This window comes from Engraulis encrasicolus, chromosome 14 (genome assembly GCF_034702125.1).
Source record: "Engraulis encrasicolus isolate BLACKSEA-1 chromosome 14, IST_EnEncr_1.0, whole genome shotgun sequence".
Taxonomy (NCBI): Eukaryota; Metazoa; Chordata; class Actinopteri; order Clupeiformes; family Engraulidae; genus Engraulis; species Engraulis encrasicolus.
The window spans coordinates 37591733-37663821 of NC_085870.1; the positions used below are offsets into that span (position 1 = coordinate 37591733).

The 72089-nt window shown below is 39.8% G+C and overlaps 2 protein-coding genes and 1 long non-coding RNA gene across 4 annotated transcripts in view; all 3 read right to left on the minus strand.

Moving 5' to 3' along the window:
- Positions 1 to 7531: 7531 nt before the first annotated feature.
- LOC134462574 (uncharacterized) lies at positions 7532 to 13382 on the minus strand. 2 transcript variants are annotated; one of them, XR_010037546.1, is made up of 2 exons: positions 11311 to 13382; positions 7532 to 11239 (listed from the first exon to the last, which is right to left on the minus strand). It is a non-coding gene; the product is annotated as an uncharacterized LOC134462574 (long non-coding RNA). The 2 variants fall into 2 exon arrangements; XR_010037545.1 differs by having other exon boundaries at positions 7532 to 11259.
- A 14006-nt stretch (positions 13383 to 27388) lies between these two features.
- LOC134462562 (myosin heavy chain, fast skeletal muscle-like) lies at positions 27389 to 56311 on the minus strand. Its single transcript, XM_063215651.1, has 40 exons — positions 56259 to 56311; positions 55714 to 55929; positions 55189 to 55332; positions 49000 to 49156; positions 48858 to 48885; positions 48642 to 48753; positions 48465 to 48557; positions 48266 to 48329; positions 48060 to 48158; positions 47833 to 47936; positions 45899 to 46037; positions 45128 to 45246; positions 44885 to 45034; positions 44587 to 44757; positions 44200 to 44500; positions 44016 to 44092; positions 43844 to 43931; positions 43395 to 43512; positions 42441 to 42564; positions 42194 to 42330; positions 41304 to 41559; positions 38655 to 38897; positions 38393 to 38569; positions 38094 to 38239; positions 37889 to 37979; positions 37347 to 37736; positions 35194 to 35320; positions 34941 to 35059; positions 34433 to 34629; positions 32115 to 32298; positions 31866 to 32031; positions 31603 to 31727; positions 31195 to 31503; positions 30866 to 31069; positions 30645 to 30770; positions 30093 to 30263; positions 29879 to 29983; positions 29693 to 29788; positions 29467 to 29595; positions 27389 to 28709 (listed from the first exon to the last, which is right to left on the minus strand). Exons 2-40 carry the CDS (start codon positions 55915 to 55917, stop codon positions 28701 to 28703), a joined length of 5799 nt encoding a protein of 1932 aa, XP_063071721.1. The 5' UTR covers positions 55918 to 55929; positions 56259 to 56311; the 3' UTR covers positions 27389 to 28700.
- A 7909-nt stretch (positions 56312 to 64220) lies between these two features.
- The window catches only part of LOC134462563 (myosin heavy chain, fast skeletal muscle-like), a 13748-nt gene continuing 5879 nt past the window's right edge, over positions 64221 to 72089 (minus strand). Inside the window, exons 18-40 of the mRNA XM_063215652.1 lie at positions 71960 to 72077; positions 71601 to 71724; positions 71264 to 71400; positions 70885 to 71140; positions 70517 to 70759; positions 70211 to 70387; positions 69982 to 70127; positions 69780 to 69870; positions 69219 to 69608; positions 69004 to 69130; positions 68145 to 68263; positions 67801 to 67997; positions 67512 to 67695; positions 67231 to 67396; positions 67008 to 67132; positions 66572 to 66880; positions 66178 to 66381; positions 65952 to 66077; positions 65568 to 65738; positions 65309 to 65413; positions 65122 to 65217; positions 64400 to 64531; positions 64221 to 64288 (exon numbers count right to left, since the gene is read on the minus strand). Coding sequence (XP_063071722.1) covers positions 64271 to 64288; positions 64400 to 64531; positions 65122 to 65217; positions 65309 to 65413; positions 65568 to 65738; positions 65952 to 66077; positions 66178 to 66381; positions 66572 to 66880; positions 67008 to 67132; positions 67231 to 67396; positions 67512 to 67695; positions 67801 to 67997; positions 68145 to 68263; positions 69004 to 69130; positions 69219 to 69608; positions 69780 to 69870; positions 69982 to 70127; positions 70211 to 70387; positions 70517 to 70759; positions 70885 to 71140; positions 71264 to 71400; positions 71601 to 71724; positions 71960 to 72077 — 3761 coding nt within the window. The 3' untranslated portion in view covers positions 64221 to 64270. The remainder of the gene's footprint in view (positions 64289 to 64399; positions 64532 to 65121; positions 65218 to 65308; positions 65414 to 65567; positions 65739 to 65951; positions 66078 to 66177; positions 66382 to 66571; positions 66881 to 67007; positions 67133 to 67230; positions 67397 to 67511; positions 67696 to 67800; positions 67998 to 68144; positions 68264 to 69003; positions 69131 to 69218; positions 69609 to 69779; positions 69871 to 69981; positions 70128 to 70210; positions 70388 to 70516; positions 70760 to 70884; positions 71141 to 71263; positions 71401 to 71600; positions 71725 to 71959; positions 72078 to 72089) is intronic.

Consider the following 72089-nt stretch of genomic DNA (forward strand, 5'->3'; position numbering starts at 1 on the left):
TTTTGCAGCTAAAAATGTATATTTCTGGAAATTCAAAATGGCGGACAATGGAGAAGATCCCCCTTTTCATGTATGAAAAGTGCAATTTTTCCAGTCATAATGAATACTTACACAGTGCACCTTTAAGGAAATAAAACTTTCATACATCAAGGAGTATGTTGTGGGTGATCGATCAAGTAAAATAAGTACTGTTAGCTCCGGCAGCCTGTAGGGCTTGCTCCACTCACAGTAAGGAGCCCATTCTCTTGGAAAATCAACTACATGCTTCGTGGTGCCGCTACGATATAGCCTCATTTTTCGTAGTTGGGCAACACGCGCTGTCGTCAAGAGTGGGTGAGAGAGAGAGCGAGTGAGAGAGAGAAGCGTGCATTCCGGGAGGGGAGCGCTGTCGTTGTGTCAGCTTCATGCCATGTCTCCCTTCCTCCAACACTATCCCTAACCTTAACCCTAAACCTAACCCTAACCCTAACCTTAACCCTAACCCTAACCCTAAAACTTAACCCTAAACTTAACCGTAAATCACTTGTTTGAAATGTTTGATTACCGTCGTTTCCAGTTAGCCTTCACTCGCGCTTGATTGTTGACGTCCGTCAGCATTATTCATCCCCCCAGAACCAAACTACCCCAAATGTCAGTTCCCCCTTTTGTCGCCCAACCACGAGAAACGAGGCTATTCGTAAAGGCACCACGAGGCTTAAAGTTGATTTTTTTTCTGTTTTTCTCGTAAAGACTTCACGAAAGCAGTAAGACCGTTTTAGTGTAGTAACCACTTCTGAAGTGGTGGAGTGGGGCTATAACCGGGCTCCGCCCTAGTGGTGACGCAACACCTTCGGCTCAGCTACACACACTAGGGCCATGAGATTGTGTATGAGGATTCCGTTCTCACCACAGCGGGAAACTCCACCCACTTTGTCTGGAAAAAATCAACTGAGCATTTCCAACCGTCCTGGGTAGAGGCGTGTTCAAGGCAGTGACGTGGTTTAAGCAGAGACGTTCTATTGGGACTAAGAAATGTTTGGTTTAAACTTCGGCACAGCCCTCAACCAGTAGCAAGCCGAGGGAGGCGGGTTAACCAGGCCATTTGGAAACATTAATGGTTATAGTCCTGGTCAGACCAGAATCGCGGTACGTGATCTGAAGTCTATGAAAATCAGGCAAGTGAGGCTAAGCAGTGACTTCCTAGCTTCCAAAAGGTTTTCAGTTCATGATGTACCTACATTTTGTAAAGTGTTAGCACACAGGAGCGCAAACTAAAATATTAAACTTAGGCCGTCTTAAAAGTGTGTCCCCCCCTGATGTAATCAGTTTGTGTAACATATTATAGTGTATAAGCACACAAGATTTTATGCAAATCTGTCCATTCATTCATAAGTTAATGCATGGGAATGTGGGGCCTAGAAATCTAGAAGACTCTAGCAGCCGCAAATTGAATTTGCTCCCGGGGGCAGTCTAGTCGCTTTGGTCTTGGCAGTCTTTGGTTTGGCAGTCTGGTCGCTTTGCAAGGCTAAAATCGAAAGACGACCTGCCAATCAAATCGCGAGGAGCGAGATTGGGGCTGGGCTACCTAATGACGACAGAATCAAACAAATTAGATGGTCTGATAACCAATTAAAATGGGCATATGGGTTGCTTGGGTGGGAGTTACAAAATTTTCAAAGAAAAATGGCTGCCGTCCTTGCGACTTCCAACATGAAAGATTTTGCTTAATTTAAATAGCCTGAGTGATTATAAATGTTGTGGCTGCCACGAATTGATGTAAAAATGTACATTTGAACTTATTTTACGCAAATAGGTCACTCCACATTATCATTTTAATCACTTGATGTTTTAAGCTGGCTGAGTAAGCTAATGTTAGCATTTTACAGAACTAGACAGTCACAAGCTATTATTATTAGACCACTTTTTGTAGGTGTAGTAGAATGACATTGCGGCCGTTAAATGTTACTTAGGATCAAAACATGCGAGTTGTTAACCCATGTAGACATTGTGTCGTGATACTGAGTGGGTTATGTGTGCAAACAGCCGTCAGCTGTATGCGATCTCACTGGGTCTGGGCTGGAGGGACTGGGAGTCTGAAGCAAGCCGGCTGCCTACTGTATGCGTGCCGGTGGAAAGTAACAGCTGCCCCGCTAGGTAGCTCTCCTGGAACTATTGCCGTCCACACCCTTCAGTTTGCTGTGTGGGGATTCAGTGTGATTGGTTGTTTGCGCCATCCTATTGCGTGGCGTTGAGTCCCAAGGCATTTTGACAGACAATGATTATCCCGCCCACACGATTTCTGAGCTACACTAGACACCTGTCAGCGTTTTACTGTAGAGGCTTAGCTCGCTAGGCTAACCATTGGTCTAAAGATCCTTCACATCAAGTTTTGTAGAAATTAATGAAAAATCATTATTTTAAAAACAAGGGGAGGAGAGGGTTTTTTGTATTATTTGAACAAGGATTCCAGGAATTGTTTTAATTGGAAGTATGGTTCAAAAGTTACAAGGTGGAATGCACCTCCAACTTTGACCAGTTGATAGTGCTAGAGAGTTTGAGATGAGGACAAGAAAGAGCAACTTTTTACCATACAGTTCTATGGACAGCAAGCCATAGATGTTTGAGAAAATATAAAATGCTGGAAATGTATCTTGCCTTGCAAACCATTTTGGGAGGATTGGTTCTATTAACGTTTCTATTATTTTTTTTCCATGTATTGAACATTTTCCAAGCATTTCCATGCATTGATAGGTGAGGTGTAAGAGAGATATTGGGTGTTGATTTTCACAACTCTATCTCTCACTGACACCCTTGTAAGCATGTGGCTGCGTGACAGGCTCTAAACTTGGTACTATGGCGGTGTCCAATTTGCTGAGATTGCTCCTGGATCATTGCCATTAGATTTGAGAGGACCCCCCTTCGGAAACTGTATGTGATACATGAGAATGTTTATCTCGCCATTAAAGGGACACTGTGTGAGATTTTTAGTTGTTTATTTCCAGAATTCATGCAGCCCATTAACTAATGTGACCTTTTTCATGAATACTTACTACCAGCATCAAATTCTAAGTGTTCATTATGACTGCAAAAATTGCACTTTTCATACATGAAAAGGGGGATCTTCTCCATGGTCCGCCATTTTGAATTTCCAAAAATAGCCATTTTTAGCTGCAAAAATGACTGTACTTGGGCCATACTAGAAAATATTTGTTTATTACTTAGTAAGCTTTCATGTAAAGATCAAATTTGGCAATAGGCAGCCCGGTTTCAATGAGCAGCATAGTTGCAGTACATTTTTTGACCATTTCCTGCACAGTGTCCCTTTAAGCATGATGCTACAGAGCAAATTTTATTTCCAAACCTTGGCCAAGTCTCAACTTTGCTGACCTTTTGGTGATTCTGGGTTGATTTACCGTATTTACCTGTAGAGGTGCTTGGTCTTTGAAGTGCTTGAATAATCTATCATAATTTATATTTAATCATAGAAATCATAGAAAATACAGTATAATCTGTATGAATATGCGGTACACTGAATGTCCATATTAAGGTGAACATAGTCAATACAACTGATACATGACAAATGAATGTATTTATATAGAGTATGTGATGTGAGATGTGCATTTCTAAAAGTAAAAGTGTCAACTGCTTGGTCAGCTTCTCATCTGTGTTTCCATCTCACTAAATCACGTTCTCAAACTTGCACAAGTGTATTGCATTATAAGATGTAGTTTGCATGGGAAGGTCTGTGTGTCACGGGATGCTGCTGGGTTTCTTACTTGCTGCAACAGCTGCTAGTTAGTGCAGCATAGAGGCAGAACATCCTCTTCAACGTGGAAAGGCAAGTGTTCCTTACTTCTGACTGAAAACATTAGATCCTATATGATACAGCAATAAAATTACTGATGTAGGATGTTTAATTATGAGTAAGTGTTGATTCATTCAATTGGGTGTTTTCACAACTTGAGACATGTTCTATAGAATTATGTGACTTGCAAGAACAAATAGTAAAGTGATGGGAGGCTTCCGTACGTCACAGTAGAGTAGGTTTGGATCCACATTGCTACAGTTATTTTTGTATCAGAGGCTTGTCTCAGGCTGCACTCATCGTTCCCTATAAGGACAATATAGGTCTATTTTTAAGTCAGCATGTACTTTTATGTTATTTGTTGCATTTTTAAATGGCGCTGATTGATTTCAGTTTGGTGTTTGAAGGAGAAAAACTGATATTTTTCAAGCTCACTCATGTTTATTAAACAGTGTACAGCATGTCTTCGTCTTTGTCTTGGAGTGCTCATTGCAGCTACAGTATACTTGATGTTTACTACTCACGGAGAGGTCAAAACTATTTGTACTGCATGTTTACTCATTCCCCCGCCGACAATTTGTTTTCATGCTACTGTACTCCAAGCCCTGACAAGTCTGTAAAAACATTGTGCATGTGAGTTCAACCTAATTTTTTACCCAGTGCTGTCTACTGTCAATTTGTGCAAACACGATTACAGGCTTTGGAGGGAGCTGGAAAATTCTAAATCTTTTTCTGACAGGCTAGTTCATGTACTGTAGTACTTTCGTTTTATTATATACGGCGCCTATTTCGGTTTAAACAGGAATACTCTAACACTTTTCATGTTTTGTTTTGTAGCATCATGTTTCTTGGATCTGGCTTGTTGACCTGTGACTGGGATGTCAGCCAATTCATGATGCTCCTCAAGCTCATGTTTTGCCTGGCAGGTGAGTGTTTCTATGACCTACTTTCAATATGCATATATTATTCACCTCTACCCATGAGATTTTGTTGTGTTTTGTCATTTTTTTTATTCGTCAAAATTACTCAAGCCGCGGTCTGTGGTGATTCTTGGGTGTACAGTAAATCAGTCTTTTGTCACCCCTTCTATCAGTTTCTTGATGGAATGATGCAGTAAAAGAAACAAAATGTTCATAATATGGTTATAATATGTTTTTATTATTATCATTATTATTATTATTATTATTATTAATAATAAAATTAATATTAATAATAATAATAATAATAATAAATAGCCACAACAAAAGCTTTGCATATTATTGTCATATTCAGAAGTACTGATGACTTATTATGAACAAATCAGGGGCCCACTAAACAAAGAAGTGTAATTTAAATCGTAACATTCAGTGAGTCTTGTGGTAGTAAAAGGGCTAAGGACTAAGAACGTTTTAATTAAGAGGGTAGGACACTATACATTCATACTTGATTATGTCACTCAATTTATCTCACAAAAGGATGGTTCTCATGTGGTTTGGTCTGTGTAACGCTTTGCAGTGCATTGTTTCGCTTGCCCCATCTTCTGACACAAATAGAAAATTGATTTGTCATTTCAATTGTTTTTTTTTCTGGTATACTTGGCAAGTGGGAAATTGGATTAATTGTTGTGTTTAGATGTTTTTAAGCATGCTTGTTGCAATGAAAAACGGACCTTGTTTGAATTAAAAGCTCTTTTCTGGTTCTCCAAAGTACACAACAACATGAAACACGATCCGAACACAAGTTAAGTATGAATTATGGGATATTAAAATATGAAAAATTGAATATCAAAAAAGTTATATTTAAAAATAGCCAATATTGTCTCCAAGCCTAGGCTGCATGTCATGAACAACACCTGAAGTGCTGGTGCTTGGTTCCTTGGTTATCATTTCAGAGATACAGTAATGTGATGTAAAGGTTGAAATGAGTTGTAGTTAAGTAGTTATAGTAGTAGGTCTAGTACGGGGGTGTTTGTATTTTTTATTTCCACATGTGATTTGTGTGGGTAACCTGCTTCATGAAGTAGAACATTTTAAGTAGCCACAACTAATAAAGAAATATGAGAGTAAGGTGTCACATGCTTGTGGAGTTGGAAGGCCATAGTTCCATGTTATATTCATAACTGTATATCATGTACCATACCTGATTCATAGTCTGTCAATAATGACCTCTTTCTTCAACCACACTCCAAAGTAGACAATAGCTGTTCTTAATTCAGACAATGGTAGCTTAATTCATCACTGCAATACATGCAATAACTTAATAAACAACTCATTGACAAATTTTCAGATTTTTATTACTGGTACAAATAATTGGTCCAACAGACTTATTCAAAACAGCACAACATGTTGACCAATACATGAAATTATGAGGACTCAAAGAAGGCATTGACATTGTAGTGTGTCTTACTTGTAAGATTACAGTTAACACATTGTGTGTTGACTGGTGAATTTTGAATATTCATGGTAAGATGGGATGACATGACAAAACCTCTGTTCACATCAGCTAGTTGAAACACTTATTGCATCTTGCCATACATGCTCTTCTTGTGGTATGTTGTGGGACTGTATTGCCCTATAGGCGGAGTGATCTACACTAATCTAGCACACTAATACACTGTATTCTGTAATGTGTCAGGCAGTTCAGTAAGCACCTCGAGTAAACCAACATTAATATCTCTGAGACTCATCATTGTCTGTGACTTTATTCTTAATAACACTTGAGCTCTGAATTTACAAATGGTTTCAAAGTAGCCATATCCGTGAATGGGCAGACCAATGCAAGATGTTGTAGAAGGTGATCATCCCCAGGTAAAATGACCACAGAGGATTGGTCATACCGGCTTATAGAGTATTTGAAACCAGACTTTATTTACAATACAATACAACAATAGAACATGTATTTACAGTATATAGCACAGTATCACAATTATGAAGTTGAATTCAGAGCGCTTTCAAAATACACATACACACATACACATTCTTACATTCACACACCAGCTCTGGAGGCTGCCGCATAGTGCCACTTGTAGGGTGGCAGGGCTCACGTGAGAAAGTGCACACATGCACACACACAAACAAAGACAATAATAAAAGTCAGTTTCTCCTGTGGACAGTTGTCTTCTCTGCTACCTTTCCTTTGTTGCCTTATTAGCTCGGCAGGTGTTGCATACTGGCGGCAATTTGAGAGTTAGTGCCTGTTAGTATTGGCACCCCTTGATTTTATTTACAAAATGTGCAATATATCCAGAAATAAATGGAAATAAACACAACTTTTACCACCAAGATCTTTTAATTGGAAGTTCGAAGATATTTAGGATAGATTTTTCTTTTTCCAAATGAATTTCAAAGAAAAAATGTAAAGAAATATTGGCACCCCTCCTTAATATTTGGTTGCATTTGGGTGCAATGACAGCCTCCAAACATTTTTGTATTCATCAACGGGCCTCTTGCAATTGTGTGGTTGTATTTTAACCCACCCTTTCTTTGCAATGTTTTCATCATCTTGTCTTGATGAGTATACAGTAGGATTCTTTCTCCTAATGACAGATTTCACATTCCCCCCAAGATTTTCAACTGGATTTACATCCGGAATCATTGCTTGCTATTTTAGAATAGTGTTGTTTCATTTTACAACCATTCCACTGCCTACAAAAAAGAGACCCTGTGTAAACTCCAAGTAACATATAATGACTGCCTGAGGGTATTGCTGAAAAAGCCCAGGAGTTGCAGTGCTAGTAAAATATTTTGTGACTCAGGAGTGGACTATGTACTGTACTTTACAGGCTATTTGAGGAAGCTAATGTTTAAGTTCCTGTGTCGTCTGGATAAATCTGAAAACTGTATTGTAATAATTCTCCCAGGTGCCAGATGCAGCTCTGTCAGATATCAATCATATGTGGAAGCATTGATATGACTGCCTTTAAGACTGTCACGACAGAGGGTATGTTTGTATTTGCTTTGGCTTCATTGCTTGTTTTTTTTTCTCTTCCTTTTCTTGTCCTGCCTATTTTATGTATATGTTGTGTATCTGCCTATTGGGCTAAGAGCATGTAATAAAGTTCAACCATCACTGTGCTTTTAGATGTGTGCTATGGGTTTTTCTCTTGCTGGAGTGCACATGATCTTCACCTCAAACCAAGTGTTCTTGCACAGGGTTAAACATTGTCCTGTGATACCTGTGACGCCTGTCATGATACCTGTGATGCGGTCAAGGCCTTTTGAGATGACCTTTTATTGGAGGTCTTGTTTTTGAAAACAATTGTATTTCGGGTGTCACCAGACAGCTCCCTTATCTTCATTCATTGGCTAATGTATGTCCTATGGACAAAATCAATCTATCAAAGGTGATTCCCATTTGTTATTTATCATATTTGCGTCAAATTAGGTTTCCAGGAGCTCCGGGAGCTTTACCTAATTTTTTTTCTCTCATAGTTCAGTCTTTAATGTTGTTGATCATTTTCATATTTTGTATCAACCACAAGCTACAGGTATCTACAGTACAGTAAAATCAAGGTTGACATGATTATTTGTTTGAATTTCTCCTTTTTGAACTCCTTTATGTAACCCATAATGTTGTGCATTGCAAACATTTGAGCAAAACTGTGCTCTTAGTCTTACCCTGCTAATTGAATCTTCACACTTCACCTTACTGGTGCAATGTTTTGTCCAACCCCTGTAGGTGACTTTTTTATTAAACAATTACCAGTAAAAAAAAAAAAACCCTCCCTATTTATTATGATTGTGTTTCGAATTAAGAAATACCAATCTTGGTGACATACCACCAATAATTCAATTTACCATTCAAAGCACCAAAGTTGTTACCAAGATCATTACTAATGCTGCTCCATGTATCACCCACAAAATGGTTCTTTAAGACCACAATTGGTGCATTAGCGAAGTTTGCAAAAAAGCTTTAAAGAGCTAGTTGTGCTGAAAGTTACACAAGTGGCCCATTGTTTTTACAGCCTTCACCATAATGGCAAGATCTGAACATTATTGTGCATTCAATGATTGGAAATCATGGTTATACAGGAGTTTGTGTGAATTAAAGTACATTTTGTTGTTGTTTAACTGAATACAATCATCACATTCATTTAACTGTTGGTTAATTCTTACAAGCCACTGTTTGTGAAGTGAAGAGATGTAGAGTAGAATTGCCCTGCCGGGACTCGACGGCAAACCTTCTGGCATACCAAACTGGGGCTCTGACGGCTACACTAAAGAGCCAGACTTACTGGCATGACAATCAGAACACACCCACAACCCTAGAGATGATCGATATGTATTTTGAAAATGAAAAATAAATATTCAAATGCAAAATAAACCACTACAAATGTGTTTTGTAACTTATATAGTGCGTTTGACTTTTAGTTGAATTGTATTTGGAAATACTTTGTGGCGTATTTTTGCTCATCCCTGTTAGCTTACACTAAATGCAAAAAAAACAAAAAAGTTATCATAGTACGCTTCAAAGTCAAACAGGATTTAAATGTAATAGCACCTCTTTTAATTATGTCAATATTAGGCCTGTAAAGGTACACTGTATTGTATTTGTACCGAACCGAACAGACCTGTACCGAACCGAACAGTGCTGTACCGAAAGGTAGTTCGACAGGCAACTTTGTTCATGTTTTTACATTATGCTGCCACTACATGCAGTGGCTCATACAGAACACTGAGAGAGAATGCAAGAAAAAAAAACCAGGTGTAGGGGCTTGTTCTTTATGAGACTTTGAGAAAAGTTCTATTTCTTACACTGAAATCTCCGACCCAAAGTAGCAGCTTGAATGTATTTTCCTTTAATATAATTATACTGTACCGAAAATGTAGCAAACCGTGACCCCAAAAACCGAGTACCAAACCGTGATTTTTGTATACCGTTACACCCCTAGTCAATATGTTTCTGCCATAATTATAATATCATTTAATTATAATGTCCAAATGTTTTTGTCAAACATTGAATAACAATAAAACTATTACATGAAATTATTCATATACACATTAATTGTGTTCACAATGATGATCCTTTCCTCAACAAAAAGAAAATGTTTTTAAAAAACAATTTGGGAGGAGACCGGGGAATGATTGAAAGCTGCCTACTTCTCCCGCCTTCTCTGAGATTTAATCCCTCCTGCTCATTCTCTTGTCATGCGCGAAGGCTCTCGAATTGTACCTCCTCCTCTCCATGCTCCTCCATTTCACTAGTGGTCCCACTATCTCGACTCTATACACACAGGGAGGCAGGAAACCCCAGGGCTGACGTGAGGCATAGGCAGAAAAGGCAGTCGCCTAGGGCACCAAATATCTCGGGGGCACCATAAAGCCCAAAGGTCCCACAGAATTAGAAAGCAAATAAAACATTAGACCTTACATTGACAATGTTGTCATGGGCACTCCGTATATGTAGGTAATAGATCTGTATTCAGTCAGATCAGACGCTAATGTCTAAATGCACAAAGGATAAGGGCATGCTCGCCTAGGGCAGTGGTTCTTAACCTTTTTTTCTTAAAGCACCCCCCTACCTGTGCCCAAGTTAAGCCGCGCACCCCCAACCTCCCAAACTTCTACACGGTATACGTGTAAAAGATGATTTAAGTGATTAATTACTAATTATTCTCGCATTAGACACCAAATGGGGACCAAAACATGATACATTTGGTTTGTTTTGACCTAATTAAAATGTTCCCAGCTCAATTTTGGTCATTACCTAAACACAAACAAAATTCCGCGCACCCCCTGGAATCTCTGGCGCACCCCCAGGGGGTGCCCGCACCCCAGGTTAAGAACCACTTTTCTAGGGCACTAAATGGACTAGAACCAGCCCTGGGAAACCCAATCTGGCAACACTGTAGGAGGCTAGGAGTAAATCTCATGCGGCATGATCTCCAATTAAAGCATTCCAGGACTGAGGGCAGCTATCAAACATGCTTTCCTGTACACCAATCAAAGGGCAAACTAGTGATATATATTGTGAAATATGCACTGTATACATATATGCTGCATTTTCATGAGCAATCATACTTTTGTGAAAGTTGCATATGTATGGACCCGTAACGCTACACTATAAACAGTATAGAGAAGTAATTTAATACAACCATACATTTTGAAGTAGGCTGAGACAAAATGCAAAATGAACAAAATAATAGACAGAGGCAAACATCAACATTACGGTAAGAATCATTCTATTACATTGCAGGCAACTCAGAAAAGGGTCTGAGAGACTTATCCTGAGAGACTTATCCTTTAATCCAAACCACTGGTCATTTGACATTGACTCACTATCCTCACTGCCATAAGGCTCTGACTGTTCCTTAATTTCAAGTTGTAATGGCATGATGCCTTTAGTCACCAGCCACATACACACCTGTTTCATCAAAGGGTTCAGTCTGGGCCTCAGTTTGCTCTCTCATGCTTGCAGAGGTAGAGGCCTACAGACCAGAAGCCCTTCATTTCAGCATTTCTTGGCAATACCATGGGACTGTGAACAAAAGAAACACTCTAAAGAGACCAAATAATGAAATAATGGTTAAATAATCAATGTTTCTTTACCTTGTGGCTTCCATCAGCATGATTGGTCTGAAGAGTCTCCCAGACCTTTGCATGAGTATGAGTGTGATACTCTGTTACAGGACTTCTCCGAGGCTGCGGCTTTATGTATCCTCACTTGAGCCCAGTCAGCAAATCGGTTCCTACTTGATTTGGGCATGTGCTTGCTGCTCTCTGGTTTCCACTTGGGATTGTTGTTATTTATGATTAATTGATACTGTGTTTACTGTCTGGTATGCTCTGGATTTGAAAATGAAATACAGTCTGAAGACGTTGTGTACCACTAAACGGGTGCCTTTGCATACTCTTTCAGTTTTCTGGCAATGCACTGGGGCCTGAATTAGATTTGGCTTAGCAGTATTACAAGGATCTTATTGCAAGTTTCCAGCAAGAGTACACATGTAAATCCTTTAAAATAGCCCTAAATGTGATGTCAATTTAAAGGGGAAAAGGCCATTTCAGCAAGCATCATACGTCTCTATTCTTCAATTCTTTGTGTAGTTTTTGCATATTATTCTGGGCTGGAATCTCTTCTCTTCCCTTCCATGCCTTATAATTCAGATGTTGCTAATACTGAGTACAGCACAACACAGCTGATGGTTATTCTATGTATCTCATTTTGTGGTCAGGCCTATAGTGTTGTCATTGGGTGACATCAGAGATCGAATTCAGGTGTGGGTGTGGCACAGCGCGCTGGTGCACCTGTCTGGTGGGGACCCAGATTCAAGTAATTTCCCAGCACTTCACCGTCTTACTCTATCTTGTTTCCTGTCATTTCTTCACTGTCCTGTACATTTAAGGTTTAAAGGTCAAATTCTACATTGGAAATACATACAAATGGAAATTTAATACAGGTAGGCCTATTAAACTTTGGGCCATAGAATATATGCATTCATCCGTGTTTTTTTGCGTGGTCACTACTTTTGGGTTGGTCGGGTGGGTGGATTTTCACCAAATATTGTGTGCTACTCTATAATAGCTACATAGCCTGATTAAACTAGATGCATCAAGGCTTACATCCATTTGCATTTGTATAGAAAGTATTTACTTAACCGTAGCAATAATGGTAACTAGAAAAGTGCTCAGAGACCGCACCTCCGCCAAGGCAGGTCATAGATTGCAATTCTAGCCTTTGTCAACATATTCCTGCTATCAAAATGTCAAAATGACACATTCATGGCAGTGTTCTGTCATTTGCAAGCCTTAAGAATACAGTACAGTTATTAATGGATGATGGTTCTTAAACTTAAAACGAACTAACAGACATGCACATCCACATGCGTGGACCGAGATGAATAGCGTAATGAAACATAAAAGCACTGAGTCTTAGACGCTGGCCTGTTCAGAACTTCTGTGTAACATCAGCGCAGCACGACATGTAGGCCTACATCATTCACGGCCGTAAAGGCTATATGACGAGTGTTTTTCCCCCACGATGTGGGTATATCTTTGGCTTAAAGCTATTTCAATCCAAGCTGCCAGCGCTTCTGTTCTCTGGACAGGCAAGCCCCATAGTCTCCTGTGATTATTTAATATCAAATAGTCGGATACGCATCTTTTGGGGCTCATGAATGTCAGAGAAGTTTGATGCATCAGCGGGCATTTGGCATTGACGAACTCTGAGGGTGCACGCAAAATAAAATGAGCTCTAGTGTTGACTGTTCATCGCAGAAACCCTATTTAGATCCAGTTTTAACGGCAGCTGGCATCCAAAACGTTGCAAGACAGTCCGTTATCCCCTATACACACCGACCCTGTGTGAGGCCGTGAGAGTGCGGCAGTAGGGGATATTCACCAGTGTGCTCAGTGCTCAATTCACCTCGCGCACCCTGTGGCAGTCCGTGAAATAGCAGTGAACGAACACACACAGTCCACACACAAACCCAGGCGATCACATAACCTACTTGGCGGACGTAATTATAATGCTGCTTATAGAACAGAAGGCTGATTACAGGATGCATGGACACATTGCATTTGAGCAGAATTAGTTTTTCTATTAGTTTAGGTTTTATTGGTTTATGTTTTCTTGTTTGATTAATTGGGTTTTTTGTGTGTTTGTTTTATTTTTTTCCTGTTTCCAGCCTCATCTGAGCTTCCTCAGCTCTCAGCTTGTTTACGTGTAACTATATGACGTCAGCCCATTCCTGAGCCTCCTCAACCTCATGAGGGAGGTGAGTGTCTCTCTGCTCTTCATGAAGTTGATTGAACTTGAATGTCTGAAGCTGTCCTCAAAATTGTACATTAATGATCATATATTCTGTTCCTCTGCACTTATATAGTCACAATAACATCCTCAACTAAATTCCTTGAATCCGTGGGGGTCAGTCAGTGCCTTGTGATAAGTCGGATTATGTGTTACCCTTGAACTGTCATGAACCAAGATCAGTTTGTCTAAATCAAGGACTTAATTACAGCTTGCACCCCATTTTCAAAATTGTTGCCTGTACTGCTTAAATCTGCCCTGTAGTGCAGTATTTATGAATCGCTAAATGAGACAAGGTAACCAATCAAAGATGTCCTTGATATCTCCTGACAAAAGAGCCATATGATTACGGTTTGGTTATGTACAGTATTGATTTACCAGTTTATACAGATTATGACATTTACAATACCGGTACCTTATATAGTGTTGATGGCATACAGGTTAACTTGACACTGATATTGATATTGATATTGATATTGATATTTTTGATTGTATTCATTTACTATATTAATGTGTGAGGAGTAATGTGCCGGTGAAAAGTTTTCAAGATTGCTTTGGATATGTGAAGAAGAAACAAGTAGTCTGAAGAAATGAGCCATCTTTTAAAAGATGTGTCTGGACCTGCCAGTGTAACCTGCTGGGTCTCTGAAGGTCAGACTGGGCTTCATGTTATCTGTCTCCATTTACTGCCGGGGGAGCACACACACACACACACACACACACACACACACACACACACACACACACACACACACACACACACACACACACACACACACACACACACACACACACACACACAAACATCAACCTGGAAAGCATCTAGGGTAGGGAAGTAATACCGCCTTACAAGATTTAAGAACCCATGTATCAGTCTGGTAAGCAAGTGGCTGCCAGACAGGTTCTAAACTTGGTTCAGGTGAGCCTTAATACACGTGACATGTGGAACCGGGCGTTTATATTTCAGCGAATCTGTACTGCAATTACACCACAAGGAGAGCAGTCAAAGACTTGTTTTTTATACCGTACTATTCCTATAAAACTATTGCTTTATTGCCATCACCAAGGAGGTTATGATTTTCCCCTGGGTTTGGGTTTGTTTATTTATTTGTTTGTTGGATTGCTAAATAATTATCCAACACATGCACTGTAGTGAAGTGGGGTAGAGTTACCCTGCTGGGACTCCACTGAAGCTCTGACCTCTTCACAAAGAGCACACTCACAACACCTAGTGATGGTCACTCCATCAACACTGTCTTCTCCTTTGGGAAGAGGGCTCGTGCTTTCTAACACTCTTAGTGTTCCTCAAGAATCTCCCACCAACCTCCTGGTATTCTGAACTGCTTGCTACAGCTTCAATACCTGACCTAATTTGAGTGGAGGCACTTGATGCCAACCCCTGTAAATGAAAAAGATCTGTGTCTTTTTTTAGACTTGGATTGAAAGTCAATCTGGTTTCGGAAAGCACGTAAGCAGAAAAGTCCACATAAGGGTTGGGCCATATGATTAATTGAACATCATACAAGCAATAAGTAGGGCAGTCGTGGGCAAGCAGTTTGGGAATTTGTGTTCTGGGTTGTAGGGTTACAGGTGTAATTCCCTGGATGAGGGCATAAACAAGTGACACTCTACCCCATATATCTCTGTGATTTAGATACCCTGAGCATGGTACAGAACAAAATCATCACATCTGAAAGGGGAAGAAGCAGGGCTTATTTAATCCCACCACTTTACAGTCAATATAATATATTTATTACACACTCCCTTGCCATTCAATATAGTATATTTATTACACACCCCTGTGTCATTCAACACAATATTCTGTATGGTTAACATGCACATCATCTGTGAGAATGTTACAGATGCAGGATTGTCATTCCAGAGAAGCTTTGCACTTCTAACCTTTCGTTAGTGTGCTACATCCCATGGCAGGCAGCAAAGTCACTTCAGAGAAACGTTTCACCCTGTTTCAAGTAGATTACCTATTGATATGCTTTTTGAAAACATTTGTTTCTAAGTTTAAAAAAAAACATATTGTTCCTTCATCAAGAAAATTATACTTTTTCAAATACGTACATTTCACTTCATCCATTACATTACACTTCGTGACAGACATCATAAATCATTTTGTCTTATAAAACAGCTATGCATCTAAAATTGTGTTCCCATACACATACCAGCTGTCACATAGCTACAGCCATAACATTACTGCACTAAATTTTGCTACCAAAGGTACTATACCTATAACTTGAATGTGGATGTGTATGGTTGTGATTTGTGTGGTGGGTTAGGTGTGTGTGTGAGGTTTGAGTAGGATGTACTTGTGCTCATCTTATATCTTTATCTTCTTGTTTTAATGATTTATTGCTTCTCCGAACAAGGGCTGCTGAATTCCGTTGCACTTGTTACAATGACAAAATAAAAATATATTCTATTCTATTTTATTCTATTATATTCTATTCTATTCTATTCCATTCTATCATAGCACTATAATTCGCTCTTTCCAGCAGGAGCACAGATGGTCATTTGTAAGAAATATAAAAGTGCTCATTCAATATGTACCATTAATCTTCTTGAAACAGGATGAAATGTAGCATCACTCTGCTGCCCTCTATGGGCTGTAATGCACTAATGCAAGTTTGGAGGTGCAACACGTCTCTGGAATGACATTCCCGCATCAGACTAGTCTGGTGCTGAAAACAAACTACTTTGTTCTATTGCTATAAAATAGAAAATGGTAAAATAGTAAAATGATTACTTCCTTAGGATTTATTTGATTAGTCGTTCAATTGCTTGATTGCTTGGGCAAATACAGGTCACTGAAGCTGTTTTGCTGTGAGATGTTAGTCAGAGATCTTGTGAGATGTTAGTCGGCTATTAGTCTGTTTTGAGGGGCACCCTTGCATTTGCATCATTCAATTTCTTAATTGAGCTATTTAAGAAGTGGGAACAGTATACCGGTATATGTGTACAGTATATTAGACTCGTATATACCTATGTTAAAAATGAAACTGTGACAATGATAATGTGCGTCCTATGTTCTACAGTAGCACAAGGACTGCCTAAAAACTGTTCTTTCAAAAAAATCTTTTTTCATCCACTTATGACTCAATACTGTTTCACTGCATATTAGAGATGAGAATAATTCAGCAGTGCGATGAGTAATTTGACGGCTGTATTTGACAGTCTTTTGGGTTAAATTTATATATCTCCAAATTGAAATACATGAACACATTTTGGAATGTTCGATAAGAAGGGTGTTAAACAGCAGCATGTGACATTTTTGTGACAATTTTGTCACATTATTTGTCAAACACAAGGCAGCACAAATTGTTTTTATATATACAAACTGTTTTTTAAGGAATTTACATGTACGCTGTATAGTACTCTATGTTCCTCCTTTTTGCTTCCTTTTTAAATGCTTTCTCCCTGTTCTAAACCACAACAATAAGAAGTCATGGCTGATTCTCTAACTATATCAGTATTTTTAAAATGTACGTACAAGCTCATTCTTAGGTCATTTGTTATTATATTGTCTGTTCCTTTTCACAGCTCCAGCTTGTTCATCTGAAAGTCAATGATGTTAACACATTCCTGAGCCACCTGCTGATGAAATCTGGATAGGTCAGTATTCACATGGTCCTCGCGATGTTTTTCTACTCGACTTTGATCTTGATTCGTATGTGTTTCTTTCAGTGTTCATTATGTGCATTGTGTGTATTATGTGTGTGAGCTACTTGACACCTCAATTTCCCCCTGCAGATCAATAAAGTAACTCTACTCTACTCTTCTCTACTCCTGTGATATGTATTGAAACAAGGTCAACAGGCCTACATTGCATGCAAAACTTTCCAGAAAACAAGCTGTGTGTGGTGGTGCTGTGACACACTGCACTTAAAGGAGCACTCCTGCCAATTTCAATATGCTGTCGTATTGCTCACGTTACCCTTGACTTGTCAGTACCCGGTGATGCTGCATTTTTTGGCTCAGCCCTTTCGGAGATATGAGTTATTCTAATGGGGGCAGTTTTTGTTTTCATTTTAAAAAATCTTAACATAGGCCTACTCCAAATATTTTCCCAAAAGGTATCGCTGTTTGCTAGTTGCCTATTGATGTTGCATAACCTTTTGGATGTTTTTGGGAATAAATAAAACAGTTTTTTTATGTGAACAAACACCTGCCCCCATTACAATGACCAGGATCTCAGAAAAGGCTGAAAAAAAACTCAGGTATTACTGACAAGTCCAGGGTAGTGAGAGCATTACAACTGCATGTTGAAATTGGCTGGAGTTATCCTTTAATATGCTGCATTTAGAGGACAACACTGCAGGCTCAACTCCGGGTGGGGACATTTCCCAACCCTACCCCTTGTCTCTCTCCCCACCACCTCCTGTCTTCTCTCTACTGTCCCATCCAATAATAAAAGCACAAAAGACACAAAAATACTATAACAAAAAAAAGCTAACCGGTTTCTGAGCAACCAACTGACTGACATAGCAACAAACAGAGTCACTACATACAAAGATTTTAAAACTAACTCAACCATTTATGGTACAGTTCAAAATTATACAGTATATGACTGTAGACCAGGATGAGCAAGATGAGCAAAAGATATGGTGCTAGTGAAAAGAACCTACTGTAATAGTGCCCAACTGTGTCTAAAGAATACACAGTGTCAGATGTAAAGGAATACTATATGTGTGAAAATTAAATTCCTACTGTGTGTGTAATCACCTCGTGCTTTTCTTGATAAGGCCAAAACTTTGGCTTCCAGCCATGGAAGCTGCAGGCCACTTCTGAAGATAATCCATCTTAAGATGTGGGGAATCTCAGTCATGGCACTGGTGTAATATTACTGCCACCTTTCCAGTGCTGCATTTTTATTTATCTGTTAAGACATGGCCCCTGTTGTATATTTGCTTTTACCAGACTGACAAAGACCAAGTCGTAATGTACTGTAGTACTAAAAGGCCATGTGTAATGTTAAAGGTAGGAAAGTCTTTTCAACTGGCGGAACGTCGCACGTTATGAGGCAGATAAACATTTCTGTGAGTAAGTGTCAGTCTGTTCACACAGTTGGTTCACACTACCCTACTATCCTCGATGCAGGAGGATCAGTAGTGAATGGAAATGCATGTCCTCATCCATGACTGGACATGACTCTTGCAGCTGATGTTGCTTTTGATCTTACTGTCTGAAATCTATTGACAACACTGTTGCACCTTGTGTGTGTGTTTGGTTCATAAAGACTTTTGTTATCCATCGTCCATCTTCAAAGACGTAATCATGGGATAAATAGACATGTATTTCCTCAAATAATAGCAAGGGCTACTATTAACAAAGAATGAGTTTCACCCAGTCTACAAGTAGGGGCAGACTACAATAGTTTAATACAAAATAAAATTGTTATAGATAAAGACAATGGCTGTGGTGTTAAGAAGCTAAGAGGCTTTTATTTATTTAAAAAAAATAGGTAGGCTGCTATCAGAGGTCAGGCTAAATTGAGGAAATACGGTATCATAGTCTTAAACTGTCAATGTGAGAGTGTCACAGACAGAACAGCTATAACTTTATCTTTCAAATTTAGTCAGATCCGCAGCCCTTGCATATATGGAAAGTTTGTTTGCCCCCTCAACAATGGTGACAAAATGATCCATCCAGTATGTGCATGTTTTCTTTCTCTCTCTCTCTCTCTCTCTCTCTCTCTCTCTCTCTCTCTCTCTCTCTCTCTCTCTCTCTCTCTCTCTCTCTTTGCACTAATTAGGCAATACCAACAGGCCATAACCAGACATTTTCAAATACTGAGGTCAAATACTGTGTGCTGTACTGTATACTGTACATTTACAATGCTTCAAACACTTCAGTCAAACTCTTAAGTTTATTTTCAATAATCATTGCCTTGAGGATAAATGGGGGTGGCGTATACAATTTATCATTGTTGATCATATATCTATTTTCATCATAAATAAATTTTACATTACTGAAAAAAATGACCTCCACATGACCACTGTGTCCTCAATGGTAGGCCTAGTTACAGCCATGAATACCAAGTAGTTCTTTGAAAGGCAAAATGTTCTTTAAAAACAGGTTTAAAGTAACAGGTAACCATAATACTACTGTACTGTGGGTTGGTTTTATACAGAAGATAATCGAGTGTTACCTCTCTCCTGTTCATCCAGCCTTTCTTGGAGTCTGGCGATTCTTCTTGTAGCTCCAAGCTAGCATGCATGAGTGAATCAGATGACACCACCTACAATTCGCCTGTAAGTATCACATTTAAAAAGTAACTTAGGTCTTAGTTGGTTGATTGTAAATCCTCAGCTTGATGCACTGCAGAGCATGTGTATGTTGAAAAACTGCTACTTCAACTAATATCTCCAAAAATATATCTCCAAACATCCACTTCTTGTTTGGAGAGTTACCTGTTGTGCTGCTGAAGTGGGTAAAACAAATCCACAAATATCTCTGCAATCCTTTATTTCATTACACACCTTTTTAAATGAGCTTCTGGGCAGAAGAAGTGAAATATTGTTGGTGCAAATTTGGAAGATTTTGGAAAGTCTGGGACTGTTTTTTAAGTAGAGTTTTGAGTTGTATCTAACTAAGACAAAAATGGCTGGTGGGAAGGGGAACAAAGAAAGAGGGGAGAAAGACAACGATCAAACTATATCAATGGCACATGTACAATATCTGCTTGAACAACAAAAACTTTTTTTACAAAGAACTTTTATCACAGCAGGAAAGCAATTTTAAAACTTGTGTTAGCACCATTATGGAGTCATGCAATACAAGGATTGATGAGATGCTAAAAGACTTGCAAGACTTAAGAACAAGTTTACAATTCACACAAAAGGAGTTGGATGATCTCAAATCTGAAAATAAAGGAACTCAAGCCACCTGCAAATCACAAAGAGCAGATATTAATCGATTGGCTGAATCCATGCCGATACTGGATGAAAAATCTGACTTCCTCGACAGACAAGCAAGGAGAACAAACTTAATCATTGATGGAGTTCCGGAGGCAGAAAAAGAGAACAGTTTAGTCACTGAAAAAAGATTCTGGAAATTATCAAAGAGAAACTCAACCTGGACACAAAGACAACTGGAGTGGAACAAGCAATGCGAATTGGAGAGGTGAACATCTCTAGAGACGGCACTCAAGGCAGGCCACGTCCAGTCATCGTGAGATTTCATCGTACAAAGGACAGAGACATGGTGTTTAGGAATGCAAAAAAATTGAAGGAGAGGAGGATCTTCATAAACGAGGACTATCCAGAGGCTGTGAGACAAAGAAGGAAGGGACTTGTGCCCAAAATGAAAGAAGCCAGAGAGAGGGGGGACATTGCCTTTCTGCGCTACGACAAATTGATTATCCGGAAGGGACAGAAAAAAAGATTCTACAGACCAGTAATTGGATATGACCCTCCAGAAAAAAAGGAATTTTTGTTTTTAATGACACAAATGTTTTCTATTGCAGGGCTACCCAAAAAGGGGCTCAAGGTGGCTCACTTGAACATTTGCAGTTTGAGAAACAAAATCAATGACATTGAAGAACTCCTAACCTCAAACTCTGTTCACATTCTGGCTATCTCAGAGACTCATCTCGATGAGTCTTTTAGTAATGCTATGATGTCCATTTCAGGCGAGAGATAGAGAGATAGAAACTGTCATGGTGGTGGAGTAGCCTTTTATGTTCAAGATCATATTCCTGTTAAAGAAAGAGAAGACCTAGAACCAACTGACATTGAAATAAGGTGGTTGCAAATCCATTTACCTTATCAAAAAGATATATTGATTGGTTGTTGCTACAGACCTCCTAGTGCAAATATTGGCTATATGGATAAAGTCAATAGTATGCTCGATCATGTATATGACTTAAACATGGAGGTCATCCTAACAGGTGACCTGAATGTAGATTGGCTATTTCCACATTGTCCGTTAAAACAGGGGCTCATGACATAGCCAATTCATGTACAGTAGTTTTAAACAGATGATGAAGCAGCCAACTAGAATAAGCATGAACAAAAGAGGCATCACGACATCGTCATGTATTGACCATATGTATGTCAATAGAAAATAATTTTATTCGAAAGCCATTTCAGTTCCTGTAGACTACAGTGACCACAACTTAGTGACTACTGCAAGGAAGGGCAATGTACCAAAGGCTAAGCCAAGAGTCATTTTGACTAGGATCATGAAAATGTTTTCTGAGGAGGCTTTCTTAAATGACATTTGTAAGACAGACTGTTCAAGTGTACTCAAGGAGGAGGAACCAGATGCAGCATTAAATGTATTTATGTCCAAGTTTGTGCCTGTGATAGACCAGCATGCTCTGGTGAAAAAGATGACCGTAAGAACTTCTGGCGCACCTTGTATGGACGAAGAACTTAAACAACAGATGGCACTGAGGAATGAGGCAAAGGCAACAGCTAATAAGACGAGGATTGTAACTGATAGAAGAAAATATGAAGGGTTTATTTGCAAAACGGTGTATCTCCATTTTGTAGAATGTTGGGAAATTGACCTTTTGTATTGGGCTTTCCATTGAATTGCATTGCAAAATGCATTTTATATAGGTTACAAAATTATGTTCTCAAAATATTTGAATGGTAAGAATTCACGCATAGGTGATAGGCCCTCTGAACAGTCATTTTCAATAATAAAATGCAAAAGTAAAAAAATGGAGATACACCGTTTTGCAAATAAATCCTTCATATTGTAAACTAAGAAACTCTGTCAATAAACTCAATCTGAAGAAAAAGAAAGCACACTTGACTTCACAGTTAATAAAATTTAGCAGTGATGGGAAAAAACTATGGAAAACGTTGAATAGTATGTTAGGGAATAAAACACCAACACAACCAACATTCATTGAGAATGATGGGACATTCATCACAAACCCAATAAAAATTGCCAATCACCTAAATAATTATTTTCATAACAAAGTGGCTAAACTAAGGAGAGAGCAATTATCAGGGGGCAGTCATGACTCCAACCTTATGATAAGGCTACTAATTAATGAGCAATCGTGTAGCTTTCCGTTTGCCAAAGTGGAGGAAGATACAGTAAGCAAGTGAATTACTTCTTGTTGCAAGGACCAGCAAGCAGGTATTGGCAACGTAGATGGTAATTTTCTGAAAATGGCAGTGAGTTACATCTCCCAGCCCATTTGCCACATATTTAATGTTAGCTTAAAGAGTTGCATTTTTTCCCAAGCCTGGAAGGAAGCAAAAAATTATACCACTACCTAAAGATAAAAAGAAAACTTTTACTCCACCAAATAGCAGACTAATAAGTTTGCTTCCAGCACTTAGTAAAATATTTGAGAAAATTGTTTTTAATCAAATTCAGCATTATTTTTCTGAGAATAATTTGTTAACAATATTTGTTTCAACATGCCTACAGAAAAGGATTTTCAACATGTACAGCTTTAACCCAAATGACTGATGACTGGCTGCGAGAAATTGATAACAAAAAAATCTGTGGTGCTGTCCTTTTAGATTTTACTGCAGCATTTGATGTCATTGATCATGGACTGTTGCTTCAAAAGTTTGAGAGGTATGGTTTTAAACTGTCAGCACTACATTGGTTAAATAGCTATCTGAAAAATAGATCCCAAAAGGTATATTTTAATGGTAGTTTCTCAAGCAGTGTGAATGTAGATTGTGGGGTGCCACAAGGCAGCTGTTTGGGCATGGCCATGGTAGTCAAGTGCTTATCACAAAGAAATGTCTATTACTAAGATACCCCAAACTCTGCCTACCCAATGCAAAGGAGTGTGCTCAAGTTTGGTAAGAGAAATTGGAATAACGCTGAGAGACGGAAGTTGCTCGTTATCACCAACTAGCTGCAGTACCATCACAGACAAGTGGAAAATGAGTGGGTTTCAAAAGAGCTGCCTGCAATAATATTTTCTTTCTTGTTGTAGAACTTTTTGCCCTGAAATATTGACATTCAATTCGAAGCTAGTCCTAAAAAGAACTCTGCTAAGGGCAAAGACTATGGAAGTCTACAAGAACAATCATAAGCTTGTTTCATGGGAAACAGGTGTCACAGTTGAGCCCTCTACCATTGACCTCTATACAGACATATAGGGGGTGAAAATGCCGCCACTCCTGTTCAGTCATGGTCTTACTCTAAAATGTATTTATTTAGCCAATTTCACTACAGAAAAATGCATGATTTGGTATAAACCACAATCACTGAAGAGATTGTTTCAGAAATAGTATTTTACGTGGAAATTAAGTAAATCTCATCTATACATCTCTATTTATTTCAAGCGACGTTCACCCCAGACGCCATTTTTTATTTCGGAGCAACTGTTTCAAGGAAGTTACTATGGGTATGACCCCTCTAGATACTGGAGCCTCTATGCTAAGGGGGCGTCAAAAATACTGAATCAGAGCAAGATATCGCAAAATACGCCCACTCAATGCAAAAGCGTGTGCTCAAGTTGGGTCTCCTAAGGGGCCGTTGTCCCCTACTTCTTCTTCTCTTTTTGAGGTGTTTGCGCAAGACGTGCGTTACCGCCATCTACAGCGCTAAGGGGACTTCATTGATTCTTAACCTCAGGACTCCGAAGGTCCCCTAACCGAAGGTCTCATAAAGGGGCGTTCACCCGACATAAAGTGGATACCGGAAAAGAAACAGAATGACGCTTCTTGTTAGATCCACCTTCTTTGGGGGCGTTGTTCCCTCCTTCTTCTTCTCTTTCTGTGGCATTTGGTGAGAGCTTGCATAAGATGTGCACTATCGCCATCTACAGTGCAAAGGGAATTCCATTTATTCTCAAACTAAAGGGCACTTCTCAAAGCCTAGTGTTGCTAGGATGAGTAACGCCCATTTTCACGTTATCGCGACTGGCTAAGTACTGTTCCAAAGTGAAGCATGCTTCAAAATCTACCAAGTCAAGCTCTTGGTTCGTAAGGCTACACTTTATGCATCCTTGCTGAGACAAAATACCCAGAATTTCAGCCTTGTCTTGCGAATGTATGACTCCAAGGCTGTGGGACTACCAAGGCAAGGACTCTAGCTTTGATAAGTGCCCAAAGTCTCCAAAGGTTTCCTAACCGAAGGTCTGCTAAAGGGACATTCACCTAATAGCACATGGGTCCAGGAAACATACAGGCTTGATGTATCTTACCTGATACCTCACCTGATTCGCCTCAAGTGCTCTCAATTAGCAAAATAACTCTCCTTGCTCCTGATTGGTAAGTTTCAGATTTGGCATCTTTTCAAATGTTCTTTGTTCCCAACTCTGACTGCTCGCTCCTTCACAATCAAAGACGCTACAGAGGAGACAGTTCACTGACGGAAAACCAGGGGACTCAACAGGGAGCCATACCGCCAAATATAATCCAGAACCATTCAATAAAGAAATTGCATTCATTATTTCATGTCTTGTCTTTCTTGAACAATGGAACTGAACTTTGGCATTAAGGGTGCACTGTGTAATATTTTAGTAGTTTATTTCCAGAATTCATGCTGCCCATTCACAAGTGTTACTTTTTAACAAATACTTTAGTTACCACCACCATCAAATTCTAAATATTCATTATGACTGGGAATATTGCATTTTTCATACAGGAAAAGGGGGATCTTCTCCATTTTTAGCTGCGGAAATTGATGTACTTTGCTCATAGTAGTAAATATTGGTTTATCACTTAGTAAATATTCATGAAAAGATCATATTTGGCAATAAGCAGCACAGTTTCAATGAGCAGGGTATTTGCAGTACCTACTCTGGCCACATCCTACACAGTGCACCTTTCACCAAATTTGATGGTAATACTTTACACGCTGTTTCAAAATGCATATATAGCAGCTGTCATAAAGTGCACATAAAGCAGACTGATTTATATAACTTAACTCCACATTCATAATAAACCTTTCATGAATGTGGAAGGCGGAACAAAAATAAGTTGTCAGAGTAAAAGTAGCAGTACCAAAGCAGTATAGCTGATTTTGTTCCAAACCTATCATATCACATCTGATTAAATGAGCTAGGCCAGTGCAAAAAAAGACATATCAAGCAAATCATGTTCTTTTTAGTTAAGTGTCAAGGTTATTAACAAACATGAAATTGTATATCTGCAGTATTTTGCTTTTTACATATACACCATTCAGAAACTAAAATATCAACAAACTAAGTTATTCAGGAAACCTGCACATAATATTACAGCAAACGTAAGCTTATCAACTTTCTAAACCTTTGCAAAGTTGGACATTCTCAGTAGCCGAACATTAGAATTCATCTGCTGAGGTCACATTCTATAAAATTATGTTATAAATTATATTATATTATAAATTATATGTAAAATAAAAATGTTTTGCTTACAATTTTCTCTCTTTTTGGCACTGGTCTAGGTCTTTGAGACAGAGGTGATATGGCAAAAATGAGAATGCTGCTTTGCGACCTTGTCGCTAAGTTAGTTACTAAGTAATCTCTCAATAATGTTGTCCAGGCCTTGGCCACAGCTCAAGTGGCTAAGTCACCTTACTGTTACATTTGGGATCCGGGTTTGATTCCTGCCCAAGGTCATTTCTTAATCCTCTCTGTCTCTATGTCGTTGCTTTCCTGCCTCCTGTAAAGCCGTCCTATCCAATAAAAGCAAGGAAAGCCCAAAAGTATCTTTGAAAAATATAAACCTGTGGCCTACATGTACAATACATCCGGAAAGTATTCACAGCGCTTCACTTTTTCCACATTTTATTACGTTACAGCCTTATTCCAAATTGTATCCTGCTGCTGAAAAACATCCACATAACATGATTCTGCTTCCACCACACTTGAATGTAGGGATGGTATTGACCTCGTGATGAGCAGTGCCTGGTTCCCTCCAAACAAGACGCCTGGTATTCACACTGCGAACTGTCAAGAAAACTTTTTTTTTAAGTGAAAGGCACAAGGCAACCTGTCTGGAATGTGGAAGGACTCTCAGACCATGAGAAACAAAACGATCTGGTCCGATGAGACAAAGATTGAACTCTTTGGTGTGAATGCCAGGTATCATGTTTGGTGGAAACCAGGCACTGCTCATCACGAGGCCAATACCATCCCTACAGTCAAGCATGGTGGTGGCAGCATCATGCTATGGGGCTGTTTTTCAGCAGCAGGAACTGGCAGACTAGTCAGGATAGAGGGAAAGATTAATTCAGCAATGTACAGAGACATCTTGGATGAGAACCTGCCCCAGTCCAGAGCGCTCTTGACCTCAGACTAGGGCAACGGTTCATTTTTCAGCAGGACAACAATCCCAAGCACACGATCTCAAAAGAGTGGCTTCAGGACCTCTGTGTAAATGTCCTGGAGTGGGCCAGCCAGAGCCCAGACTTGAATTCAATTGAACATCTCTGGAGAGATCTGAAAATGGCTGTGCACAGACCCCCATGCAGCCTGATAGAGCTTGAGAGGTACTGCAAAGAAGAATGAGCAAAACTGCCTTACGATAGGTTTCCCAAGCTTGTGGCATCATATCCAGAAACACTTGAGGCTGTAGTTGCTACCAAAGGTGGGTCTACAAAGTATTAAGCGAAGGCTGTGAATACTTACGTATGTAAATATGATTTCTTTGTTTTTTAATTTTAATACATTTTCAAAAACTCTCAAGAACTCTATTTTTTCACATGATCATAATGGGGTGTTAATGTTATATATTGAGGCCAGAGATTAATTTAATACAATTTCGAATAAGGCTGTAACATAATCAAATGTGGAAAAAGTGAAGCGCTGTAAATACTTTCCGGATGCACTGTATTTCTAAACATACTTTCAGGTTTCATTTAAAAATGCTAACTGCTCGTGAATGTTGACCAATAGTTGCCAACTTGAACACTTTGTCAAGCTAGGGCAAGAAAAGAACAACAATTGCAACAGTGTTGTTCATTGTTTTTTTTGTAGTTTATTTGGACATTCTTATTGATTTTTACATACGCATGAGAGATAGTAATAATGTACAGACAACAATAACCATATTAAGTTCATGGTAACTATATTCAAAAGTAAATGGTAAAATTCGAAAGGGATATTACCATATTCAGGTAACCATCACAATCCATAGGGGATTGCCGATCTCACTGCAATACCATGCAAGAAATGAAGTACTACCACCCATCTCTATGGACCCGAGGGACATTCATTTTGCCTTAGTCGGGAACTACCCTTCTACACAGAAAAAAGTGTCATTAAATGACCAAATGATAACAGCAACGTAGGCACGTGAACATAATAAAAGCCATGAACAATTTCTGGACACAAGTGTAAAAAAAGATAATTGAGGAAACACAGCATAGCAAACTATAGCACACATAATCAAGTAAATATCCACACCGTGTAGCCCCTTAATGCACGCCGTACCTCCAGTGGCACGCTGTAATAGTCATTGAAATTTTACTACCATAGCACTATAATACTAGTACACAACACAGGCCCTTTAGTAATGCACTACGACTTGGTCATTGCCATACTGGTAACAACAAATGTATAAAGCCGTGTCTTAAGGGGTTAATAAAGTGGAAATAAATTTGGTCTATCTCTAAGGTCTGTTCGGACAGGCTTCAAATTTGAAATTGTTGTAACATCACTCTATCCGTTATGTGAGAAAGGTAGGAAGATAAAGAAAAAGACAGAAAAACAAAAGTGGCTTTATCGAACAAAAGGAGGTGAGCGTGTAGTTTAAGACCATAAATGGATTTATTAAGAGATCACATTACATGACGTCTTGTTGTTGTCTGGTTGTTGTAAGTCAGGGATGAGCAACTGGAGGCCCGGGGGCCACACGCGGCCCGCCACCTCACTCAGTGCGGCCCGTAGATAAAACATAACTGAAAATAAACCACTAGTGAATCAGTTTGTTGTAATTACTGTATGTAATTATCTGTTGGCTGATGAAGAACTCTCCTATTCCTTCCAAACAATACCCATGGGTGCCGCTAGGGCGGGAAAGGTGTTACAGATTCTAAGGGCCCAAGCACTGACAGCACTGACAGGGGTCCTTAAGGGGGCCCAAAATTCAAATCTTTCATGGGGCACAACATCTCTGGCAGCGCCCGTGCAGTGACCGTCCAACTGCACCTCGCACTCTGCGAGTCGCTATCAGATCCGTGGTCATGTGGCCCTCCGATAGTGGTGATGGGAAAATGTGGCCCTCCTTATTATGAAAGTTGCCCATCCCTGTTGTAAGTTCACTCTTTACTCCTCCTGAAATGGGCACAACAATGAGAAGATATCAGCAAAAATATATTTTTGAGGTTTTGTTTGTAATTTATTTTATGACTTGTCACATTGTTTGTATGTGTAGTTTTGTATCCTATTCTGTTTTCCTCATGGGGTGAGTGTAGGTGTGTAGAAAATGATTTTTGGACTGCTGAACTATGTGCTGCCCAACTCAATGTACTGCATTGAGCACTGCATATGCCTTTTTTCAATTCCAAGCTGTCCTTTACCATTTTAGTGAGAGGCTACCAAAGAGTGGTTCACTTACGCTAGCCTAGCACCAGCGATCTCTGGAATTACACGGATTCCTTGGAATTGGAAAAAAAAGTATCTCCACATGTCTACAAGACTCTGGCTAACCAGGAAATAGGGTCCAAGTGTCGCTTGAAAAAAAAAAATATATATTCTATTTTTGTATTCAGTAAGCTAAACCAGTAAAATGTATAATTTGCACTAACCACTTTGCTTTTTCAGCCTCTACATCTACATACATTCCACATACTTTATTATATCAATAAATTTTGCTTGAACTTGAACACTTGGTCTCAGTTGCTTTTATTCATTGTGTGTGCCAGTACATGATGATGTTTTAGAGGTGAAACCAGTATCGTCATTGGGCATACTGACATTGTTAATAAAAGCCTCTCTACTTGATGAGGGGGAACATTAAAACATAGCTAATATCATGGCAAAATACTGTTTAATATTTATTTTAGTAGTTATTATATACTGTGTCTCTTACCTTTCCCTCACGGGTCTTGGCCCTCATCTTGGCAACCTGGGACTCAGCAATGTCAGCACGCTCTGCAGCCTCCTCAAGCTCATGCTGCAGCTTCCTCAACTTGCCCACGTGAATGTTGGCCGCCTCCTCCTGTGAAAGTAATTACAGATTATTAATTTTTTTTTAAATTATTTTCATGTTAAATTAGCTGACATTATTTGGATGGATATTGGATGTCTGAACTTACAGCATCCTCAGCCTGTTTCTTGTAAGCCTTGTTTTTCACGGTCAGTTTCTCCACCATTTCCTGAAGCCTGTCGACGTTCTTCTTGTCTTCCTCAGTCTGTACAATGTAGGACATGCTGTGAAGTTTTGGCAAGTGGATTTCTTAAACAATGTGTATTTTCTGCCTTACTCTTTTACACTTTCTTACCTGGTACGTGAGCTCCTTGACCTTCCTCTCGTATTTGCGGACTCCTTTCACGGCCTCAGCTCCACGTTTTTGTTCAGCCTCAACCTCAGACTCCAACTCACGCACCTGTATATTATACCGTAAATCTGAGTCAAATGAAGCTGACCATGGAAACCATACCATTATGTCACAATTATTGAAACATTTGCAAATCGCTTCAGAAATTGCAAAATACCCTTGTCTCCAATTTCTGGAGTGCTTTCTTTCCACCCTGGAGGGCTGTGTTCTCCGCTTCATCCAGGCGGTGCTGCAGATCTTTAACACTGGTCTCCAAATTTTTCTTCAGCCTCTCCAGGTGAGCATTGGTGTCCTGCTCCTTCTTCAGTTCGTCAGACATTGTGGAAGCCTACAAATTAGAAAAATTGCATTTGTCAGACAAGTAATTTTAATTGTTTGATATAATGAGGGTTTATTTCTACAAAAAAGTATGGTAACACTTTATTTTAGTGTTACATCTATTAGCACTAATACAATGTTAATGCCTGCATAAGTAACTTGTAAGGCATGTTCTCAGCACAAGCTAAGGCCTACTAGCTTTTTACTATGGTTACATTGGTAATGAATCCCTTATTGTGCATGAACAAGACATTTGCGAATACATGCCTAACAAATGTTTGATTTTGCTTAGTACATGCCTTACAAGTTACTCAGACAAGCACATTGTATGTATTAGTGCTAATAGATGTAATACTAAAATAAAGTGTTACCAAAAGTATCTTTCACTCACATCACCGGCAGCCTTCTTGGCCTTCTCATCGGCAGCTCTGGCCATCTGGATGGTTTCATCAACTTCTCCCTGAACTGCAACAAGGTCACTTTCCAGCTTCTTTTTGGTGTTGACCAGATTGGTGTTCTGTGTAGATGTTGGTTTCATTAGATTTTGGCTGTCATCAATAAGGCACTAAAGGAGATGTCACACAGAACAATAATGTTTTTCGTTTGATTTACCTGTGAATGCAGTAGTCCCACACGCTCACTGGCATCCACCAACTCTTGCTCTGCCACCTTGCGAGCTCTCTCAGTCTGCTCCAGAGCACCTCTCAGCTCCTCGATCTCAGCTTGCATAAGGCCATTCCTGCGCTCCACCATGGCAACCTGCTCCTTCATATCTTCTTGTGCTCTGATAGCTTCCTCCAGGTGAACGTTGGCATCCTATTTCAAAACCATTTGTTTACTGTTAGCTTTATTTGTATTAGCTGGGTGTATATTTTTTGTTATGAGATGAGCCATGTGATTCCAGAGATGATCTAAATGAATTAAAGAATCTTTGGTGATACCTTGAGCTGTCCTTGAACAGTCCTAAGTCCTTTCTGAGCCTCAGCAGCCTGTCGGTTGGCATGGCCAAGTTGAATTTCCATCTCATTGAGGTCTCCCTCCATCTTCTTCTTGATTCTCAGGGCATCATTTCTGGCTCTGACCTCAGAGTCCAGATTGCTCTGCATGGAGTCAATCACCCTCTGGTTGTTTCTCTTGACCTGTTCTGCTTCTTCAGCCTTCTCAGTCAGCTTCCTGTCAATCTCACTCTTGACCTGGTTGAGCTCAAGTTGAACACGAAGAATCTTGGACTCCTCATGCTCAAGGGTGCCCTAATTCATGGGAAGTTTTACTGTATTACTTTTTCATGTTCAGAAATAATATAGAACTCAAATCATTTCCACATAGTCTTGTCTAGTGACAATCAGTACCTCAGCCTCTTCTAAAGCAGTCTGGATTTCAGCCTTCTCAGTCTCGAGGGTCTTCTTAGTCTTCTCCAGCTCATGAATGGTCTTGCCAGACTCACCAAGTTGTTCAGTCATGTCAGAGATCTCCTCTATTAAATAAATAATCATTCATTCATCAGGCAATTATAAACCTAGTTTCAGTAATCTGTTTCCTGTTGTGTCTACGTATATTTTGCATAACTGTACAATTTTTAAACACAAGTAATATAATATAAAGGTTATCATACGTTGCAAGTTCTTATTCTCCCTCTTCAAGGTCTCCAGCTGATCCAGAGACTCCTCATAGGAGTTCTTCATCTTGAAGAGCTCAGTGTTGAGAGAGCGACCATCTTTCTGAACTCCATCAAGTTCAGTCTGGCCCTCTTCATACTTTTGCTTCCATTCTGCCAGGACCTGGTTTGACCAAAAACATCTTTTTAGAGATAAACTTTACAATGAGGAAGCTCATACAATGCTCTTTGTTGAGTTTCACTCACTTTGTCAAAGTTCCTCTGCTTCTTATCAAGATTGGAAGCCAGTGCATTTGCCTTCTCCACATCAACCATGAGGTCCTCTACTTCACCCTGGAGTCTCTGCTTGGTTTTCTCCAGAGAGGCACACTTGGAGTTCAAAGACTCAATAACCTCCTCAGCATCTTGCAGGCGCTGGGCAAGCTTTTTCCTGCAAAGAATATGACCACGATCATGAGGAAATGTAATGTCTCAAAATATCCACACACAAAAAAAAACAGTAAAACATGTATTCACAATTTTTTTTTTTTACCTCCGCCAAGGAGGTAATGTTTTCGTTGGTAATGTTGGTTTGTTGGTTTGTTTGTCTGTCTGTGTCTGTCTGTCTGTCTGTCTGTCTGTTTGTTTGTTTGTTTGTCAGCAGGATAACTCAAAAACTCTAGCCTAGCGCAGCCAGACCCGTACAGCAAAAAGCTGTACCAGGGTCTAGGAGGGCTGGGCGGCAGTGTGGGCGGGATAAACGGTTGCTTCAGCACTCAACGTCACGCAATTGGATGGCAAACAACCAATCCCCACACACTTCTGTGTAACGTCACATCTGTCTTCCACAACGTACACGCCCCTTTGTAGGTGAAGCGGCAACTTCGAGCCGTCGTAGCAGTGAATGCGTGTGATGACCACAGCCACAAACAAGTTTCCTAATAAATCGTGTTTTCACTTATACAGTTCAAAAATGCATCGTTTTCAACCACATGGCCCTCCTTGATCAATCAGCGAAATGTCGAGCAATTTGGGGCTTGTTAAATGGTTATATTTATGATTGTTGTCAACATGGCATGTTCGGTGTTAGCTAGCTAGCTGTATACCCATAACTAATACATGGCTAGCCGCTAGCTCGGTAGACTAGGTGTCATTCCCATCTATTTAGTAAGCGACTTACAGACTTTCAAAGCTCCCAAATGTCTCGTTTTTAATGACATGGATCTTATTAGAATTTGGGGCAGGCATATAATACAAGGCTGGATACCTAGCTCTGTTATTGACGACAGGTTAGCTAGCCACTAGCGAGGGCCTCTTTGTAGGTGAAGCGGCAACTTCCAGCCGTCGTAGCAGTGAATTCGTGTGATGACCACAGCCACAAACAAGTTTCCTAATAAATCGTGTTTTCACTTATACAGTTCAAAAATGCCTCGTTTTCAACCACATGGCCCTCCTTGATCAATCAGCGAAATGTCGAGCAATTTGGGGCTTGTTAAATGGTTATATTTATGATTGTTGTCAACATGGCATGTTCGGTGTTAGCTAGCTAGCTGTATACCCATAACTTTCCCTGATTGTCGCTCCCAACGCAGGACGCTCCCCGGTCAGCTCGCTCCCACTAGCCAGAGTATCGATCCCACCGCCATATAGCGGAGCTAGTTATCTTTTTGATGTTAGTTTTTTGTTTCAAACCCTAGTTTTTTGTTTCTAACCCTAACCTAACCCTAACCTGGATACCTAGCTCTGTGTTGTTGACGACAGGTTAGCTAGCCACTAGCTTGGTAGACTCGGTGTCATTCCCATCTATTTAGTAAGCTACTCAAAGACTTTCAAAGCTCCCAAATGTCTCGTTTTTAATGGCATGTGTCTTATTAGAAATTGTGGCAGCAATTTCATTCTACACCTACAGTAGTGGTCTGATAATAGCGTGTGACTATCTGGTTCTGTAAAATGCTCAACTTAGCTTACCGAGCTAGTTTAAAACATCGAATGATCAAATGGTAATGTGTTGAGATCTATTTGTGTCCGATAAGTTCATGGTGTATTATTACATCAATCCATGTCAGCCACGAAATGTATTATCATCCAGGCTTTTTAAATTAAGTAAACACTTTCGTGCTGTACGTAGCACGGACGGACACCATGCTTCTTCTTAGAAAGTTTCCTGTTTACTAGGTAGCCCGGCCCCCCTCGCGATTTGATTGGCCCTGTCATCGGATAACTTTCAGCCTCGCAAAACGGCCGGGGTCCGCTAGACTGCCCCCGGGAGCAAATTCAATTTGCGGTCGCTAGGGGCGTCTAGATTTCTAGGCTACAAAAACTCATGAACGGATTTGGATGAAACTTTGTGGAGTTGTTGGAAATGACCAAAGGAACAAGTGATTAAAATGTTGGTGGTGATTCGGATTCTTCACCATTGCTAGCCTACAAATCTAGGCGCCCCTAGTGACTGCAAATTGATTTCACATTCCAGCTTCTAACTCCACAAAAAGGCTTAAAATAAAAAATATGGCGTAACATAGTCAATGTTCCTTGGCGGAGGTCTGCACTCTCAAAGTTCCTCTAGTTCTACCATGTTATCTTACTTGGCCTCCTCCAGCTCCTCGGTGCGTTGGACAGCGTCAGTCTCATATTTGGCCCTCCAGGTAGCCACCTCACTGTTGGCCTTGGACATTCCACGCTGCAGCTCACCCTTGGCCTCCTGCTCCTCCTCAAACTGCTCTCTGAGCAGGTCACAGTCATGACGAGCTGATTGGATACTATGAGCCAGGGCATTCTTGGCCTTTAAAGAAATGTTTTAAAGTATTGGTTTGATAATGATACAACGCAACAGTATGGATTTGATCTTTTAGAACAGTGATTCCCAACCTGGTGTACTTGTACAAATAGGGGTAAGCAAGCACACTGTAGGGGCTAAGTTAAAAAAAAAAAAAGCAATAATAACAAATGTATATGGACCAATTTAACATTAGAATGGCGGAAGAGATATAGAGCAGGCAGGAGTCGGGGGGTACTCATGATATGCCAAAAAAAAGTCTTAAGGGGGTACGTTAGACAAAAAAAGTTGGGGAAAACTGTTTTAGAAGAATTTACCTTCACTTCCTCGTCCAGCAGTCTCTTCAGCTCATCAATCTGCTGAGTGGAAGCTTGCTTGGTTCTGGACAGTTGAGAGACAAGAGCTTCTTTTTCCTCCAGTTGGTGGCTCATCTCAGCTGTAAATTAGAATATATTTGTTTTTAAATATTTTTTGTAGATAAAGCAGTGTACATCTTGCTACTGTAGCACTGCAGTTGTATGTACATTGTGTGTCTTTTTGTAAATAAACTAAAAGGACCTTTTCACTCACTATTTTCACTTTGAAGTCTTGCTCTCTGGGTAGATAATTCAGTCACCTCATGAACGTGTTCCTCATTCTTGGACTTAATCTCAATCATCATCTCCTCCAGGGCACGGCAGTGCTTCTCAAAATTAGTCTAGACACAGTAAAAAAAAAAATAGCAGTGTTAATAACGTAGCACCTTAATGCACACCATACCTCCAGTGGCATGCTGTAATAGTCATTGAAATGTAACTACTGTAATAGTCATTGAAATGTAACTATCATAGCACTACAATACTATGACACAACACAGGCCCTTTAGTAATGCACCACGACTTGGTCATTACCATACTGGTAACAACAAATGTATAAAGCCGCGTCTTAAGGGGTTAAAGAGTTTAAATGAACTCTTTTTCAGATAGCATTTGGTCCCACTCAAAATATTTTCTTTGGGCAGTGTAACATTTTCAGAGTTAATTCTAATAAACAATGTGTAAATATTAAGAGTCATAGAGTTGCAATCACCGTAGCCACCTGCAGAATTGTACACTTACTTTTAGTTTGACTTACAGTGTTGTATACTTATTACCGTATTGGCCCGAATATAAGACGTGTTTTTTGTTATAAAAATAGTACTCTAAAAAGGGGGGTCGTCTTATTTCCGCGCGCTAGAGAAAAAAGTTTAATTGAAATTTTTTTTTTTTTTTAACTTAACCTGAATGCGGCCATTAGCCTATGCTTCACAACAATGCCACAAAACTCAATAATGGATGGGTTAAGAGATTGTTTTGTCCATATCAAATTTGCAGATGCTTGTTTCGTTATGACTGTTGCACCGCACGTCTATCAACTGTCAATGTCAACGCGATGCGGACAACAGTGCAAGGGGAAAAACACAAGTCAATCGCGGCTCGTTGCTCTGCTTTTATTTGTGTTTGGTTTTACAGTCTCATCAGGAAAGCTTTGGTCGTTCTCTCTGGTCAGCCGACAACACCACTAGAAACTAAAGAAATGAAGGGTGATTTGACGAACAATCTGTAGGCTAAGTTTTGGATGCTGTCATCAGCCAATCAATGGTCATCTGTGTGTGCGCGAGAAAGCGGCGCCTTTGACAAGCGGTGCCTTTGACGATATGCCTCGCAACGATGCAACAACACAGAATAATGGTTAGGGCAAGAGATTGTCTTGTTCATATAAAATCACTAGGAGTTTTACCCTTGGTACGAAATGAATATCAATCGGACTTTTAATGTCAACGTGGTCCTGATAGGCAACGTGGTCCTGATTTGGTCACGTTCGGTTTCTACAGTCCAACGGAAAACTTTGGATGCATAAAATGAACGGCGATTTGGCGAGACGGCTGCTGGTTAGATATTGCTGTCAACTAAGCATTTCGCAAAATCTGTGCATTGCACAATAGATTGCCTATCTCTACTGGACTGGTTGCCTGGCTGGCGCAGACTAATGCTCTGAGTGTAGGCTATGTTGCGTCGCACTTTAAACAGGCGGGCCCTGTAGGTGCCTATTGGCGCTTGACAGGTGAAGTGAGTAAAGAAAGGAAAAGGATATGAGTAGCCATCTGTGGTCTTATATCATGGAAATTCCATGAAAATTATATTGTGAAATTTGTTCTTTGTAAAAAGCCTCAGATTTTCCAACAAATTAAAAACTGCATTTTGAGAAAGGTTTCCAATGTGAAACAAAATTAAGTCTTCAAAAAACTTTTTTCCCCAAAACATGAGCCTGAAAATGGGGGGTCGTCTTAGGGCTGCACAATTAATCGAAAAATAATCAAAATCGTGATAAAATAGTGAAATCGAACTCATGATTTTAATCGTGGCAATAGTGACCTACTTTTGAGAGCGTCCTTGAAGCCAGAACATACTGACAGGCTGGTGTTTCTGGCCAGAAATCTGTCCACTTAAGTTTCATGCTATTGCCTTTACATAATTATTACAATTCATTTTATTTTGCTCATCCCGTATATAATTAATTCTTGGTTATATTTCATCTAGTTATATATTTTTTTAAAAATCTGCAAAAAAATCAATAATCGTGATTAATAATCGTGATTATGATTTTGACCAAAATAATCGTGATTATGATTTTTTCCATAATCGTGCAGCCCTAGGTCGTCTTATAATCAGGATCGTCTTATATTCGGGCTAATACGGTATTACCTTTGCTTTAGAAACACCCTCCAAGTTACTGGAGAGGTCATCGATCTCCAACTTGTATTCAGCCTTCTCCTTCTCCAGCTTTGCTTTCTGCTTCTGAAGGTTCTCGATTTGCTCTGCCACTTCAGCCATATTGTCGGCTTGCTTTTTGCGAAGAGCAGCAGTAGTAGCTTCATGATGTACTGTGGACTCCTCAAGATCATGACGCAGTTTCTGGAACTCAGCATCACGCTTCTTGTTCATCTCAATCTGAGCAGCAGTGGCCCCACCAGCCTCCTCAAGCCTCTCGCTGATCTCCTCAAGTTCCCTGGCCAGATCTATTCTCTGCTTCTCAGTCTTAGCCCGAGCAGCATGCTCAGCTCCAATTTCCTCTTCAAGTTCCTCAATACGGGCCTGATTAAAAAACAAAAATAATTCTTTGTTCAGTATTTGTAAAGGTATCCTTTGTGAGGATATCGTGAACACCTCACTGCTATATCTGTCCCATGATCACTTTGAACTAAATTAAGTTTTAGAAATTATTGTGATGTGTTCTGATGCATTACCATAAGTTCTTTGATCTTCTTTTGAAGTTGAGCTCCAGTTGACTGCTCATCTTCAATCTTACTAAGATTATTACCCATCTCCAAGTCCCTCCTGTCAAAGAAATTTTAGAAAATGATGCAGAGAGGAATTAGTTATTTGTATAGGGTGTTTTTAAAACATTTTTATCAAATACGTTTTTTTAATTTTTCATCAAATATGTCATACTTTTTAAGTTTTTCTTCAAGCTGGTGCTTGTCATTCTCCAGATCCATCATGGATTCCAGAGCCAGTTTCAGGTCACCCTCAAACTTCCTCTTGGCTCTTTCAAGATCCATGCGGAACTTCTTCTCTTGCTCCAGTGAACCTTCCAGCTTTTATTAAATGAATATGAAAAATGTTTACAATAAGTTACCACAAGAAACTAAGAGAACTATTTTCTTTTATTTAAGATTTAATTTTTATTTGTTGCTCATTGTCTGTGTATGATTGATTGAAATTCTGACATCTAGTTCCCCTTTACTTACATCCTCCACTTGCTGTTCAAGTTTGGTCTTTGATTTTGTCAGACTGTTGACTTTGTCCTCTTCTGCTTGGAGGTCATCGAGAGTCTGCTGGTGTGCATCTTGGAGGGCTTTCTTCTCTTTATCCATCTTAGCATTATCCTCCAGCTGATTGGCCATCTCCTCGTTAAGGTTTTTAACCTAAAGATATCATTACAGGGTTTTAGCTTATGTTCCTTTTCTCGCATTATCACTTAAATGGATGTTTCACCAAAACAACAATTACCTTGTTTTCTATGGCATGCTTCTCCTTCTCCAGTTTGGCCATGTTAAGCCCCATGTCGTCCATGTCTTTCTTCACCTCTGCGAGCTCATCCTCAAGTTTCCTCCTCCTACCAGTGAGCTCAGCATTGAGCTCTTCTTCTTCCTCCAGCCTCTCGGTTACCTCTTTGAGTTTGGTCTCCATCTGGATTTTACTCTTAATAAGTCCCTCACATCTCTCCTCAGCGTCTGTGAGACTCTCAGATTCCTGGTGTGAAACACAGAACATTTTATGAATTCCATTTTCAATTTTAAGACATTCTCAGAAAATTTGAAATCATCACTTTAATATTCATATTACTGTAAGACATCCACTGTAGTTACTTTTAACCGAAGCGGGTTGATTCATCCATTAGCTTTTCATCTGCTAGAGCAGTCGTTTCGTCTTCAGGGAGCAGTAGTTTCGTCCAAAGCTATCCTCTTGGGCAGCAGAGATTGTGTATCTCCACTTTTTTGTATACCTGTATTTGTTATTATAGCCTAAAGTGTAAGCATATGCAACTAGGCTACTTAAAACATCGTTTGTGTGTCTTGCTCATACTGTAGCCTACACAACGTTTTCCGACATTCACTATTTGCGTCCTTCACGTGAAGGGAAGAATTGCGATGCACACAGTTGACAGACAGCGAGCGAGCAAGAGACAGACAGACATAGAGTGGCCAATTACCTTTTGGTAAAGTATCCAGTGCTCACGAAATGTTATTAGGCCTATTTGCTGTCATAGAAATACTTTCATAATGTCTGTCACTTCCATGACTCTGTGTAACAAGCAGCACTATGTCCGAGGTGAGAGGGCAAAACAAGCGGAGCTTGTATTAGGCTACAGATGTCCACATCGGCCACAGACTTTTCTTCACTTTAACTTTGTCTTTGTAAAAGCTTGTGGTGACCAAAGCTGAACCGGGCACTTTCGAGCATGCAGAGAGGGAGAGAGAGGTGGAAAGAGTAGCTGTAGCCTACAGACACGCCCTGTGTATCTGGCAGGTTGACTCACTGAAGGGCAAATTGTCATGATAAGAGTATTGATATTAACGCCTGTTTATGCCTGCCTTCTGAACAACTACTGTGAAGAAATGTGTATTCTCTGAAGGTGTCTTGTGTCGCTTTCAGCAAGCATTTCAGTGCCATGATTAAGCCTAGGGTACGTCATATTTTACTGATCCATTCCTTTGTGGACGCAATATTGTTTTAGACCTTCCCAGTTCGAAAAAACCCTTGTTTCATTCTTGTTCTTGAGTGGACTTATCTTTTGTAAAGAACACGCAATGTTCTTTTAACATCAAGATGGTTATTGAAAGTCCTCTGTAAAGTCGTTTAGGGCTGTTCAGACAACCATTAACGCTTGAGAGGGGGAGGGGGAGTGCTGCGAACTGAAATGGCTAATGGAGCGAACTGAAATATTTCATTCTTTCTATTTGGGGCAAAAGGCATGAACAAAATGTGTAGAAATTAATAACGAATATAATATAATATAATAAAATATAATAACAAATATACAAATGAAGAGTTCAGATGCAAAACCCCCTAACTCTATTTCTGAAGACCTGCGCTTCTATATTTTTAGAGAACCCCATTGTTGGTTTGGTTTACATTCATGTACTTGATAATACATGTAAATAGTTATATTACATAAATAAAATAAAAAATAGCAAATTTGATAGCTTTGTATTAAATAAAAATGAATAAAGGGTTTTTGCATCTGAACCAGGGGTGTCAAACATACGGCCCGCGGGCCACATCCGGCCTGCCAGAGGGTTCAATCTGGCCCGGGTGGATTTTTCTTTTTCAAAGAAACAACCGAAATGCGCAATTACGCCACTGGGGGCAAAATCGAGACCTGCATGACATTAACCCAATGGTCCACTCTCTCTCTTATACTGTATATGTAGTAAAGTGCACATTACACTTCTATTGTAAATGGTGAATTTGTACTGTGACAGGCATTTGATAAAGCTCATATATAGACCTCATATATAGAGATCAAATGTTAATACTTCTTATTCGTATTGTATTGGTTATAATTCAATAATAAATATAATTGTACTTGTATTGGTCCGTATTGAGCTGAAACGGGAAACGGGATGTTAAAATGCGTTAATATGCAGGAAATTACATGTAAGAAATACAAAATTTTCGGGGGGAAGACCTCCAGACCGCCCGCCAAAATGAACTGTCCCCTATTTTCTTCATTGACGGTTGGCAATGAATGAATGAAATCAGTGATTTTTTGCATAGTATTGCATTGCTTTCTACATATTCAACAGACTTTTAAGACATGCTGAAAAGATAACGCAATAGTACTGAAAACTAATCCTCAGCTTAAGGGTTTTTTTTGCGATGATGTTACTAATGCGGCCCGCTTGAGGTCCACATGGGTTGTATGCGGCCCCCTGACCAAAATGAGTTTGACACCCCTGATCTGAACTATTCAAATATACAAATATACGAATATACAAAATTGGAGATAGAGAGGTTTCTGCTGCTCAACAGGACAGCTTGGACGAAATGACTGCTCCCTGTGAATGAAACGACTGCATGGTAGACGGAACGACCGCTGCCGAAACGAATGGATGAATCAACCTGTTTCTCTTTAAACAGTAGCAGAATACTTACAGCTGATACTGCTAACTGCAAGTCATTCTTTTCTTGGACCAAGGAAACCATCTTCTGCTCAAGCTCCTTCTTCTTTGCAAGGGCGGTCTCCAGGTCACTCTTCATTTTGTCATAGTTCTCCTTCATTTCCTTCAGTTCTTTCTCAGTTTCCGCACTTTGCAGAAGAGGCTTGACTTTGAAATACAACTTCATCCATGGCCAGTGTTTCACATTCACGAATGAACGGATATTGTACTGGACAGTGTAGATAGCTTCTCTGTTTGGGGGAAAATATTATGTTCAGGAAAATGTGGGCAAATATTTGATACAGATCTGCTGTGAAGTACATCTGCATCTGCCGTCACCATCATTATAACCAAATACATAGGCCTATATATTATATCCATTATTATCTTTTAAGTCTGTGACGTTAGTATATTCCTTAAAGGTACACTGTGCAAGATTTTTAGTTGTTTACTTCCAGAATTCTTGCTACCCATTCACTAATGTTACCTTTTTCATGAATACTACTTACCACCACCATCAAATTCTTAGTATTCTTTATGACTGGAAAAATTGCACTGTCCATACATGAACATGGATCTTCTCCGTGGTCCGCCATTTTGAATTTCCAGAAATAGACATTTTTAGCTGCAAAAATGACTATGCTTGGGCCATACCAGAAAAGTTTAGTTTATTACTTAGTAACTTTCATGAAAAGATCAAATTTGGCAATAGGCAACACAGTTTCAATGAGCAGCATACAGTAGTTGCGGTAGGTCTACCTTTTTTGACCATTTCCTGCACAGTGTACCTTTAAAAGAGTCTTGCTCAGGGATGCAATAGGAATGTCAGTGAAAACTGACAATGAAGTTCATATCGTATCACTTCATAATCATCCTGCATTTTACCTCCTCTCCATCATCTTCACAAACTCCTTCCTCATGACGTAGCCCTTGCAGATAGCCTGAGTCATGGTCACCAGAGCTACCAGCTTTTCATCTCGCATCTCCTCAAGCTGACCCAGCAGACCAGCTTTGAAAAACACCTGCAAACATTTGTGTGGTTTAACACAAAAAAATCCAAATACGAAAACATTATTCATACATATTAAAAGATTAGGTCTTAAAAGATTAGGTCTCAGTTCATGTTCTTTACCTTAGTGCTCCCAAACATGTACTGAGTGTGGTCCACATTGATGGAGCCCAAGAGTTTCTCTGAAGCCTTCTTGTTGTCAATGAACTGACCATCTGGGATGACGCTGGCATTCAAGACCTTGTATCTGAAAAATGTTCATTTTTAATTACGCTTCTTCTTTAAAAGGTGGTATCACAAACAATTTATTGTAGATGGAAAAAAACACGGCTATATTTGTCATTATGACAGTATATATTAGCCTGACAGGCACCTAAATGTTCATAGTGGGTTGCTTATATGTTATGTGTGTCCTTAATGTTCTGAATGTTTTGTATGAGTGAAGCTCACTTGACTGAAAATTAACTCTACCTTTGGGTATCAATAGAAGTTATCTAATCTAATCTGATATATTTCCGCTCAGCTCTGTGATCTCAAATGGGAGTCTGGAGGACGTTCAGATTTTCCCCGATTTCAAACTTAAATGCAGTAGAACAAAAGAGGATCTCAGAATGTTCAGAGATGTGACATAGTCAAACTTTAAACTTAGTGTAGAAGGGGGAAAATAAGGGAAACAAGACAGCTGTTTCAGAAACAATGACCGCTTGCATGGACTCAATCATCAACATTGATTCTGTAATTTTAACTGTATTTTCAAATCTGTTAGTACCGGTAGTTAAAGTGGCAGTTCATTAAAAATGTCTGACAAGTGTTTCCCCAATCACATGCAAGGATTTAAAAAAACACACACATTCGCCTATGGCATAGCTACAGATGAATGCTCGTGGAGCAAGGTGAAACCCATCCATCTTCAGAGAGTCATGCAAAGTATATATTGCCCCTGCCTTTCAGTTAGTGACAGAGAAGCATTTATTTGAAAATTAAAATAAGACTGTTTTATCACATGGGATTTGAAGACTTCTCAATGTGCAAAGTCACTGCAAAGCTAACCAAATCAGACACGTTCATTTACAGTACCTCTGTTTGAAATCAGCATAAAGAATTCTGCTGGGGAAGCCCTTTCTGCAGATTCTGATACCCTCCAGTACACCATTGCATCTCAGCTGGTGAAGCACCAGGTAGTTCTCCATCAGACCTGAACACGAGTATAAAAGATGAAGTTGTTGAACTCTGATTTACTAATGTGCTAATTACATGTGGTACTGATCAGCATGTTTTAGCTGGTAAAAAGTCATTCAAATGTCACATTCAGCCTTAGGGAGAAAATAAAGTAAGGATTTACATACTATGGATATGAATTACGGATAAAAATAATAATGATGATGATGATGATAATCTGTGGCATTTTGTGCATTTATCCAATACAAGGGGTTGCAATATTAAATAGATTAAAATATATTTTTTAAACTTATTGAAAGGGAATAGTCTTATACAGTATATCTCTGCTTTGAGGAAATGTAACTTACCAGGAGTCTTTGACTCATTAGGAATCAAGCAGCGCACAAAGTGAGGATGGGTGCTCCTCAGATTGGTCATCAGCTTGCCCAAATTCTCCTGTAGTTTTAGAAAAGATTGAGTAAGTTGCTCAAAGTCTTAAATATTTAGATTTTTAGGTGCAAATGCTAGCAGAATACTCACCCTGAAGAGACAAGACACAGTCTGGAAGGAACCACCCTTCTTTTTCTTTCCACCCCTCTTGCCAGCAGCAGCAGCATCTGAAATACAGTGTCCAGGACTGTTATGAGCCTTATACAATGCAAATTGAAATGCCAAAGCTTATGTTAATTTGTTTTTAGTTTACATTCGTAAGTAATCACCATACCCTCAGGAGGAGCATAATACAACAGGGCCAGCAGTTTCACTGATGACTTCTGGTACAGCTGCACCACAGTGTCATTCAGAGGGTCCTTGTTCTTGTCCAGCCAGCCAGTGATGTTGTAGTCCACAGTGCCAGCATAGTGCACCAGGGAGAAGTGAGCCTCTGGTTTTCCCTTGACTGGCTTGGGTTTCTCAAAGCATTTGCTTTTACCAAGATGCTGGTCATAAAGCTTGTTCTTGAAGGTAGTGTCTGAGGCTTTGGGGAACATGCACTCCTCTTCAAGGATTGAGAATATGCCCAATGGCTGTGACAGACAGCTTTGTTAGACATATATTTCTGTATGTTGTGTGTTGTGTATGTAAACACAATATATATATCAACCATGCTTACCTTCTCAATAAGCTCAATACACTGTGCCAAATCCATACCGAAGTCAATGAACTCCCATTCAATTCCCTCTTTCTTGTACTCCTCTTGCTCAAGCACAAACATGGTGTGGTTGAAGAATTGTTGCAGTTTCTCATTGGTGAAGTTGATGCACAGCTGCTCCAAGCTGTTGTACTGTCATAGAAACATTGAAACAGTAGGAATACAAAACTAACAATAACAAACTGAAAATGTTTTTTGTTGCAATGTTGAATTTTCCCCTCTGCAATTTCACCACTGCAATGTGTAGAAATACACTCACATCAAAGATCTCAAATCCAGCAATGTCCAGCACACCAATGAAGAACTGCCTTGGCTGTTTAGTGTCCAACATCTCATTGATACGGATGACCATCCACAAGAACATCTTCTCATAGATTGACTTGCAAAGAGCTGAGACGGCATTGTTGACCTAAGGAAAGGGATTGTTGCTTAAAAAGGGTTTGTTTAACAAAATTAGATGTGGACATATTTGGACATACACAGTACCTGTATATACACATACCTGTGGTACAGTTTGACCTTTGGTCACAATCTCATTTCCGACCTTCACTTTAGGGTAACACAGAGACTTCAGCATGTCAGCAGAGTTCAGGCCCAAGAGGAAGGCAATTTTATCAGCCACTGAAAAGAAATAATTAAAAAAAAAAAATTGGTCTTGATTTTATATATAAAAAACACTTACTGTCACTTACTGTAGTCTACTGTAGTCAACTACCCAAAAAAGCTTTAATGATAATTAACATTTAACAAAGCATTTACAAATGTTTGTAAATGAGTAAGAACCAAACTACGACTACACAGTGGACTGGAAATCAACTTCTACTGTGTGAGTTTTATGTGGTTTCATGCCTTCTGGTCTTTGGAGGAGAAACTTCTAGGACCGATGCGACTGTGTTATCTGCTGTGTTAACATAGTATTTCTTGCCCCTTTATGAACATTTGTAAACATTTTGTTGATAATTAGTTCATTATTACTAAAGTGTTTATAAAGCTGTAAATAGGTAGTTATTCTAAAGTGTTAACCAGCATTTTATTGTTAGAGGGGTTTAACATTACATTATATTACACTTTTATCCAAAGCGACTTACAGTTATTTAATGGTTGGGGGGTTAGGGCCGGGTCTTGCTCAAGTGCACTTCAGCAATGGAGGGAATAGGTATGAGTGGGATTCGAACTTGCAACCCCCTGATTTTAAGACTGCTCTACCCATTAGGCCACAGCTGCCCCACGACTGATCCTGCAATACTAGCATCTATAGAAATCCAATCCTCACCCTCAGTGCCATCAGGCTCAGCCTGCTCCTCTCTCTGCTTCTGCTTGAACTTCATGGTGCCATGATGCATCACAGCCCCAGTGAGCTTGTAGATGCTGAGTTTCTCATCAGCATTGAAACCCAGGATGTCAATGGCGTCCTACATAAGCAACAATTTTATTTTCAAATCACAGTGGACCAAAAGAAAATAATGCAACCATAGACTACATGCCTCTAATCTTTACAATAGTCCAACACGTTTCCATTCTGAACTACTGTGTGTTCTTCTGTAATCTGAGACGAGTTCATGAGTACCTCTGTGTTCTTTGTGCATGGCCACAATCAGTCTGGAGTGCTGCGCTACTTTGTTAGCATTTTGCTAGCTCATCATCGCATTGAGTATGAAATGCAGCTTAAGTTAAAGGAGTGACCAAGCTCTTCCACCTTTTTCCTTATAGAATACGCTTGCATTTCTAACAGTACATGACCCAAATGCAGTTACACAAAATGGAATATGATCATAATCTATGCAGATAAAACTGGTTACTATATCAAGGGTTACATGGCGCTATTCCAATATGCCGCTATTCCGACATTGATGTCTATTGTCGGAATACCGGCATGTTTCCCACCAAGATATGCCATTTCTGTGGTTGTGCTACGTTGCTCAGTTTAAACCTAACCCTAACCCTAGCCCTACGGCATGTCGGATGTCGGAATAGCGGTATGACGGAATAGCGGTTGCCCCCATATCAAGATATCAAAGTGACAAACTGCTCCTGTGGTATTATTGTGTCTCTCTTGAAGTCCCCTTTCTATCTGCAAAAAAACTTCCTGTCTATTTTGTGTAACTACACTTGTCACCCAGGAGTATAGGTAAAATGTGGGAAACCTTGGTCACTTCTATCTTCAGCTGTGTTTGATAGTCAATACCATGCTGAGCTACAATAGCTAAATGCTAACAAAGTAGCGCAGCACTCCAGACTGATTGCACACAAAGGCCAGAGAGGTAGGCTATGCATTAACTCGTCTTAGATCAGAGAAGACCTTAAGTTCAGTATGGAAACATGATGGACTGTTCAGTTCAGTTCAGTTCAGTTTATTCGTCAGACACTTGTCCAAATTCACATACAACATAGGGTTTATACACATCAGAAGAAACCAGGACAACAAACACAAAAAATAACAAAAATAATCATTCAGCCATGCTCATTTTTGTGCTTCAAATTACTATGGAAACATTTTTCACTAAAGTCAGCATAATTTTCAAGTAATCCACAGAGTTGAAATGAAATGTTTTTGAACAACAAACCCTCTAATGATAATGGTTATTTTATTTTATTTTATTTTATTTTATTTTTAAATAAAAAATATAACATGCACTGTTCTAAATCATGCATTCAGCTAATGCATCAGTGCAACATTATTGTGTATTTAAAGGGACACTGTGCAGGAAATGGTCAAAAAAGGTACTGCAACTATGCTGCTCATTGAAACTGGGCTGCCTATTGCCAAATTTGATCTTTACATGAAAGTTTACTAAGTAATAAACAAATATTTTCTAGTATGGTCCAAGTACAGTCATTTTTGCAGCTAAAAATGGCTATTTTTGGACATTCAAAATGGCGGACCATGGAGAAGATCCCCCTTTTCATGTATGAAAAGTGCAATTTTTCCAGTCATAATGAATACTTAGAACTTGATGGTGGTGGTAAGTACAGTATTCATGCAAAAGGTAACATTAGTGAATGGAAAACATGAATTCTGGAAATAAACAACTAAAAATCTCACACAGTGTCCCTTTAAATCAATCCAAGGTGCTGGAAGTATATGGGGCCTACTGGTCATCTCAAATAATGCCATCATTAAAGCCATCTCTGATTCTGGTCAAAATTAAGACAGTTTTGAAATTGATTAATAAACTAAAAGTTGTGTTCATAATTTAAGCAACTTACATCAGTAGCGACGAACTCCTCTACGTCATCAATGCTCTTGACAGTGATTTCACCTTGGCTGATCATAGGGAAGTCATAGGGGTTGGTGGTGATAAGCAGACCCTCTGGAAATTAACAAATAACATACGAGAGGTGAATGTGCTTTTTGAGTATTCTTATACAAGTACGTGAGGTCACATTTTATTAGTTGTGTGTTTAAGCACCATACATTTTTTTACATTAATTACCAATCAGTTCGGGCTTGTGTCCAGTCATAAGTTGGTAGAAGATATGGTAGCTCCTCTCAGCAGACAACTGGAATGTCACTCTTGACTTCTCAAGCAGATCTGTAATGCACAAGTTAAGAATTATGACATGATGTTTTTAAATGAGAAATAAAAAAATAAAAAGAAGTAATTTCTAACAAAAATCTGTGAAAACAAGTGTTACTTACAAGTCTCAATATCAGCAGAAGCCAGCTTGCCAGTTTGACCAAAATGAATTCTGATGAATTTACCCTGAAGAAGAAGTAATTATGTGTTAACCATATATACTGTTTACACACATTTTATCACTCAAATGTGGTATTATTCAAGTGAAATTAGGCCTACTAAGCTAGTGTATTTGTTTATGTAATTTGCTCAAAGACTTACGAAACGGGAAGAGTTGTCATTCCTCACAGTCTTGGCATTACCATAGGCTTCAAGTAGAGGGTTGGCTGCAATGATCTGGTCCTCCAGTGATCCCTATAGGTAGGAATACAACACTTTTGAAAAGTTTCCGTCATGCTCAATATCATAATTGTTGCTACAGTTAGTGCAGTTTCTAACCTGTATTTTTCCGGGGACTGGTTCTGCCTTCTTCTGTCCAGAGACAGCAACTGTAGCGAAGTACTGGATGACACGCTTAGTGTTGACAGTCTTTCCGGCACCAGACTCTCCACTGGAGATGATAATGTTTTTCATTAATACTTTTAGTATTATTTTAAATTTGATCAATAGTGTCCATCTTCAAATCACGGTTAAAAAATGTACTTGTGTACTTACGTGATCAAAACAGACTGGTTTTCACGATCTGAATGGGAAAAAAATAAGATTAAAGATGTACAGTATGCACAGGTACATTTTTTTTCAGAATATGGGTTCATGTGGATATTAGAAAATGCAACACATTTCATTGGTTCATCACCTTGGAGCATGAACTGATAGGCGTTATCAGAGATGGAGAAGATGTGGGGTGGAGCCTCAATCCTCTTCTTGCCTCTATATCCATTAACAACAATTTCGTCGTACACTGGGAGCCATTTGTAGGGGTTCACGGTGACACAGAACAGTCCAGAGTAGGTCTGGAGTAAAATAAAAGGCATTCAATTACTAGACGTCATACTGTTAAGATAATTGGGCTGAATTCCCTTAAGTCGACTCAAAGCAACGTGTTGCAAAAGCTTTGTAAGTTTCAGGCCACATAGGTTTTACACAGAAGAGAATTTCAAGTTGATGCAACTTAAAGCCTTATTATGTAATGTTCAGGTCATCTATAATTTATCCATATATGTATTTATTGTTATTTCACTCACATGTATGACTTAATTAATTAGTAATCACCTCTATCCAAAAAAAAGTTATAGTCACCATTCATACTGCACATGGGCAAATGGTGTCACCAATGGAGAATCCCATATTGAAATTGAGAGGAGGCAAAATTACATTGCAGCTCACCTCTGACAGACAGCTCAGCCTTGAAATTAGATTGACTTTAAATTACCACCAAAGTGGTGAGCAATTTTGAGCTCTGTATTGGTCGTGAAGTATTATGCTAGCCTAGCTGTCAACATAGCATCGTCTGCTTTGACAAGAGGTCTCGCTAGTTCGCATAGAAAAAAGTCTCCACAGTCCATAGTTTCCTAAGTCCCACATCCACTTATTTAATCATATATGTATACACTATAAAACCTACCAGATACCTTGTTTTGAATATTTTTACTTTTAGTGAAGTGGAGAATCATTTTCACTTAATTTCCATTTCTTATTAGGTTAGAAGTAAGCTAGTGGCATCCACCTTATTACCAACCACACCCAATCATTTCGATGTTTTTCTTGCTACCACAGGATTTCCTTTCTTCTAGTTTCGGTTAGTTGTAGTGGCGCTACCCTTGTAAATGTGTGTAATAACAGATTGGTGTTAATTGCTTAAGTAAATGATAAATGTCCGCAACACTGTTAATGCTCCCAGTTGTTTAAGGGATCGACGTTTCGGACCTTAGTCCTTCTTCAAGTGCAACTGCAAGGTTGCACTTGAAGAAGGACTAAGGTCCGAAATGTCGTGCCATTAAGAGCATTAACAGTGTTGCGGACATTTATCATTTACTTCAGTTACTTTATTTTGTCCAGCACCTGTGCCACTGATGTGCGCGCATTCTCTGCCTTCTTGGTGTTAATTGCTTGACAACCAATGTCTGACGATCTGGCTCTCACTTCAAAGTAGTTATTAAACGATTTATATACTATCAAAATCATTGAATGTCACGTTTTCAATGGCTGGGCTCTCAATACAACCTAAAAAGTTTAAATTAGCTTTGAGACTTTACGATCTTTCAATCCTTTATTTCCAAGATAACAGGTTTTATGCTTCTGGATGTTTCTCGGTAACATTACGGTAACTGCTGTCCCTCTTTGGATAAGAGATTGAAATGATTGACTTTCTTTACAGGGATACGCTACCCCCAGGTAAATTTGCGGGTCTCCCCACAGTCCCGAGAGTTGAATAAGTGGGTGGAAGCATTTCCTAGGCGACACAGCTACTATCCGAATCTATCAACACTGAATGTTAGACTGCTTAGTCTGGCGTAGTAGCTGCAGTTTTGCGTCGCCATCGAAAGATTTTGGCCAAAGTGAATGAATGTACTCAATATTTTTTTCCAGTTACTTTCCATGTCCTGTACATTGAGTGAAAATGACAATACAAATCAACATGGAGGACTTGACTTGGTCATTTCGGTTTGGGGACTATTTTCCAGTGTGAAAAAACACAGTGGAAAGACGAATAGTCAGAGTAGCCACAATGGTTTGATGAGGGACGGGGGGTCCCAACAAGGCTGGCGGTATACTTGCTGTAGGATATGCGAGCGCTTGCACAATTTGTTCATGAACGCGTTAACTTGCGCAATTCATGTCCATTTTACGCACGTTAGATACTGCAACCAAACAAGTGCGTTAGGTGCAGTAGGCCTATCTTCAAACTCACTGTGGGCGATCGCGAAAAAAGACTGCACAGTTCAATACGAGTGTTTCTTGGGAAAACGATGGTGGCGAAAACTTTTCAAGACCGTCTCGAGCTTGTCCGAAATTACAGACATTCGATTTGCGATCATACAGTACTTCCCCGTTGCACTTTGACAAAGTAGCGTGCAAATAGCCTAAAGAAATAGCAGTATCGTCTCCTTGCCCGGGGAGTCCGTATTTTGTTTTGTTTTCTATTGACCCGTTCAGAATTCACATCACACTGAATGCGTGCGCATCGTTGACTCAAACACACCAGAGAGGTTTTAAGAGTATTATGAGAGACTCCACTCTCCCGGGTGGTACTGCACGCTAGGGGCCAACGGAGGTGTGCAGACTCCATTCAGAATTAATGGGCTGCGCTCTCTCGACAGTGGCCCCTAGGTGAACTGCAGGCATGGGTAGAATAGGGAGTGGGGAGGCTGTATGTAAAACTGGCTGTGAACACACAGTGCAGACCCTAAAGAGAGAAGACCTGCCGTCCTGAGGCGTATACGTTGATAAAAAAAAACTGAGATTCTGAAAAGTACACTTGTTATGCTATTTCGAGAGGGAAGAGGCTGTTCCAGAAGCATAGAAGATGTTTGTTGTTACAATTGTTACAATGACATTAAACTACTGACTGGACTGAGGACATAATCTGGAATGCCCGTGTCTGTGGTACCCACTGCATATCTGAAGTCATCGTGACCATCCGTTTTCTTATTTTGGAAAAAAACACCTGGCTAGTTTCTGTACAAATGAACGGTGCATGGATGATTCTGCTCCAACGATGCGCACACAGCCAAATTACGTCATACCTGTTTAAAAAACAGTAAATGGGTCTATTAAGTCCTATTGTACCAGCTTTTTGGCTGCAGTGCCAGCAGAATTCCACTAGGGGCAATCGACGTAGTGCAAAATGAATGGGGCCCTTTGGAGCAAGACGGCTAAAATGGTCTATTTCTAGTGGTGTCAACAATGATCGATTCGGTGATCCGAATCGATGCGGGGCTTGGACGATCCAGAATCGATCCGGCAAGTTCCAGAATCGATCCCGCAATTTTTTTAAGTTTCAATTACTTAATTAAATAAAAGCACTTCAAAACATTGCAAGACTGATACAGACTGATATAGAAAACAGCCAATAAATTGTTGCTCAGTATCTGACTACTTGTATTGCCTCATGATGACTGATTAAACATTTGCTTTGCTTTCAGTAGAAATGTAATGCATTGCAATGCATTGCAGAATTGAATCGGATCGGATCGGATCGGATCGCATAGAATCGAATCGCTACCTCCCGAATCGTGATTGAATCGGATCGTGAGGGCAGTGACGATCCACACCACTATCTATTTCCCCCAATTTTACGATGCGAGCGATAAAATTTTCACATAGTTTTTTGAGACAATAGTTTTTGAAAAGTTTAATGAATGAGTAGCCTACATATGTCCCTTTACTTTTTTATAGGATGAGTTTTTGTTGCCCCCAATGCGCTAGCATTCTGCTATCCATGTAAAACGTAATCCAAGTCAAGTAGGTTTTATTGTCAATTTCTTTACATGCACTGGTCATACAAAGAATTTGAAATTACATCATACAAAGAATTTGAAATTACATTTCTTGCTTTCCCATACAGACATAGACTAATCTAGGTAAGGACATAGACAGTATAGACATAGACAGTACTTATACATGGACTTAAGACAGTATGGACATAGACAGTGCTCATACAGAGCAATCCACACTTGATATAACTTTTAAGCAAATGCGTGACTCTAAAAATCTGAAATTCAGCTGTGGGTATTTTGTATACACCCTCTTTCAAAAGCAACATTCGAAATACCAGACAAAAATGTATATCCTGAGAAAAGGGTATTTTGAGGGGTATAGCTCCATAGGACTCATTGTACCCATTGTACCGTCTTTTTGGCTGCAGTTCCACCACAATTCCACTGGAGGCAATCGGCAGAGTTGAAAATGAATGGGGCCCAATGGAGCTAGATGGCTAAAATGGTCTATTTCACCCAATTCTTCTTGAGAGTGCTCAGAGTTCAACATGGGTTTTAGATCAAAAGTTCAATGAACAAGTACATACGGGTATATCCCTTTGATTTTTTTTACAGGGGGAGTTTTTGTTGCCCACAATGCGCTAGCTGCTACGTGTATGATGACATGGACACTTAATATCACTTTTTAAGCAAGTGCGTGACTCTAAAAATCTAAAACTTACCCTTGGGTGGCCCTACCGTGGCTTAACAGGTAGAGCACTCGTCTACTACGTGGCCGACCCAAGTTCGAGTCTGGATCGGGTACTTTGCCGACGCTTCCCTATCTCTCTCTCCCAACTCACTTCCTGTCATTACTATAGGCCTGCTGTCCCATCGGGGGGAAAAAACCCAAAATATATATATTTTAAAAAACCTTTCACTTGGGTATTTCCTGTGCACCCTCATTCGAAATCAACATTCGAATTACGAGAGAAAAATGTATATCTTGAGATAAGGGCACTTTGAAGGGTATACTGTAGCTCCATAGGACTCCATTCATCCTTCAAATTGAGCACCCCACATGGAAAGAGAGTGGAACTGCAACCAAAGCACCTTGTTCGGAAACCAGAAATGCACCGCAAGAGTGGCTTGAGTGACGACTCTGTTCCTAAAAGTTCTGCGGTGACGCTTCTGTTCCTAGCATTTTTGTTGTTCCGTGGTGTTTGCACCTTGCAGCGGTGGTCTGTCTGTGTTTTGATGGTGTGCATTTGTCATGTGCACACTGGTCAGCTAGCTGTTGTATCTGTTTGTGTGGTGTCTGTACTCTGGCTAACACTGTGTAGATTAAGAACATCTTGTTGTGTAGATTAAAATTGTGTAACATGCACTCTAAATAACTTTATTTTGTATGCTTGTGGGTTAGTATGCTAATTGTTCTCCGACAGTTTACTCTCTCATCTAGATTTTTCCATTTCACGTCTGTCTGTGGCGATCTCCATTCATTCGGATTCCTGCTTTGAATCGCCGCAGCATAGACACACAGTTGTGTGTGGTATAGTTTTCATTGGCCTACCATATTTTATTCGTTCATTTGACTTAGAGGGCTAGTTTGTGACATGTTCGTGAATTTAATTTGCAGAACTTTTTGATATACAACAGTTTAGAAATAGGGCATCAAATATTTTTGCAGCTATTCCTTGGCCTGGCCAGCTGTCAGTTTTAGAATGTTAGAAGTCTATATCACCTGGGCAATCATTGGCAAATACATTATGTTACTGTGACCACTGTATACAGCCATTAATTTGGCAATGGTCTAATGGAGTTGGTCTATCAGAGGTTTGCAGGTTCAAAACCCTCATTTACCACTTGTACCATCCCCATGAGAATGAGTACACACACACTACGTACACAGACAGACAGACAGACAGACAGACAGACAGACAGACAGACAGGCAGACAGACTCACACACACACACTCACAAACACACACACACACACACACACACACACACACACACACACACACACACACACACACACACACACACACACACACACACACACACACGAGAGAGAGAGAGAGAGAGAGCTGTGTGTGTTTGTGCGTGAGCCACACGCATAATAATAGCATTTTCTCTGCGGAAATGCTGTCTAGTATTGTATAGCCCAGTGGTAGCCACTTGTTAGGCGATGGAGTTTAGGAATTGGATGCAGCATCTGATTGTTTGGAACTTGCTGTCAGTCAGAAGTTGTGCACACAATGTGAGTGGCGTGATGCAATATAATGTTGTAAGCAGGGCTGCTGATAGTTTTTGCTGGGCCCAGGACAAAGCCATCTGAAAGGGTCCCCCATCCAATACATAGAATGTAATGAAAACCCAATTCTGGGCCCCCTGTCTCCCTGGGCCCGGGACGACTGACCCCCTCGACTTTAATGTGCTCAGTGGTGTTTTCTGATTGTGATTTTAAGTTCTGTCAACATAAAGATCCCTTCTGTGTGAACTCAGCAGCTGGCTGGTTTACCTTTTTAAGTTGCCTGAGCAATTGTTTTTTTACAATTTGCTTTTCTGTTTATGTGGTGAAATTGTAGTGAAATTAGGCTTGTCAAATGTCCAGGTCTGACTTACATAGATCATCCATGCTGCATAACGCTCCTTGAGGTTGTAAAGCACAGCAGGCTCGTGAAGGTGGGTCATCATAGCCATGTCCTCAATTTTGTCATACTTTGGAGGATTCATGGGGAAGATTTCGGTGTCTTTCACTGTTACTGTCTGAAAGAACATGACACAAGAACTTTCAACTTCGAACACTGAACATCTCCTTACACAGATTGGACACTTTAATCCATATTTAGCCTTTGTTAATTACCCATTGACTGGGAAGACATTGCACAGATCACTGCTTTTGCACCATGTTTTACTATAATTTACACACAAAGTCTATTGTTACTATTATTTGTAATAGGTCAGCATACAAATGATTAGTGTGTTGTTTTACAGACTGTTTAGATGGAAATGTGTTCATTCAGAAGCTTTTAACATAGGGTACTTTACTTACAATACTAAGGGCAACTCAATAGCAGTGTTTAAAAAAATCATTTTCAGGTATTTTGTAAACATTTTTTCTATACAACAGCAGAGATTAGCACTTACTTTCCCTTTCTCAAGAGTTTTGAGTGTGGCCTTGCCACCATCTTTGCTCTCCAGAAAAGCTTTCACATAATCCTCTTCTTTGTCAACACAAAAGAAAGCTGTTTTGGCGTCAAAGGGCTTGCTTTGGGCCTCAATACGCTCTTTCTCTGGCTTGCGGAGGAAGATGGCCGCAGGGCCAAAGCACTCCATTTCTCCATCCCCCATGGTGGCACTTTACTATGGAAGAGAATATGCTTCAAATTGTTGTAGTTGAAGTAAAGCTGTAGTAATCCACCAAGATCTGAAAGTGGTGCTTGCACTTCATGGTATTCAGGAATTCATTTACTCATCTTCCTTTGGACAGTGACTTTTATTTTGTAGCTTGTTGTGTGTGTTAAAACAAAATAATAATTGTATTTTAGTTTGTATATTTGTCGAATGTCTGTGTCTGTGTGGTGTGTCTATGTGAGGCTGTGTATGGCTTGGAGTCTTTGAGTCTGTGAGTGTGCTCCTTAGAATATGCATGCCAAAAATAGTTTTTGCTGCTCCTCAGCAACTCAACTTACATTTTTTTTCACCCTCGGAAAGAAAAGCTGTCGCACAAGCGATCACCCAGGATCTGTAAGACATTGACGAAACGAGTGCTTGTTATTGACTGAGGCATTTGCATTTCCAATACACATTGCTGTAATGCTAGTATTACTTTAAATTCTTAATACTTCATTTTTCTCTTTTTTTCCCCTCTACAACAGTAAACGTCAGAGGACTAACTACACGGAGGATTGTCACTCACCACTAGCAGGTAGGAGTTGCCTGTGAGAACTTGGGCGTGCGGTTTTATATAGATGCACTGCTGGCCAGTCAGCAGAACAGTCCTGCTACATTTGGGCATGTATTGGGTGACATTGCCACGTGCATCAAGGTTTCTGGGTCAATATGTCGTTTTATTGGTCCATGCAGAAGGCAAAGTCCTGGCATCCAAACACAATGCCAGTAACACATCCTCAGTTGAGCGTAACCATATGGCATGAACCAAGACTTTTACTGTAGCTCAAGGAGTGCAGTGTGGGGAATACAGCAACCATAGTCTTTCAGTTATTTTGAGATATATTCTGGCATGATTTAGATTTGGTCACATTCACAAATACTTGTACGACCGATATAGTGTTGCAGAAGCTTTGCAGGCTATTCTTAATTGTAAATAAAAGTAGGATAGCACCAGTGCCTGTCATATGAGCATGTGTCCTGGTCCGGAAAACTCCCATATTAACTGCAGAATGTGATGACTTAATCTCCCAATGAAATAGGGGTACTAGAAGGTCTACAAACAATGTTACATTATCGTGTAATTATGTTGTAATAGAATATAACCAATGTAAGCACAGACTGAAACTTCAGAGAACATTTGGAATGCCTTAATTCTGTATTACAGAATGATGTTCATGAATCATACTGCATGAAACACATACAGGCTTTCTTTATAGTTGTTCTGGTCATGATAATTCTCAACACACAATAAGATAATGTAAGCGATAATTTGACAAAATATGAAGTGACAGTCTAAATGGATTGGTTATCTTTTGCTACATGAGAGTAGGGACATTAACCGTCTTAAATGTCATGAACTGCAGCAGATTTCGGATGCAGCCTAAAATACTTGAAGGTGCTATTGCAAAGACCTTGGCAAAGAATGATACTGCAATCATATATTATTACATTAATACACAGGGCAAGGGGAGAGCAGGGGTTTTTGCAACTGGCAACTTTGAGGCACAAATATTTTCCAATTGTTGTCAGACAATCTGTGATTGTTAAATATAATGTGATATCAGGCCTAGGAACAAAAAATATTCTGATATTACATTTACGGTAACTGTGACATCACATTTAATAGTGTGCACAACACTATAACCTTAAATATGTCTAAATAGTTGTGGTAATCTTAGAAATAAGGTGAGCAAGTGATATTTCTATTTAATGGTGCCAAGCCTGCCTTCAAACAGCTACTGATGATGATGAGCCATACATTAATTACTGAACCCTTTGCAGGGGTCAATATCACTGATAAGTTTGTACTTTCTCTCGATATCTCGAATAAAAAAAAAAAACCTTTGCCCTTTAGTGACCTTGGAATCCCAACTGTGTAAATATCAAATGTGGCACATTTGTTTACTGTTGACCGGGGGTGTAGAACCGGTATTAGGGCTGGTGAGGACATCCATGTATTTTTTTCTTTGTCAAATAGCCCATGGAACTCATAGCATCCCATACCATAGATAGATCACAACTACACACACAGAGGCTTGGCATATCATTCTAAAATTACTGCACAGAGAATCATTTGTTGTGCCCAACACCATTCTTGTTTAATTAGCTGTTAAAATAGAAATAGTATATTTGGGTTTAATTTGTTGGTTATATTAGGGTTATTTAGGGTTTTTAGGGGGTTGTTCTTTAGGAATTGGGAAGACATGTCCCCCCATCCCCCACCCCCTGCTCTTGTCTAAAGGTAATCCGATTTCAAAGGCCTGTCACTCATTAATACTGTATGTGGAAATAAACTCCAGTGAGAGGAAACACAGATGGATTACATAACTTAGTGTCATGTTCATTCATTCTTGTGTTTAACAAAACACAAGAGCACAAACAAACAAAAATACACATCACAAGGAAACAAACTCACAATGACCAAGCAAAGCAAGAGCAAGAGAGAACATGTAGATGTAGCATGATGCACTGAATCCCCATATAACATTCTGTGGATGCACCCTACTCACATGAACACATTGTAGGGTGTGCTTTGCATGTGCAGGCATGTGTAAAAAAAAGACAGCAGGCCTGTTATTTTGAAAGAAAACCACTGTCCAGAATCTAATTAGTTCTAAATTCAAACATCATAATGTCAGTAATTGAGTGCGTATACATGCAGTTCAGTATCCCGAATATGATCGGGATATTAAGTATCCCGAATTTGCGTTTGCGCATATAAACACTTCAGTATCCCGAATAAGCCCTTATTCGGGATACTGAGAAATCGGGATATGCTAGGTGGAGTTTTCCGAAAGAAGCCGGGATACTGACGCATGTATACACCTTATCCCGAATACAGGGGCTTCCCATGGAACGCTGTTGCTGGTATCCAGGCTACACGCATTTGAAGAGAATTCTATAACGGCCAAGAATGTAGACTGGGATATAACGTTCTGTGCGCATATAAACACCTTATCCCGAATATGATCATAACCGGGATAAGCCTCATATTCGGGATACTGAACTGCATGTAAACGCACTCATTGAAGACAAGCACTCAGACGGAATGAAACGTTTTGCATTAGGAGCCGCTGATTTCGTACAGTACCATGTTTTCTTGAGTGCACAATGGTTATTGCTCCTTTCAAGGTCCAGCTCGAAACACCTTGGAAGCCTCATGGACGTCACATGGTATGTGTATGGCATGGAATGGGAATAAATATGTGGCTCCTACTGTGTGTCTCCCACTTAGAGGACATGTTTTCACAGCCTCTCTGCCACCTGCCAGTTAGCCATAAAATCGGCAGAGGGAAGGGGGAGGGGAAGGTGACGGATTGCGGTGGGGTTGAAAGGTGGCACTATATTGTGTAGTATGTTCAAAATAGGAGGAAATTACGACCTACACTAGGGGGTGAGATTGTAACATTACAATTAAATGGGTCGTACTACAGTATATGTGCCTCTCAGTTCAAGAAGTATGTAGCCTACTGTAGATTTTTGTTCTACTCGTACTTGTGCTAACTTTAACCTACCCCTCCCCATACCCCAAAACAAGGCAGTGTTTATTTTTTAAAATGACATCAACACACATCAATGTTGACCTGACCAACACAGCTCCAAGCACTAGCACTGACAGGGAACTTGAAACTGGTAATTTGTGACTCATTAACACAACCTTGAGTTTAGTCGTTATGCTGGTTTAAGGAGTATAGTATATGAAATTGTCTTTATTTTTTATTTTTTTCAATAAAACTTTGTTTCAAGATGTGTATGTAACTCTCTCTGACATTATTATTTTTTAATTTAAGTTAATTTAATTATCACATTTTATCATGCACACGATGCACAGATTGGATTGGAAATATTAGGACCTCAGATTATAATCTGTCATCATCAGTAGTACATGTTATAAACGCTTGTTTACGTGTTTTGGGCGAATAGTTTCTCCCAAGACATTTGATACATTGGACTCCTCAGTCAAGACTGTGACCCTGAAGAGAAATTAACATATCACCTCTCACATTTCAACACACAGCTGTGCATGCTTCTTTAAATAGACATACTTCGAATGGCACACACTGGCTCTCATGGCTGCTCTACTGTATGCTCATGGGCATGAGAGTCCATATGGACAGCACTGACCCATATTGCCTTTAAACAACCATTACCTCTGTAAATTACTGGCACACATTGAAAGTGGATTAACTCCATGGACCCATGACCGGCATTGCCCCCCATCTGCCGACCAACGTCACCTGACTGGAAAGTAACGGCCCTCATGTGAGAGAGGAAGGATGTAATTGCAGCTAATGTCTCTGATGACATCCAATACACCAGGGACCCGCATCATGATCTCATTAGGGATGACAGATTTGTTTTGAAACACCCCAAGGTGTACAGTAGGCCTACTGTACAGTACAGTACGTCTAGAGGTCAAACGTGACAGCATGTCAACAAGGCAGCCGGAAGACAAAGGAAGGAACTACTGATGGGGATACTGCTCAACTGGTGGGTAAGTAGCGGGACAGCTCTCAAGACCATCAGCATCATCAGTGACAGATACAGTGTGTTGGCTGATGCACTACAGTTGTACAATGCGTCATTTACACTGTGCTTACACATTAAACATTACATATTAAAGTCATGAATGTAAGAGTGCTTTCACAATATCAAAGCATTTTTACATAATTTAAGGCACATCCGCAATAGTCTGGCCTAAAATATTCACAAACATATTCACACTGTATGGTTGCACATCTATAATGTGCATCAATGCAATGCATATCTATAATTATGTTAACCAGTTAAATTCCTAAATTCATCTGGCAAAGCTGATTAAGAGAAGTTCAGTTACAGTTACAGTGGATGTATTTTGCAGATGCTTTTTCTCTGGTGGCGCACAGCACTAGAAATGCTCCCAGTCAGTCTGACATGGTTTCTTTTGTTTGCTTTAAAAAAAAAAACAATGTAAGCACTTGGAGTTGCATCTTGTGAATTGTGCTACAATAATACAGTTTTTTCTGCTAGAAATATACATAATTTTTTTTTTTGTTATAGGCCTATATCATTAATATATTGTAAATTATTTGTTAATATATGCTCATATTATTGGTGTTAGTAGTAATAGTAGTAGTATATAATTATCGATTATATATTTATTATATATTAAATATTATATTTTCTATTTTTTTTATAATTTGATAGTTTGATAGTATATTGATAGTAAACAGTTATTGACAAAAGTTGAATTGGCTGGTAATAAACTATCAACTATGTATAAATTGTGTAATAATTTTAATTATGCAATAATTATATAATTTATGCTTTCCAAGCAACAACAGTGGTTTTCCTTCAGACCTTTTACCATTTTTATTGTAAGAAGGCTAAGTGTAATCTGAACATGCACACAATATGCCCACAAAATTTAAAAGGAACGAGAGACAGTTTGACTTACATGATAAGATGTTCATGCAGAGCTTCTATTATAACTTGTTACCAAAATGGGAATGAAGACTGTCGGTAATGTCATAGCATGTTGCTACGTTGCAAATCAGTGAGATGAATACTGGTACAGTAGTAGTATACTTTGGAGGACCAATGATGGTGGAATGCTGCACTGATACATGTCTGTTTGTAGTCTTGACAGTTTATACTGTGGGAAGAACCTGGCTCTGAGCTGCAGCATGTTGCAGATGAAAATGCTCAAGGAGTGTTTAAAAGGCGGTAGGGGGATGGGGAGGAAGGGGGAGGAGGACAGGGATTGAAGTCAACAGCTGTTCTGGCATTCTTGGGCACGTCTATGGCTGCAAATCATTTCTCCAAACTTGCGTCCTATCCTCTGTCCTCTGTCCTGGTTGTAGACTTGGTTGAAGTGATTTATATTGGACATTCATTTCGCAGTCAGACTACAAACATGATCTACTGTATGTGACTTGTCCTGTCTTACACTTTGATGTCAGTCTGTAAATGTCAGTCATGTCATGTGTATGTCTATGTCCTTTCATGGTATAGAGAGAGAAATGTAATTTCCTTGTATGACCATATGCATATGAAGAAACTGACAATAAAAGCTGACTTGACTTGGACTTGATATGTGGGAAAGAAATTAAGCCTGGTTGTGGCACATGAGGAAATGTGTCTCTGATTCAAAGTTGGTTTGAAAGCAAGCATTATTTTTTTCAGAGAGATCTCATTTGTATTTTAATGTTAGAGGACAGAGGAAAGGCAGAGATTTAGGAGAAATTACTTGCACCCGTTGTTGTAGGCTCCATGCCTCAACGGCGACATCTGGTGTAGTCAAGGGGTTACTGTAGCTCTGAGGATTGGCAATTCCAGGCTTGCGGTGAGAGTAGCCTACTGTGTATACTGTAGCTAGCATATTAGTTACTGTATTCTTTGAACTCAGTGGCTGTTTAATTTGACATTATGGTAGAGGTGGCTGCTGTGTGACACTGCACAGTTTGACAATACCTTTCATAGCCAGTGGGAAGTGCTTGAGGTTTGCAGGTTCAGGCCTGCTCAAGCTGCAGCAACAAGTGTGTACACTTTTGTGTGACAATCATTACATAATACTCCCAAAACCAATTCATGGTTATCGGTAAGTTATTATGGTATAGTACAGTTAGCGCACAGGGTGTTGCATACAGTCATTGTGGGGCAATGTGGGGTTAAGTGCCTTACGCAAGGGCACTTCAGCTATGGATCATTATACAGCAGCCTAGGAATTAAACCTGTAAATGTATAAAAAGACCCACTCCTTCGTCATTAAACCAGGGCAGATCCCCCCAACTTTGTCGCAGTGACTGCATTACAAACTGTAAAACTATGTACATTTTTCACAATGTGAGACATATTGCTTCCTTCTTCTCATAGGAGATGCAGCTAAGCCATGTAGCTATTCAGTGGGAGTCCATCTGTTACCATAGAATGCTGTGCATTCATGCATGATGTGTGTGTTAATGCAAAATGAAATCATTGGTGTGATGTAATCTACTCAGGTAAGGCCCTGCTTTTCATTCTTGTTTTATGAAGTGGTGAAGTTTCCCTTTTATCTGCTCCTATGGGCAATGTCTTTTACTTTTCTTGTCTTTTTGTTTCATAATAAATATAAGTGTATATTGCAAGCCCTATCCCTGCCCAACCCCACCCTCCGTTATTTTAATAATAAAGTTCTCTATAAATGAAATTCCTGTCTTATGTGCTAAGTTAAGCTGTCAATGCCTGCTTGTGATGATATTATAATGTTCTTCATTGGTATGAAGAATCTCTGTACTTTTTATGTGATTGTCACATGTAATCTTTGATATGATTTAAATACTGATCGGTTCATGCTCCTCTGTTTTATCACCATTATTAAGAAAACGAGTTGAGAACAGTATTCAGTTGACTCAAATGTTATCAACCTTGTAGAGAACACACCTGTATTTCCTGTATTTCACTCTACTCCGTTCATATTACTTTAACCCATTTTAGCCTGATGCTGTGTACTGTATACGTTGTTTGACTTTTGGTGCTAGAGCGACATATAGTCTACGGCTACGCTGCATTCAGGCTATTGAGATTTCAGGCTTTTTAAGTACAAATGTGGATATGTCAGAGCTGAATGAACACATTCGAATGCAACTGAGTGTTCTAGCTTCTAGGGTATGCATTATGAACCCAATGGGGAAAAAATATGTTTTTCTAGCTTAAAATGGACTCTTAAAGCAAAATCAACAAAGTTTTAAAAAATAATAATCATTTTATTTAAGTTTTATACATTTATTGCCTCAAGGCAACACTGTACCATCGTGGAACAAAAAACAATATTTCATTTTCATCTAATAACACGTAAGATACATCAAATCTCCTAAAAACACTTGCCAATTCAACAAAACACTTTGTTGCCACAATGTGGCCACATGGGCTGTAAGAGGACTCAAAATCTCTTTCTGTAGTAGAGCATGTGATGACCAACAATCTGGATTTTCATTGGCTTATCAAGGGTTAGGAGATTCTTAAGATGGTATAGAGCTCCCCCCAAAATGCCTCCTTTTTTCTTACAAGTGGGTTAAATGATCATTACAATGCAAGAGGATGTTCCGTAAAAATTGCATCTCTTTACATGATCCACGCACTAACATCCAAACCTTGAAATTGGCAACCCACAATTGCAGCTAAACTGTAGAACCTTAAAAGTTGTTAACCTTTTCAATTGTTAGGTATATTGAAGACACCCATAGACAACAAATTACTCAAAACGCAGGTATGAGTACCAAGGGAAGCTTTATTTTGCAATTCTACTTTACATGCAATTCATATTATATGAACTTTTTCGACTAGGCTCTCTTCACTCTTCATCTTTCCCCTAAAACAGAAACCAATTTGTAAAACAAAAACAAAAAAATCAATATAACGTGTGTATTACATTCAGTATTTAATGATATCCAAAACAGAATTTATATCAGCATATGCTTACCTTGCCAACATCACGGCTCTTGGCCCTCAGCTTGTTGACCTGGGACTCAGCAATGTCAGCACGCTCCTGAGCCTCCTCAAGCTCATGCTGCACCTTCCTGAACCTGGACAGGTGAGTGTTGGCCTGCTCCTCCTATGAAAACAAATGAAGCAAAGTAGTTGATATACAGTAATGCAGACATCCAGTCTAATAACAGGTACTGGAACATCCTAAGATGCATGCAGTATATGCATGTACAGTGTGTCTCAGAAGCGAGTACCCCTCTCATATCCGCAGATTGGTAAGTATATCTTTTTGTGGGACAGCATTATAGACATTTCACTGCTGAGAGGAGGGCCCTCAGTTGCAAATAGGTGTAAGTCTATTTTAATTTTAATACTAAGGGATGTGTTTGATAGGGTTATGATAAGGTCAAGGGGGCGTCTGTTCAAAGAGGTTCAGAACCATTGCTTTAGATCATGCCAAGTAGGTGTGGTGGTAACCAAGCCAGAAGTACAAAGAAAAATGTCCCATGCTTAAAAGTCAAGCATGGTTGTGGCTGTATTTTGAATTATTTTCTATGAACAACAGAATGAAACAGTTAGTAACCAGTTGTACACTGGCTACTAAGTTTCTTTGATGTTATCCTATGAAAATATGCAGAAATGTGAGGAGTGTACTCACTTCTGTGACACACTGTACTGCTGTAAATAGATCTCAGAAGATCCAACGTTTATACTCACAGCTTCCTCAGCCTGTCTCTTGTAGGCCTTGACTTTCAGCTGCAGTTTGTCCACCAGATCCTGCAGTCTAGTGCCGTTCTTCTTGTCCTCCTCAGTCTAATTTATAAAATATGAACCATAATTAAGAATATGAACATACAGATTCAATGTCGATTTTCCAATAAATGCAACCAGTTAGCTGTCTTACTTGGTAGGTGAGTTCCTTGACTCTCCTCTCATATTTGCGGACACCCTTGATGGCATCACTTCCACGCCTCTGTTCAGCCTCGATCTCTCCTTCCAGCTCACGCACCTGAAATTGTTAAGAAAGTTAACAGTAGTTCATAATGTCAATGTGTTCATCAATTTCAATCACAGATTGACTGACTTAACATCAAACATGTTCAAAGTACTAAAGATCATTTATAATTAAATGTGCTTTGGTTTATTCTTTTTATGTAACTTACTCTAGTCTCCAGTTTCTGGAGTTGCTTCTTTCCACCCTTCATGGCCAGGTTCTCAGCCTCATCCAGGCGATGCTGCAGGTCCTTCACAGTGACCTCCAGGTTCTTCTTCATCCTCTCCAGGTGAGCACTGGTGTCCTGCTCTTTCTTCAGTTCCTCAGCCATCATGGCAGCCTAAATATTCACCACAGTTAGCTAGAGGCCTGCTGTAGTCAATAATAATGACAAACTCATCTTCACTTTATTTCCTTTCCCTATCTTATTATAATTTCAATTGTTGAACATAGTTTGCCTGGCCGAACTACCTTTGAGAGGGTAAACTTTTTGCTGCGTCACAGGTCGTACTGTATGGACAGCCCAGGCTAGTACAGTACAGTATGCACTTACATCAGTGATGGCCTTCTTGGCCTTCTCTTCTGCATTTCTGGCCTCCTGGACAGTGTCCTCCACTTCTCCCTGGATCTGGACAAGTTCAGTCTCCAGCTTCTTCTTGGTGTTGAGGAGGCTTGTGTTCTAAAGAATAGCACCGCAAAGCACATGAGTGCACATGGATATATATATATATAATCAAGTGAACACTATCTTGACTTCACAGCACCGCAGAAAAATTAACCTGGGAGTGCAGCAATCCAACACGTTCACTGGCATCCACCAGTTCCTGCTCGGCCACTTTTCGGGCTCTCTCTGTCTGTTCCAGGGCAGCTCTCAGCTCCTCGATTTCGGCAAGCATTAAGTTGTTTCTGCGCTCCACCATGGCAACCTGCTCCTTCATGTCATCTTGTCCTCTCACAGCATCATCAAGGTGCAGTTGGGCATCCTGTGTAGAAAGGTAATACATGGTAAGCTTAAGTGTGTAGTATTGACAGGTTAAGTTTGTCCCATTGCTTGTTACGTCAACTCCCCTCTCGTTTATATACTACTGTTCATTGTGTATGCAGATTTCCGGGTTTTGCCATTGAAGAGTCTTACTTCACAGTGAAAGAACACAGTGAAATAACAGGTTATACCTTGAGCTGTCCTTGGATATTTCTGAGTTGTTTCTGGGCTTCAGCTGCCTGGCGGTTGGCATGGCTTAACTGGACTTCCATTTCATTGAGGTCTCCCTCCATCTTCTTCTTGACTCTCAGGGCATCGTTTCTGCTCCTGACCTCAGAGTCCAGAGTGCTCTGCATGGTTTCAATCACCCTCTGGCTGTTCCTCTTGATCTGTTCCATCTCCTCATCCTTCTCTGCCAGCTTCCTGTCAATCTCACTCTTGACTTGGGTGAGTTCAAGCTGAACACGAAGAATCTTGGACTCCTCATGCTCAAGTGTGCCCTGGACATTGAAAGGCAATACAAAATTCATAACTTAGATAATACATAGAGCATCACTACATTACAAATGCATACATTGACAGCATTGTTATTTAATAATCTTTTGAAGAACTGAAACAGATCTCTACCTCTGCCTCTTCCAGTGCGGTTTGGATTTCTGCTTTCTCACTCTCCACAGACTTTTTAGCCTTCTCAAGTTCATGGATGCTCTTGCCGGTCTCACCCAGTTGCTCGGTCAGCTCAGAGATCTCCTCTGTTTGGAAATGATTAATATAAATTAGCATTCTCTTTCTTTGAGGTGCAGACAACAGTTTCCACGTTTCATGTTTTAATAATGTGAAATTGACATACGTTGCAAGTTCTTGTTCTCCCTCTTCAGGGTCTCCAGCTGATCCAGAGCCTCTTCATATGAGTTCTTCATCTTGAAGAGCTCAGTGCCGAGAGAGCGAACCTCTTTCTGAGCACCTTCCAGCTCAGCTTGGCCCTCCTCATACTTCTGCTTCCACTCGGCCAGGACCTTGTAGTAGGACAAAATTTGACTTTAAAAATGTTCCTACCAATGGCAAAACACAAATACGGATCCATAGTTAGGAGATACAGCCTGAGGATGAATGTTTACGTGTATTAATTACCTTATCAAAGTTCCTCTGTTTCTTATCAAGGTTGGCAGCCATTGCATTTGCCCTCTCCACATCAATCATGAGATCCTCCACTTCACCCTGGAGTCTCTGTTTGGTCTTCTCCAGAGAGGCACATTTGGCATTCACAGCCTCAATGCACTCCTCAGCATCTTGGAGACGCTGTGCAAGCTTTTTCCTAACAAGAATGAATAATTTGAATGTTATGGCAATGCATTGCTTTGTAATAGATGCAGGTAATTGTGATGCTAAATTTGGTTCAGATATCAAATGTGTTCTTTACTTGGACTCTTCCAGCTCCTCAGTGCGTTGGATGGCATCAGTCTCATATTTGGTTCTCCACTGAGCAACTTCACAGTTTGCCTTGGACATTCCACGCTGCAGCTCAGCCTTGGCCTCCTGCTCCTCCTCATACTGCTCTCTGAGCAGGTCACAGTCATGACGAGCTGATTGGACAGCATGAGCCAGGGCATTCTTGGCCTATGGAAGAATTCATTATTACAATAATTAACTTAAAAGGAGCAGCATGTATAAGACAACCCAGATTATCGACTCAATAAAGATAGTAGAATATATGGTATTTAGTTAGCCAAGTGCCAAATAATTATATTTTTAATGTCCTCTTACCTTGGTTTCCTCCTCCATTTGCCTCTTGAGTTCCTCGATCTGCTGAGTGTAAGCTTGTTTGCCTCTTGTCAGCTGAGAGACGAGAGCTTCCTTCTCCTCAAGTTGGCGGCCAAACTCACCTTTTCATTAAAAAAAACAATTGAGTTACTGGCAAATACTAGTGCAGCAAGTTTTTTTTTTTTTTAGAAAAGTGAATATCCACAGATCATTGCAGCAGCCACAGATATGATGATATGATGTCTTCGTTCAATATTTTTGTTCTCAGCACCAATTAGTTGTCTACAGGGGCCTATACTACAAAGCTGGTTCAGAATAAGTTAAGGTTAAGTTAAGAGGTAAATTATCTAATAGAAGAGCCTGGAGTCCTCATTTTCTTAAGAAAAGCTCATCTATTAGATGATTTACCTCTGATTTACCTTAACTTAACCTTAACTTATCCTGAACCAGCTTTGTAGTATAGGCCCCAGATGTGCTCATACACTAGCCTGGTGTGTAGCTCCGGAGCCCCCTGGAGCGGAGCTACACACACTATCGTCTGGTAGCGCTGCCATTAACATGTTCTTCTCGAGTAGAAAATAAACGGAGCATTTATTGCTTAAATATCTACAGCAGCTCGCATTGATGAGTCACAGGACAGATTATAGACTGTATTGACTCTTAAGAGATGAACAGAAATCATTTTTGGAGGAATTTGTCGGTGGTGAGTTGCAATAAATGCACCATTTATTTTCTGACTCGAGAAGAGCATGTTAACGGCAGTGCTACCAGACGGTAGTTTGTGTACACACACGCACCGTCGGTGAGAACCAGGCTACTCATACATTGCAGTTTTACTTATTTCTTAGACCATGTCACACACCATTCTCTGTTTGGAGCCTGGCTTTCTGCACATTGATGTCATTCAGCTGCCTGTTGCTTTCATCGCTTTTGCTCTTAACTTCGCTCAGTTGATCCTCAAGGGTGCGACACATCTTTTCCAGGTTGGCCTATAAAGAATTGGTTATGTTAGAAGCAAAGATGGCACAAACAAACAAAAACAAACATTGACCTCATGTGCTGTAGTTTGCACTGTACCTTTGCCTTTGCCACAGCTTCCATATTACTGGAGAGGTCATCAATCTCCATCTTGTACTCGCTCTTCTCCTTCTCCAGCTTCTGTTTGACACGCTGCAGGTTGTCAATCTGCTCTCCCAGTTCCGCCACACTGTCAGCCTGCTTCTTGCGAAGAGCGGAGGCAGTAGCTTCATGCTGCAGGGTGGATTCTTCAAGATCACGACGAAGCTTCTGGAACTCAGCTTCACGCTTCTTGTTCATCTCAATTTGAGCAGCAGTGGCTCCACCAGCCTCCTCAAGCCTCTCACTGATCTCCTCAAGTTCCCTGGCAATATCAGCTCTCTGCTTCTCAACCTTGGCCCGAGCAGCACGCTCAGCTTCAATTTCTTCTTCCAGTTCTTCAATACGGGCCTACATTATAAAGTAATATTTGCCGAAATTAGGATAAGCAATTTATTATGAGGCTGACACAGGCTGTGAGCTCTGTTTTCTAGCCAACTCCCTTGTTTACTCAACAAAATACAAGAAAAAGCTAAACACCACCAAAGTTATTTATCTTCATAGTTTTATGACTGTGGTCACCTGGAGTTCCTTAATCTTCTTTTGAAGCTGGGATCCCAATGACTGCTCATCTTCAATCTTGCCCAGAAGTTGGCTGATTTCAAAGTCTTTCCTGTTAGGTTTAACACAAATGCAACATTGGTCATTGTTTTACATGAATTCTGGAAGAATAGATATAGTCATGATGGAGATTTTATATCTATATATAGATAACATATTTTACTTTTTGATCTTTTCTTCTGACTGCTGCTTGTCATTCTCCAGATCCATTATGGATTCCTGTGCCAGTTTCAGGTCACCCTCAAGTTTCCTCTTGGCTCTTTCAAGATCCATGCGAAGCTTCTTCTCTTGCTCCAATGAACCTTCCAGCTTTTATTGGAAAAAAACATTATGAATTTTCCAATTATCTTTGAGCTTAAGTATTTAAGTCAATAGATAGCAGACATACTCACATCATCTACTTGTTGCTCCAATTTTGTCTTTGATTTGGTGAGAGTGTTGACTTTGTCTTCCTCTGCTTGAAGGTCATCCAGAGTTTGCTGGTGTGCTTCTTGGAGGGATTTCTTCTCTTTGGTCAGTTTGGTAATGGCCTCATCCTGAGAGGCCATCTCCTCCGTCAAATTTTTAACCTAAATGGATGTAGTTTCATTCCAGTTATACAATATGTTGACATGATTTAAACTTAATGGTATATTATTGAACATAGATTAAATGCAACAGTGCCAGAAGTAAACCAATGGAATGTTTAGTATGTAAACCTTGTTTTCTGTGGCATGTTTCTCCTTCTCCACTTTGGCCAAGGTAAGCTCCAGGTCATCAATGTCCTTCTTCAGCTCAGAGCACTCATCTTCCAGTTTCCTCTTCTTAGCAGTGAGCTCAGCATTGATCTCCTCCTCATCCTCCAGCCTCTCGGTCGTCTCTTTGAGTTTGGCCTCCAGCTGGATTTTGCTCTTAATGAGTCCCTCACACCTCTCTTCAGCATCTGATAGACTTTCACCTTCCTGTGAATTTTAAGTGATTTAATTGACAGTGATTAGCACTTAAATAGTGTTTGTGCAAACGGTCTTCAAGTACTGTACAGCATGTACTGAGAAATACATGATATTAGCCGGATTCTCCTACTTACAGAGGCCACCTGCAACTGCAGGTCATTCTTTTCCTGCAACAGGGCAACCATTTTCTCCTCAAGCTCCTTTTTCTTTGCCAAGGTCTTTTCGAAGTCCACTTTCATCTTCTCGTAGTTCTCTTTCATTGCTGCCATTTCCTTCTCAGTTTCAGCGCTCTTCAGAAGTGGCTTGATCTTGAAGTACACCTTCATCCATGGCCAGGTTTTCACATTCATGAATGCGCGGATGTTGTACTGGATGGTGAAGATAGATTCTCTGTTCGTGGGGACATATATTTTCAGTGAGACGTAATGTTTGTGAACTCAGAAGGGGAGGTGTAAAATGAGCAAATTTCCAAAAAAAAAGAAAGAAAGTGGAATGCCATTTTAGATGTCTTACCTTCTCTCCATCATCTTGAGAAACTCTCTCCTCATCAGGTGGGCACGACAGAGAGCCTGAGTCATGGTCACCAGAGTGGCCAGCTTATCATCTCGCATCTCCTCAAGTGTACCCAACAGACCAGCTTTGAAAAACACCTATAGATACATTTAATATGTACTGTAAGGTCCATTTTAAAAGGTTACAGTGAAAAATACTGTTCAGGGCCAAGGCTTTTAAATGGATCATTTTAAATATGCAGCGAGAAATTAAGTTCTACAAATACAGAGTAAACTCTTCATTCAATGACACCTAAATTATCTTTGGTGCTGGTAAGCCTCAGGTGTTTTTTGTTTACCTTAGTGTGTCCAAATCTGTATTGACTGTGGTCCACATCAATGGAACCCAAGAGCTTCTCAGAAGCCTTCTTGTTGTCAATGAACTGGCCCTCTGGGATGACACTTGCATTCAACACTTTGTATCTGTAATTAAAGTTTTCCGAGTTAATTTATCTGTTTTGAACAACAACATCAGCAACAGCAACTGTCCCTTTTGCAGGTTGCAAGTGACAGTCAAACGCTAATGTAGTACATACAGGGTAGACCAAAAAAGTGGATGTGTAATTTTTAAAAAAAATCTCAATCATTAAGGACATGACTACACTCATCCGAATCCCTTATATACAATATCTCAATACAAAATGAATAGTAAACATACCTCTGCTTGAAGTCAGCGTAAATGATTCTGCTGGGGAAGCCCTTTCTGCAGATTCTGATACCCTCCAGCACACCGTTACATCTCAACTGGTGGATGACTAGGAAGTTCTCCATGAGACCTGGATCACAAT

Excerpts from the sequence above, each read along its gene's own strand:
- LOC134462562 (XM_063215651.1), bottom strand. The coding sequence starts at position 55,917 with ATGGGGGATGGAGAAATGGAGTGCTTTGGCCCTGCGGCCATCTTCCTC. Across the intron at positions 44,758-44,884 it reads CTGGATTTGAGATCTTTGAT|TACAACAGCTTGGAGCAGCT; the intron begins GTGAGTGTATTT and ends TTTCTATGACAG. Across the intron at positions 32,032-32,114 it reads AGCAGAGGAACTTTGACAAA|GTCCTGGCAGAATGGAAGCA; the intron begins GTGAGTGAAACT and ends TGGTCAAACCAG.